This window comes from Bos grunniens, chromosome 27 (assembly GCF_055505025.1).
Source record: "Bos grunniens cultivar Pamir isolate PY7600 chromosome 27, Bosgru_T2T1.0, whole genome shotgun sequence".
Lineage (NCBI taxonomy): Eukaryota > Metazoa > Chordata > Mammalia > Artiodactyla > Bovidae > Bos > Bos grunniens.
The window spans coordinates 33,923,024-33,995,112 of NC_141191.1; the positions used below are offsets into that span (position 1 = coordinate 33,923,024).

Here is a 72,089-nt window from a genome sequence, read left to right on the forward strand (position 1 = left end):
TGGATGGCATCACCGACTCGGTGGATATGAGTTAGCCAGGAGTCAGACACGACTGAGTGACTGAACAACAACAGTATTCCATTGTATCAGCCCACTACATTTTGTTTATCCATTCATTAGTTGGTAAACATTTGAGTTGTTTATTTCCTTTGCCATTATTAATAATGCTGCAGTGGACATTCATGTGAAAGTGTTTGTATAGATACATGTTTTCAGTTCTATTTGATATATACCCAGGAGTAGGATTGTTAGGTTATGTGATAACTCTATTCATAGCGTTTTGAAGAGCTGCCAAATTATCTTGCAATGCTGATACATCATTGGTGACTATGCCAGCAATGCGTAAGGGCTCCAATGTCTTTACAATCTCTCTGATACTTGCTATTGTCTGTCTTTTCTATTATAGCCATCCTAGTGGGAGTGAAATGGTACCTCACTGTCGTTTTTATTTGAATTTCCTTGGGGCCTAATGATGAGAATCTTTTCATGTGCTTATTGGTCATTGATATGACTATCAAGGCTTTTATCCATTTTTAATTGGGTTGTCTTTGTTGTTGAATTCTAAGAGTTATTTATTTTTCCTGACCAAGTTCTTTATCAGATATATATTTTTGCAATATTTTATCATATGTACTCTGTACATATCATGTACCATCATGTACTCTGTATGCATGTTGGGGAATGCCTTCAACACCCCAGCAGTGCCCATCTCTGCCTTAGCCTATACTTCCTGCCTGTGCAGTCTCAAAGTCACCCAGATATGAGGGTTGAAAGACGTCTCAGGTGTTTCCTGGATATCATGTGCAGAGCTTTGCACATGTGAGTGGTTGATTTAGATTCCTAGAATGAATAAGTTCAAAGCCCCCACCCCCATGGACTTATTCTCCAGCTTTTCTGTTTAAGGATTTTGATTAGCCTCTTGTTTGCCACGCTGTTATCTTTGCCTCAAGTATCTACAGTTTTAAACAACTGCTGCTCATCATTTTTGGGAAATTTCCCAGGAGAACCAGTTATTCCCACTGAGGAAACTTGGAGTCAGGTCAAATAAAGGCAAGTCCTGTGATGGGGTGTCTCCAGGGAGCCGCAATAAGCTAAATGGTGACATTTTCTGTAAATAGGGCTTTGGGGGAAAGTTCAAATCCATTCTTCTCCCTCCAGTGGATGCTGAAAAGCTGGTTTTCCTGCCCACCGTGATTGTGAGGCTTTTGGACTTCAAGGCTACCGTAGAGATGGGGAGAGGGGATGGGAATAAGGCAAGCTACAATGCAACAAAACTTACCATTCTTATCAAGATCCTGTCATTTTTCTTGAATTGTACACTTCTCAGATTGCTTCAGGCATCTGGCTAATTTCCAGAGTTCTGAAAAAGTTGATTTTGAGAATTTTTGTCAGTATTCTCATTGCTTTTATGCAAGAGCGGAGTTTTGGAGGTCCTTACTGCCATCTGGAAGTGCTTTTCTCCAAGTCTACTTTTTCTAGTTTAGTTTTATTATCTTTCTATTAAAATTTCAGTGATCACTTAAGGTGATATAAAACTATCTCTTTGCAGCAACTTCTCTCTTCAACTATAATTTGACACTTTTAATTTGCAAATCAAAAAAACCCAAGCATATTAGAATTAAAGATAACACGTGCAAAAATTTACCATTAGATGCCACATGGACTTTGTGATATTTTTAGTCTGTGCAAATGTTGTTTTAAAAAATGATGTCAGGGTGTGTTCTAGTCAGGGACTAGAAAATTATGGCCTGCAGGCTAAATCCCCAGCCTACCACTTGTTTTGTATAATGGCTTGCAACGGCAAAGCAGTCTGTTTAATTCGCAGTGACAGTATTTCGTGGTGGTGACTGAATGAAATATATATTGATGGTATCAGATTAGGCACTTATCACAATATTCCTATTCAAAAGCACTTGTTACAATTAGAAAAATTTTAAAGACTATCTCATCACAACAGAATTTGCAAACAAAGTTTATTTATAAGTGGCTCATTTGGTAACCAAGCAAGGGAAGTCACTGACTGTGAGCCAATTATATTGTTTGATTGCAACACCAGTAAGAGTGTCATAGAAAATGAAATCATTTAATACCATTAATTTTCCAGCAATAATGGTTGTTTGAATAGTTGACCTTGGAAACTATATCAATAGCCATTTAAAAAATAAGACAAATGATTTTGAGGGGTTTCCCTTAGCTCATTATGAGTCAATAAATGTTACTGTTTAATTGTTGTGAGTTAAAGAAACAAATGCCAAATTTGAAGTAACTGAAAAAATTATCCTCTGTGAATAGTCTGCATGGCACAACGTCCACATGAAAATACATTCAGAAAAGGTGAGAAAATACTCATTCAGTACAATCTGAAGTGGAATCTACTAAGATGTATTACAACTGATAGTGATATTGATAAAAATACATGTGGAGCAGAAATTCAGTGACACAAATTTTCAAAACTTGTAAAATGCAAGGCATGTACTGTGTGTGTTTATTATATTCATGAATATGATATATGTATTTTTTAATCAGCCAGTAGCTTGTGGAAAATGTTTTAATTTATCCTGAGTTATTAGGGCAGCAGCATCAGTAGTGAACTTCATTGGCTCTTCCAGACTTCACCATTGTTAGTCCTGTGAATTTTTGTCAGAAACAGAAGCTGAATATCCTGACTTACCCTATTGCAAAGCCATCTAAGAGCTTAGTAGTGGTAAGGATTTTTTGACAGTTTTTGAACTCTGGGTCAAGACTGAAATTTTTCTGAATAAGAATTGTCCTTGATCACTTTTACTGATCTCTTCAGAATCTATCATTCACTGTTTTTCTTAAACCATCAAACATAAAACTAAAAGACAAAGCAGCTTATATATGAAACTCATTTTATGATAAAAGTCACTAAAATGACAATTATTGTTCTTTGAATCACAACTAACGTCATGCTCCTTTATACATTCCCCATGATGTCAGAAATTAAAACTAATGGTGCAATCGCTGTTTCCACACATATTTGCAGTGAATATATTTTCTGATCTTGTAGACCTACCAGTTCCAGTAGTTAGTTCATTTGGACCTTGATGTGAGGGCAACGGAAACATCTGTATTTTAAGTTCATTTAGCAGTGCGAGTAAGGCGTTTCCACCTATCTCGGTTGCAGGTGATTAATCTGTCATATGATCACATGCTAAAGGCAGATATAGACAGAAGGGTTTAATAATGTCTCCTAAGTGATGAATATTCTCAATTAGAATCATATGTTCATGAGGCAGTATCAGTATTTGGCAGTACCTATCTGTGTGAAAACTTTTTTCAAGATGATAAATTTTTGAATTAAATCTTGTTAGCATTAGCATGTGAGCATTTGCAATTGATTTTGATGATAACACTAATTTTGTTTGCCAGTTAATCAAAGTACTTTTGAAAATCTATTTCTTTTCATTATTAGATCTATAATAGAAAATTATATTTATTATGATTATTATTGGGGCTTCCCTGGTGGCTCAGATGGTAGAGAATCCTCCTGCAATATGGGAGACCTAGGTTAAGTCCCTGGGTTGGGAAGATCCCCTGGAGATGGGAACAGCTCCCCACTCCAGTATTCTGGCCTGTAGAGTCCCCATGGACAGAAGAGCTGGTGGGCAACAGTCCATGGAGTCACAAAGAGTTGGACATGACCAAGTGACTTTCACTTTATGATTATTATCATGAATATCATCAATGAGAAATTGTGAAAAATTATTTTCTGTCTTGCTGTATACCTACATAATATCAGTTTTGTCTCTTGGCCTGCAAAGCTGGCCCTTTACAGGAAAAAAAAAATTGTTTTGATCCTGTTCTAGATAGTTAAGCTGACCACTATTGCATCAGATGTCTGGAAATAATAGGCCCAAATTAATTTCAGGATAATTTTGCAAAGACATTAATTCTTATTCCAAACTCTTACTAAAAGTTTTGTGTTTAGATTAATAGGGTGTTGAATAGCTTGGAAAAGCAGAAGTGAATAAAGAGTGTCATAACATGCAGTTGACTCCTCAATTCAGTTCAGTTCAGTCGCTCAGTCATGTCCGACTCTCTGTGACCCCGTGAACCGCAGTATGCCAGGCCTCCTTGTCCATCACCAACTCCAGGAGTTTACCCACACCCATGTCCATTGAGTCGGTGATGCCATCCAACCATCTCATCCTCTGTCGTCCCCTTCTCCTCCCGCCTTCAATCTTTCCCAGCATCAGGGTCTTTTCAAATGAGTCAGCTCTTCACATCAGGTGGCAAAGTATTGGAGTTTCAGCTTCAACATCAATGCGGGAGACCTGGATTCAATCCCTGGGTTGGCAAGACCCCTGGGAAGGGAAAGGTTACCCACTCCAGTATTCTGGCTTGGAGAATACAGTCCATGGTGTCGCAAAGAGTCAGACTCCTCAATTATATAGCCTCAATTTCCCACTAAAAATAATATATATATATATATATATATATATATATATATATATATAGACACACACACCCACATAAGATACAAGAATCAAAGAGTCAAAGTAATCATCAAGACATCTGAAATTTGGTGTGGTTTTGTTCCACTTTTTCTCTGGAATCCTGAGTAAAGGAGAACAGGCCCCTGGCAGATGACCAAATAGAAGAGGCTGAGAAAAGAAGTCACAGGACATGTAGTTTATTTTCTCTTCTTTCACAGGGTGATGAGAGCTCATGCATAATTTAGAATCTTTTTCCATGGACATTTTGATATGGAAGAGAAAGATGATAAGAAAGAATTTGCATTCTTGCCAAACAGTCCGGAAATGACTCACTGGCTAGTTAAATATTACTTGTGTTCGTGTTAAGTAGCCACATAATTCTAAACAGATGCCAGTTTACTCTAATTTGTAAAAGCCAAAGCTTCTTAGATGAAACCCGTGACAGTGCATCCCTTGGGGTCTTCCATGTGGTCTCCAGGGGCAGTGAAGAGGGGCGTGCATGCACTTCTCCCTGCTGGAGGCCTCGTGATGGACCACTGGGTGCTCTTGTCCCTGCTGTGAGACGCAGCAAGAAAAATGCAAGTTACAGCTCACTTACGTGCATTCACCATGGTTCTATGGGACAGGAGGCATTTCAATGTGTGTATATTTGGTGGTGATTTTGTTTTTTGATTTTTGTAATGAGGTATAGTTGATTTATGGGCTTCCCCGGTGGCGCTAGTGGTAAAGAACCTGCCTGCCAACGCAGGAGACATAAGAGACAGGGGTTCCATCCCTGGGTTGGGAAGATCCCCCAGGGAAAGTCATGGCAACCCACTCCAGCATTCTTGCCTGGAAAATCCCATGGACAGAGGAGCCTGGCAGGCTACAGCCCATACGGTGACATAGAGTTGAACACGACGGAAGCGACTTAGCATGCATGCATAGTTGATGTACAACAGTGTGTTAGTTTCTGCTGTACAAGGAAGTGAATCCGCTTAATGTATACATATATCGCTCCCTCGTGAACCTCCCCCGCCCCCCGCCACCCCTCTAGATCCTCACAGAGCCCCGAGCTGAGCTCAGTATGCTTTTCTGAAGGTTCCTGCTAGCTATCTATTTCACAAATGGTAGTGTACATATGTCAATCTAATCTCCCAATTTTTCCCACCCCTGCTCCCTCCACACCATGTCCACACATCTGTTCTCTGTTTCCAGAAAGTTTATATAATCCCTCCCCCTCTCTCTTTCCCTCCCTCTCTCCTTCCTATAAATGACTGCACCCAAGTAGACAATATTGGGAAGGCAAACATGATTCCCCAAATTTTCCATCTGGACCTTAGGCAGTAGGGGTAAGTGATGGGGTATCCAGATGGTTTCCTGGTGCAGCAGGCCTCAGCCTCCAGAAACCCAGTGATAAGTGTCACCTCCATAGTCACACATAAGGAAAGTCAAGTGCTTGATGTGCTACAGGAACTTAATTTCAAACTGTGTGTGCATTCTCAATTACTAAGTCGTGTTCAACTCTTTGCAACTCCATGGACTGTAGCCCACCAGGTTTCTCTGTCCATGGGATTTCCCAGGCAAGAATACTGGAGTGGGTTGCTAATTCCTCCTCCTCCAGAATCTCCCCGCCCCAGGGATCAAACCTGCTTCTCCTGCATTGGCAGGAAGATTCTTTACCACTGTACCACTGAGAAGCCCCAGTTTCAAGCTAGAGGTGAACAGAACAGAATCAGCATTCTGCTCCTTTCCCCTCATTGTCTCTCATCTTTAATGTAAAGACCTAACACCCAGGGGACATCTCAGTAACAATGCTCGAGACCTGTCTTCCCCCCTCTCATCCTGGGACTCCTGTCTCCCACCAAAGAAACTGGACTCTTAGCTTTCATCACTAAAATCAGCCCAAGTTTAATCACTTTAATCACAGCCATTTCTCTCCCACCAGAGCCCACTAATCCTAACTTTTCATTTTTAATCAAGGCAGACCACTTTTTAAAAATAGCCATCCTATAAAACCCAACGCAGGAGGAGGGCTTCGCATCACGACAGATGCCGAGCGGCCTCCACCTCCATGCCGTCCCTTGCTTCATAACAGGTCACAGGTGCTAAAGAAAAATGCTATTGCACCCAGAATGCCATTACTCCACAGGCTTCCCTCCAGAGATGGCTTCCAGATGTGGGGAAAAGTCTAAAGTCCGTGGCCCTCGACACATCATTAAGTCCTTCCAGGGTTTCCAAAAGTCTGTAATCACCAGCACACTAATAATTTGTCTCCATCTTGAACTTCAGCCTCAGGGATTTCAGAGAAACTAAGGAATGTAGATAAGAAGTCTTCGCAAATAACACCCTATTCCCAGAAAATGAATCCAGTAATATCCGTATACCCTGGAATTATTTTATCTGCTCTACACAATTTGTGTCCCTTTCAATTTAATACCCCTCCCTCTCTGTCTCTTTCTTACACACACAGACACACACACTCAAGAATATGTGTACACTCACAACTGTAACATTTTGATGATGGATGCTGTTCTTCATCAGTCCTAATTTCTTGAGGGGGGAATTATTATTAGTACTTGTCAAGGCCAAGCCTCTCGCCCCACTGCGTAAGGAAAGCATTTCTGTCACCCTAATCTGACCCAGGCTCAACCCTTTAAAACCTCAGAAAGTACATCAATATAATGAAAAACAAACTACTTTTCAGATATTTCAGTTTCCTATTTCCCACTTGTATATCCTCTCCGCCAAAACGAAATCTTTTGCCTGAAATATGCATTTGTTTCCTTTAACGTGTTTTTTCTTTTCTTTTTTTTTTTTTTTTTTCTGTAATGTGTTTTCCTTCTAAGATCAAAAGTATTCGAGTAACTGACTCCATCATTCAGTTCCTAGCCCACTGAACAGGGAAAATTGTATCCCAATCTGTCTGAGGGAGGAACGTATTTTTCATTTCAATCTACTTCTGTGTTTACGGGGTCATTTGATATTTAGAACATGCTGGAAAGAGTACTTGGAAACACAACCTCATGCCACAAAGATTAGCTAAGGAAATGGTTCCCGGGAGAGGTGAGGCTTGCCCCCGCCCCACCCCACCCCAACCCCAGGCTTCTCGCCCAGGGCACAGTCACCAGCCTTATTAAAGGCATCCGCTGCTCCGGGTCATGCCTCATTTGTCCTCACGTTGTAGGAAATCCCAAATGCAATATCCATAAAATAAAAAGAGATTTAAATGAGGATCCATCTGGGGAATGGGTGAGGAAACAAGGAATTGTCCTTTTTTATCTTTCTCCTCCATCTCCTGTCTGGTAACAATTTTCAGTTCTGAGATACCTGCATGAATGCTTTCACAGAATATGCTCTGCAGAGAATCCGTCAGTTTACACTCGTCAGAAATATAGTAAAACTTAGCAGAGAGATGCTCGCATGTGAGCTCAGATGTGGGTTAATCTCATGGAAACACCCTCCCCTTCTTGCCTTCACCTGGGCCGGGGCCCTTCTGACCTCAGGTCTAACTTCTAAGGCAATAGGATGGAAAGAAATGTCTTCGTGGAGATTTCACATGATAAACATGGAAAATAGAGGCCGCGGATTTGGTCAACTCCATCTGGAAAGCAGCATTTACAAGCAAAGCAAACGCCCTCCTCACGGCTGGCTTGGTTTACATCGGAACACAGTTTACATTCTCCTGAGTAGATTGAAAGAAGACTATGCTGATGTCCTGATGTTAACACCTCTCTTTTTAAAAAATACCATTTTGACTTTTTTAAAAAAGTCATACCAACACTCTTTACCACCGAAGTTCATCATTCTTCAATGACTTTGTGAAGACTTTACATATGCCAGGAATTAGGAGACAGGATCCAGAGGGAAGTTGGAAGGTGTAATTCACCAGAACCTACTTGTCTTAAAACATTCAGGACTCCAGTCACCCCAGTGTCCTTTCTTCAGTTGAACATCAGCCAGACTTATCTATATATAGGTAGAAGTGTGGAAAGTTTTCAGGGTTTCCCTGGTGGCTCAGTGGTAAAAAAAATCCGCCTGCCAGTGAAGGAGACTCGGGTTTGACCGCCGGGTGGGAAAGATCCCCTGGAGGAGGACATGGCAACACACTCCAGTGTTCTTGGAGTTCTTGGAAAATCCTATAGACAGAGGACCCTGGTGGGCTACAGTCCACAGAGTGGACTACAGAGTTGGACATGACTTAGCAACTAAATAACAGCGGCAATGTGGAAGCTTTTCTGGGCTTTCAAGCTTTCCAAGGCTTTATTCTTCCTTCCTCCTTCTTCCTCTCTGTCTACGAGCTTTTCAGATTAGCAGGGAAAGTGTCCCCATTCTAGCTGTCAAATGACCAGTATTAATACTTAAGCCTCTTGTCTGAGACACTAGAGTCTTTAGCCAACCACAGTCAGTCCCTAGCTGCCCCACAGTGGGTTTCTTTTCTTCTTATTATTAATTTTTATTGGAGTATAGTTGATTTACAATGTTTAGTTTCTGCTGTATAGCAAAGTGAATCAGTTACACATACACATGTATTCACTCTTTTTAAGATTCTGTTCTCATATAGGGTGGCTTCCCACATGGCGCTAGTGGTAAAGAATCCACCTGCCAATGCAGGAGACACAAGAGATGTGGGTTCTATGCTTGGGTTGGGAAGATCCCCTGGAGCAGGAAATGGTGCAGAGAATCTGACACGACTGAGCACACACACTTGCACACACTCTCATATAGTGTATCACAGAATATTGAGTAGAGTTCCCTCTGCTAATAGTAGGTCCTTATTAGTTACCTGTTTTATATGTGAAAGTGTTAGTCGCTCAGTCATGTCTGACTCTTTGCAACCTCATGAACTATATAGCCTGCCAGACTCCTCTGTCCACAGAATTCTGCAGGCATGAATACTGGAATGGGTAGCCATTCTCTTCTCCAGGGGATCTTCCCAACCCAGGAATCAAACCCAGATCTCTTGCATTGCAGGCAGATTCTTGACCTTCTGCATAGTAGCGTGTATATGTCAGTCCCAATCTCCCAAATCATCCCTCCCGCCTCTGTGTTTCTTATTTCTTCTCCTTCCCTAAGATTCCCACATGAGAACCAAGAAAGCTTGGTGCTTTCTAGATAACCAGCCTGCTGTCAAAGTATGTGGTGGGTTTTCTCACTTTTACCCAGTAAAGGTTTCTCAGCAAGGAGATCCGGTCAAACTGGAGGCTGGGGGCAGCACGGAGCCTGGTGCGTGCTCTCCCCTTCTTGCTGAAAAGGATGCGACCCCTGAGGCCTTTCTATGAGGGAAGGTGGGATAGACCCTTTGCCTTCCTGAGCTCCCGCCACAGTTACTTGGTCCTGAAGGCTTCTCGGAGAAGGGAATGGCACCCCACTCCAGTACTCTTCCCTGGAAAATCCCACGGATGGAGGGGCCTGATAGGCTGCAGTCCATGGGGTCACTAAGAGTTGGACACAACTGAGCGACTTCACTTTCACTTTTTACTTTCATGCATTGGAGAAGGAAATGGCAACCCACTCCAATATTCTTGCCTGGAGAATTCCAGGGACGGGGGAGCCTGGTGGGCTGCCGTCTATGGGGTCGCACAGTCGGACACGACTGAAGCGACTTAGCAGCAGCAGTAGCAGAAGGCTTCTCAGTGCTCCCGGGGGCCCTTTTCTGCTTGCCTATCCGCAGGTTCCTAGGTGAAAGGATTGCAAAATTTATCCATGTTTTTATACCTTAAGTTTTTCTCCAAGGTGAAAATAATGCTTTGAAATGAGTAAATGGCGACAGGGTGCAACCCAGAAAAATGAAATCATAATATGACCATAAAGGCTCATATTCTGAAGTTTGACTCTAGCATGCATGTATGTGTGTGTGTGGTGTATGTATATGTGTGTAAGTTTGAGAGAGAGGCGGGGGGAAGCAGAGAGTAGGCAAAATGCCCTCATGTTCCCCAATTTTAGGTGATTTCCTCTCTCCCAGAACACAAAAGATGGTAGTCTGAATTGATGATAAGTGACTATTTCCGGGTTAAATATGAACTGCAAAGCCCTGTCGCTACGTCTGTGCTGAGTCCTTGGGGAGAAAGCAGCTATAGCCCGCAAGATTCAAAATCCTCCACAGCTCCAGAGGCATCTGGGACTGAAGATTGCCCCCTCCATTTTTGGTGAGAACTTGAACACTGCTTTCAAGAAGGAGTAGCAGTGGATTTTCCCAAAGATTGAGCCTAGAAGGGCACTGGAACTCCCCGACACAGGGACCCATTCTTCCTCTCCTCCCCAACACTCGGCCAAGGGACTTGTCCTTCTCCCTGTGCTAAGACTTGACGAAGCATGTTATTTTTATTCAACTCAAGTCTTGAGCAAAAAAATATATGGTTCTGCATCCAGGCCAGCAACCTCTCTCCTCAGAATTTACAAGCCACCTGTGGAGTTTTAGAGAGGTTTTACATGGAAGGGTGGCAAGCCAGGGTTTCCTAACACATCCAAAAATGAACCCTGCAAAAACAAACCAAAAAAGGAACTGTGGGTGCCTTTGAACTTTCTAATAGATGTTGTGATCAGTGGAGGATCTCCTCTATTGGATCATTTTCAAGAATAATCAGAGTCAAGAATGTTTGTTGGAGGAAATATGGAAGCCGACTTACATTCTGGGAAACCATGCTTCCCAACCTGGCCCTGAAACCTCGCCCCCCTTGTACATAGAGGTTTCCCTGCATGGCTGGATCTCTGTCACCTCAGGCGCCACCACTGGAAACCAAAGGCCCGTGGTCCCTTGTTTCTATTTTCCTTTAAGTCAGGGATCTCCACTCCCAGAATCTAAAGCCTGATGATCTGAGGGGGAGCTGATGTAATAATGTTCAAAATAAAATGCATAATAAACTTAGTGCACTTGAATCATTCCCAAACCATCCCCCCACTCAGACTATGGAAAAAATTGTCTTCCACAAAACCAGTCCAGGGTGCCAAAAAGATTGGGGATGGCTGCCAAGGGACGGGATTCATACACGATAGGTTGCTGTGGCCCCGGGCAGAGTAGCAGTTTTCTTCAGAATGGTTCCAGAGAGCAGAGAGGAAAGAGCCTGCCTTCCTTAGCTGGGACAGGTCCAAGCTTGGGTTCACAAGATGTTTGCTTCATGAACATCAAAGCAGCCTGAAGCAAGGCAGTTGTCAGCAAAGACTGCTGATGGCTTCCTCCCGGTACTGCTCCCCACGTCCCTGGTGGGCGGCTGTCATGCTGTTCACCCAGCACACTAAGCCCATCAGCTCCCCAAGGCAGAAGGCGAGACCTGACTCCAAGGACATATCAAGGTTCAATGCCTCCTGGGGTCTCCCCTTTGGAAGTTGGTTCTCCCACTTGGCTCAGACAACAAGAAGCCGGTCTTGTGACCAAACCCCCACTCTCATCCCAAACAGGGCCCTCTCAGGGGACTCCCACCTGGCTTCTTGCCAGGCTCTCTTACACAGAAAGTGCCCTCACCCAAGAGGCTCCTCAGGTTGCTCTGATAACCTGGATGGTGCCGTGCGGCTACCTCTCCGTCCAACAGACCCGGCCTTTATGTTCCAGTCCTGGTTTCTAAGTCCTCAGACTGCTGGTGCTCCACATTCTCATGGATGATTTATTCGTCTCTTTAGGGAAATATATTTCTGCAAGGATCATGTCATTTGTGAGGCATATGGCAGGAGGGTGCTTTAGTTAAGGGGTGGTGAACTGAATCACATCAGGTTTTGCTTTGGCGAAGACACCAGATGGATGCCTTTATGATGAAGCGGGTCTCCTTCTCAGCCTTCTCTTTAATGCCGGTCTCCAACAGGTGTTTCCTCTAAGGCCTATCTGTTTTCCATAACGTCGGAATGAAGAAAGACGTTGTCTGTGACAGCTTGCGTACATAGATCATGCTTTTTATTATGATAGAAATGTGTACAGTGACTTATTTGCTACTCTGAGTCAAGTTAAAATGTGCTTGGAAGGAGATCATCTTCCATTTGCCAAAAAGGCATTTCATTTCCAGACCAAGGACGCTTTATTCATTATGGGGGGTGCACTTGGGAGAGGAAGAACGAGAGGAAGCGGCAAAAAAAAAAAAAAAAAAGCTGAAGAAAGTGAGCAGAAGAGTAGGCACAGTTGTTGCAGACTTGGGCACTGAGGGCCGCCTCCTGACGGTAACTTAGCTACGTTATATTAGCACTTGAGGCATAGTGTCGAGAAAGCTACACATGATGGGAGAAGAAGATTCTATGAATGAGTAATACAGCCCATTCTCCAAGTCCTGATAAAAATCAAAACCAGATATGGGTCTTTGGTGTGTTCCCCTTAATGATCACCATGGTCCTGTTTAGCCATCACCATTAAGAGTGTGCCTGTTTGGCTCTTAGGGTTCTGGGTTGGGGCTCATGACTTATGGATATTGAAACCACAAAAAGCCACGTTAAGTTGAATGAACAAGGTAGCTTATTTTAGTCAAGCTGACTTTGAGGCTTATATTACAACGTCTTCTGGCTAGGTAGATGACTGGAATCACTAAGCTTGTAGGGAGATTAAATGCAGAGGAAAATTAAGAATTGCACCTAGTCCTTGGCTGATCTCATCAGCAATTAGCCTCTCTGCTTTTCCAAACCCTTCTAAACCCTTCTGCCTCAAGCCTCCTACCTCAGCTTCTCTATCTGTGTCCTCTCTCGATCCCATTACTTTAGATCTGACATGTCAATCTAAGTTCCTTTGTCAGAAAAATTATGGTTTTACATAGCAGTGTAGAAATTAACCTGGTCAAAGAGAGCAAAAATTGCTTGTTATTATGTTGGAGTCTGAGTCTTTGACCAGGTATCAAATAACAAGCTGTGTTAATTCACAGAGAATACCCCTAACCCTTCAGCACAAAGAGAAATAGGTCATATTACTCTATGGATGAATAGTAAAATCTTACAGGAGAATGCTATCTTAAGCTACTGGTTACCAGGGCTGAACCCATAGTGTGCCATGGTACAGTATGTTGGAAAAGGCATCGTAACAGACGTGTTTAAATAAGTATAGGTAGTTAAGTAAATAGTAACGTTTCTGTGGTCAAAGAAGTGTGTAAAACACTGAATTATACAAATTTCAAATGATATCTCTTTTGCAAGACTTTTCAGAACCTTTCATATGCTAAGGTGTGGGGTAAATTTCAAAGAGGAGTTACTGTTCTCAAAATTTATTTGCCTCCAGAAAACATGTCTTAGGGACTTCTTCAGTTGCTCACATTATGGAATATTTTGGAAAAGGTAATTGTTTTAGAATAGGGCTGACTAATACTGTGGTAGCAACCAAGAAACCTTAGCGGCTTGGCACAACCCATATTTCTTGTTCATGTTACATGTCCAACATGGGCCAGGAAGGCAAGGAATCAGCTCATCATCACTCATACACTCAGGCTGGTCATCTCTGCAATGGGTTAGGAGGAGGTATGGAGGCTCACCTGAGGACTTCTCCCTATGTCAACCATGACTGCTCACATGTCATTGGCCAGAGCGAATCACGTTGCCTCACCTAACCTGTCCATCTGCTAAGGCAGGAAAGGAGAATGGGAAATTGTGAATACCAGTAATCTCAACCTCATCAGTATATTCAAGTGTCAGGTTTCAGTCTGTTAGCTCTTTGAATTTTATCCATGAACTAAGGGGTAAAGTCTCTGAAAGAGACAGAAATGCTCAGCAGACATTTCAAATGCTTCCCGATTCCTCAGCCCCATAAAGCCTGCAGGAGCCCCGTGACTCGTTCTGGCCAGTGAAATGTGAGGTACAATGGCTGGTTGACTTGGGCCAAGGCAGTTAAATGCCTGAGCCTGACTCTCTCATCTCTTTCTCTTCTCTTGCCTTGATGACAAAGGAGGATGTGAGTTCCAGGGGGGCATGCCAATCAATTTAATATGGTAGATCTTCTTTCCTTTGAAGACGCTGAGTGACTGTGTGGAGCAGAGACACCTGTTCACCTCAGTAAAATGAATAGTGTGTGTGAGAAATAACCCATGTTAGATTAAGCCCTTGGGATTTTGAGGTTGTTTCTGCAGCCTGTGCCTGGATTCTCTCAACTTGAATAGTCCTTTCTAACCCAAACCTCTCGGTGATCCCTTTAGGGTGTCCTTTCTTCTCTCACAGGCACATGTTCCTCAGGATGGGAGTGGAATTTTTCTAAGCCTCCTCCAGCCTTTTTGGTGATTGACTCTATGGCATGACAAGTGTTGTGGCTGACTACAGTGTGGGGCGATCATATGGAAGGGTTTGCCAAGACTTAGACCAAGGTTTGAGCAAGTTTTAGTCAAATGCAGGCCAGTGAGATGCAAGCTGTAAAGGATGCAAAATGCATTTAATGAGTAAGGATGTTTCAACCGGGACCCATAAGAAAAGATCTGGACAGGAGAGGAGAAGAAAACAGGCTAAGGAGAGAGATATAGCACTCATGACTGGATCTCCTAACGCTTTAAGTTCTAGATTAGGGTGCACAAAACATCTCTCATGATCTCTCCCAAACAGCAGTAGCATCAAAACAGTAACAAAACTAAGGGCAAAACTTAAGCAGACATAACTACCTTTAGAACACATCTAATCTAAGGTAAAAAGAGAGACTGGTATGTCACACACACACACACTTGCACACAATTCTTGTTGGCTTTTGCCCCAGCGTGCTTAATGTGCCTTCAGCTCTGAAGACATGACCCCTTGCTGTCCTTCAGACATGAATCTTTATTCTGGAGTCTCACAGACCTAAGGTTGCTTTCCCTGTGTTATTCACTTTGGGCTCAGGGCTCAACAAGTTTGGTATCAGGCATTGTTAGCCAGAGCCCCGAGTGTTCCCAGGCTAACTGTCCCTTCTCCACATTTAGGACTTTTTTCTGCGAAATGGAAGAGGAGTCTGACCGCCTCGATAGCAGCGGCATGTTTCACTGGTGTAGAGCCACCCCTTTGAACAAGATGATTCTGGTAGGTGACCTGGCGCCAAATCTCAGATAGACTCGAGCTTCTCTTAGGGTAGATGGTGTCCTCCTGCTAGTCATAAGCACCTGCCCTTTCTCTTTATAAACTGTGCATTTTGAAGGAAAAATACAGCCTCACGAGCCATCTAAATATATGCAGGTTAACAGATGGGGCATTTGACAACAACCTTGTGGGTAATATGCCAGGGTTTAAAACACGTTAGCTCAGATTCTTCAACCACTTTCTCCTTCCTTTAATAGTTCAGCTGAGTCAGTTATTCAGAATAATGTTCTCCTGAAACTTTTCTGTTTTGCTAGTAAATCTGGTTAATTTACATGTACCAGGGGAACATACTGTTTACAAGAACTCTGCAGTCTTTCCTTTTTTTAAAAGTAGATAAATGTTTCCTTAATTTATTGTTTTCAAAGTTGGAATTTTTTTATAGTATTTTTTCTTAAAGCTGGTTATACGTATACTGAATGTATTAGCCACGGATGTAGCTCTGTAGTGCTTGGCCCTCCCACAGCACACAGCATGGGTGAATTCATATAGATGTAGAATTCTGTCCTTGACTCTGTCCTCCCAAGGAGACAAACTAACTGAGTTCAGTGAAATGCCAGCAACCAAGATGTAAACACCTCAGATCCTAATCCCAGGCTCTGACACCCACTTTCTCGATCTCCATCTATTCTCAGAGTTGGAAACTCAAGTACAATCTCAGTGGTTTACTTTCAAGCAGTAGCTGGTAAATTTAACTAACAAAAGGTTATTTTTTTTTAATTTAAAATAAGCTAATAAAAGATTACTTACATGTTGTAAGAACCCTGTATAATTTGTTCAGCTATGACTAATTGATAACTATGTATTTTTCTTGCTTTCCAAAAGTAGTTTAGTTCACTTTTTTCTGTTACACACACACACACACACACGCAATCCTTGTGCTCAGTGCCAATGTCCTGACAAAATACATTCCAGTTCTTATAAAAAGCATAATCAATCATTTGATCAGAAGCACAAAGTTGTCAGAGCTGTCATATCAACTGAAAGACTATTAGGACTGCCTAAGCTCATCATTTTAGAAAGTATGTCTTATCTTAAATGAAACAAACATCCGTTGAGCAGGAAGGCAAACATGTTTTCAGTGGGAGGGACATCTTTAGAAAGGTTGGGAGGTGACTGCAGATGGAAGCATTCAAGAGACCAAGAGATGGAAATAGCAGATGTTTCTTTATCCCGTTTAGTAAGTCCCCAGATAGCTTGCTGAGAGATGTCCCCTTATGGCACTTGATGTGAAATATAACCGAGTCTTCTGATGAATTTAGAAGGGCTTCTAGTTTAAGAGGTTCTAAGAGTTTTGAAACTGTGATCATAGAGGAGAAATGTATAGGTTGCAAATTTCTGGCCAACTTTGAACTTGGTTCGATTTGCAGAAAAGTAACAACTTGGAGCAAATAGTGCACTCCCCTCTTTCCTACCGAAGCCACCATCTTTCTCAGTGGGAAGACAGTTTTGTGCCACAGTTCCCTGGAGAAATTGCCTTGCTAGCTGTGCCCGTTAATGCCCTATGCCATGTATCTTGTTCCTAATTGTTTAGTTCTACTCAGAAGAGCGATTTCTGGACTTCAGAGCTGTTCCATTAAATACTGTTAGAGGCATCATTATTCAAGTTAAAACTAATCGGATTAGCCAGAGACAATTATTTAATGGATTTGGTTAAGATTCATATCACTCTCTAGAAAGGATCTCCAGATGAGTAGCTTCGTGTCCCCTCACGGGGCCATTCCCTTCAGAAAGAGTATTTCCCAGTCTATGCTAATAGAACAAACTCTAATTGTTGAGATGTCAGATGTGACTTATCTATCCTGTTAAATTTCAGCAGCCCCTGTTTCACAGAAGCTTGTTCTTTAACCAGCGATGGACTGGCATAAGGATGAATGATACATCCCTTTGAAATATTTTGAGTTTTCATCTACTCAGGAATGTAGAACACTCTCAAGCAGGAACGGCTTGTCAATGCATTTAGCAAGTTCTCTACCAGTTTCCAAGAGTCCTTCTCTGAAAATCTAGGAATTCAGTGTGATTCAGATTGGATTAAATAGTTATTGAAAACAGTTAAAGACAGAAGTACTGAAATTTCAACCTATTATCCCATTTCCACAACAGAATTAACTTTTATTTTTGAATCATTTAAATGTAAAGAAATTGGGGCTTAGAGAGGCTAGCTAGTTTATGGTCATACATGAATGACAACCAGAATACAAAATCAGTGCTTTTATTACCCATCCCAGCACCACGAAAGATGACATTGACTCATTCCCTGAAATCAATCACAGAGACTTAAAATGTTTCTTACAGAAATATTCCTTTAAAAAATATTCCTTTCAATAAAAGTGATGCTTACTGTTTTTAAAAGTCTCTGTGAATGTGGGAGAAACCTGATCTAAATATCCGTCACATATATTGTTTTGTCTTAGCTTAAAAGTGTAGGAGAGATGCTAAAAATCAGCCATGCTGATAAGATTCTGAGGGCATAATCAGATGATTGAGATGAAACAGAATGTTTGTAACCTTTTATTTTGTGCATTTTTCATGATAAATTTCCTCAACTCTGGAGTTCTCTGGAATCCATTCAGTGTAGCTGGTGGAACCACATGAAGTTGCCAGTAGTCAACCATCTTTGACCCAGAAGAAGGCAATTTCATGTGGTTCAAACTAATATATGTGTTTTCATATGTATGAAAATCCACTGAAAACTGCATCATACTGTATAACGTGGTGTAATTTTCAAGATTCGCTAGAAGACATAAGTTTAGCAACAGGATTTGGGATGTTTTAAGTTTTCAGGGAGTTGTACGATAGTGTGTGTGTGTCTGTGTGTGTGTGTGTGTTAGTTGCTCAGTCACGTCTGACTCTTTGCAACCCCGCAACTGTAGCCAGCCAGGCTCCCATGTCCATGGAATTCTCCAGATAAGAATACTGGAATGGGTTGCCATTCCCTTCTCTAGGGGATCTTCCCGACCCAGGGATCAAACTCAGATCTCCTGTATTGCAGGAAGATTCTTTACCATCTGAGCTACCAGGGAAGCCCACCATAGCACGCTGCTGCTGCTACTGCTAAGTCGCTTCAGTCGTGTCTGACTCTGTGTGACCCCATAGATGGAAGCCCACCAGGCTCCCCCATCCCTGGGATTCTCCAGGCAAGAACACTGGAGCGCATATATGAGGCTAAAAACATGTAATGAAAATGAGAGCTATTTTCCCCATTTGGTTCAGTGGTTTCACAACTTGAGGAATGATACCAATCTGAATTTTCATGGAGGCACTCCAAGCTAATATAAAACTGGAAAAAGTGAAATAAGCAGGAACACCAGGAAAAGATATAAAGTATAATTGTCCATGTTCCATGTTATTAGGAGAATTTGCAGAATCTGATTACTGTTATGAAAGTGCTAGTGTTAACATACCTGGAAGAGTTGGAATGTGGGGAAGGAGCCTTCTTTAAGGGACTGTCATCTTGTTTCTAAAAATGACCAGAGTCTGGCCTGCTTATGCTTAGAAACGAACTGACAAGGCAAAATACGAGTTTCGGGACCACATTGTAGCATGTATCTTTGGAGATGCCCACTCAACACTGATGGGACTTCGGAATTTTGTAATGCCATTGAGAGCTAGCAACTATACCCGTCAGGAGCTGAAGGACATTGTGTTCATTGGGTCTCTGGATTACCTGCAGAGAGAATGGCGATTTATCCGGAATTTTCCCCAGATATACATTCTGCCTGTAAGTGTCACAGTAAGGAATAGTGAATGGTTATAATGATTATAATAATTACATTATATTATTATATATTATATATATATTACTATAATACTAGTTAAGATTAATCATGATACTAATAATACATCAATAATGTATTGTACAGTATTTTATACAATTATACAGTGCTTACTGGTACCAGAAATGGTTTGAAGCAGGTTGCACATACTAATTCACTTAACCCTCCAAATAACCCCATAGTATAAATTTTAAAGATGCTGAACTGTAGGCACAGAGAAAGGAAGTTACCTGTCCAAGTTTTCACGGTGGGTAAGTAGCTGGACTAGGATTTGAATCGACATATTTTCATGTTTATATTAATGACCATGTGTGTGGCCTTTATGTAAAGAGTTTGTCTGCATTTCTGAATCTGATTCTGACCTAGTGTCTACACCTGAGCTGATCCTAGCCAGCCTTCCTAGGCTGTGCTCTGCAGACTCGTCTTTTATGGAACGCATAATGCCATGTGGTCCTTGATAGATGTATGAAAAGGAGGAATTCTGAGAAACGGGTCCATTAGGCCCCTGTGGTACTGTGGGTTGTAATCGTCTTTGCTCTGAACCAACATAGAGATCTGTATCTCATTATAGGCCGCCATTTTCCTGGATTAAAATATACATAGGCAGTGTGAGATGCACGAAAGCATTTGATTTTTCAAGAAATGCTATCAATATATCAGAAGTATTCTTTAAAAGCAGCTGTCTCAGGAAGCAAGTTGTATTGCTTTTAAAAAAGTCACCATAAAATTCCCTGCACCACCTCAGTCCGTCGAAAGGGAGGAAAGAAAATGACAAGAAGTCTCCAGATTCAGCTGGTGTCAGGAATCACCAGTAACTGCATCTCAGCCACCTAATGGTGGGACCAGATCTCTCCCTATTTCTCCACCAAAGGAGCAACCGCCACTTTACTAATTGATCCAGTTTCCAGGAGGGGCCCCCAAAAGCAGCATTGTGAGGATGCAGAGGTGACCTCTCGATCTTTAGATGCAATGTTTTCCTCACCACTGTTATCCTGAGTTGTCGTTCAGCCACTCAGTTGTGACTCACTCTTTGCGATGCCATGGACTGTAGTACTCTGAGCTTCCCTGTCCTTCATTATCTCTGGGCATTTGCTCAAGTTCATGTCCATTGAATTGACAATGCCATCCAACCATCTCATCCTCTGCTGCCCCCTTCTCCTCCCACTTGAGTCATCTAGGTGACTCGATGCCAGCTTTGGTTCAGAAGCTTGCATCATCCCCAGTGTACCAGCGCCATCTGAGAAGTGTCCTCTCACCGGATTTTCTCTCCTTAGGGATCTGCACTCTATTCCGTGGACCTCCATGCAGTCAACATAGAGGAGTGTTCCATGTGTGCTGTCTTTTCCTCCTCCTGTAAGTCACCCAGTGGCCCGACTTTGGTGGACACAGAGCCCATCATGGCCACGCTCAACATCGGATACCTGCGAATTAGCTGCTCGGCCCGGACACCCTCAGGGCCACGTAAGAACCACACCCCGATAGAAAGGGGCTGGAGAGGATAGGATGAGGAAAGGGAGTCAACTCCTCTCTAAAAAACGCTCATGATGGGGAGGAGGAGAAATGGAGCTGGATGGCTTGGATCCCATCCAGCTCTGAGAATTCTGTACTAGGATTAGTGGTTAGTGGACAGTTCAGTCCTGGGGAACCCTAGTCCAGTGAAAAGTGACGTTCATCTCCTAACTGGAATGCCCCTAACACTGTTTTCTCATATTAAGGAAAATCATGGAGTCGTAAGTGCTGTTTATTGTTACGAATCAATTATCAGTGAACATGGCCATTGGTATTTCATTATTGTTAATAACAAGTATTATTATTGCCAGTTAGTTCTCGTTGGAGCTAGTAGATGTTCAAGTTACTATTCTTAGTTTTGTGCTTGGACAGAATGAAGCCTAACTCTCTTTCAGTCTTCAAGATACTTTCACTACATGAATTTTTAGAAGATTAGCCCTAAAGTCCTTTCTAATTGCTATAAACTAAAAGTGTCAGGTTGGGAAGCGATGGTGAGAAGTGGGGAAATCGCTTCAGGATGGGGTTTGCATCTCTTCCTCCTTTATACTCCTCTCAGTACAATTATGGTCATTCCGTAGATGCCTGAAATGAAAGTTGTTCAGTTGTGTCCAGCGCTTTGTGACCCCTTGGACTGTACAGTCCATGGAATTCTCCAGGCCAGAATACTGGAGTGGGTAGCCTTTCCCTTCTTCAGGGGATCTTCCCAACCCAGGGATTGAACCCAGGTCTCCCACATTGCAGGTGGATTTTTACCAGCAGAGCCACCAGTGAAGCCCTTGTGAAGCATCTGTGGATGTGTAACACGCACTTATTAAGTCAACTTAAGTGAGCCAGTAGGTGGACTGTGAGGAGTTTTCATGCATCTCACTTGCCCAAAATGTGCTTCAGGTATATTCCTGTGGCAGACTCGTGGCTTACCTTCTCCTCAAATTAGGAAAAGGCTTAGCTATCAGTCCATTTCTAAAAATTTATGACTAGCCACTTAATATGAAAATATTATGGTGAATAATTTTCAGTATTTAGAATAGATTTTCAATTCATGAAGTGAACACAACCCTTGGTTGGAGGCGCCTCCCCACCCCAGATTCAACTGTTTCCCTTGGGGATGTGGATGCTTCGTATTAAGATAGGGCACTCCGTCCTCCAACCACGTGGCTTGCTGACCACAGCTGTCCTACTTCACATGGAACTTGAAGAGGGCAGACAGTCCAGCCTTCACAAAGCTTTCATGGTCATGACAGTGGATGGACATGTTCGCGAGTGAAATCAGGAAACCAAAAGACCACTCTCTGACTCCTAGTACTGTTGCTAGGAAGGAAAATGGAGGGCTCTTGGGACAAAGGAATAAATGAATAATCTCATCAAATCTTTGGTGGGTGAATTAAGTCAGCTACTGCATAGACCTGCACTACACAGCCAAACACCACTCAACCTAAACCGGAGTTTCAGGGGTTTTTGTTAAGTGAAATAATAGCAAAGCAGTTCCTGAATATCAAACTACATTGAAAATCCTCACTAAGAAAATGTGAACCATACCTTTGCTGAGCTAATCTGGAGATGCATACAAATGACATTGTGTTCTGTATGTCAGTCCTTAGCTTAGCAATTAGGGCACTCAGATTTACACAAAATTTGTATGGTGTGTGTGTGTGTGTGTGTGTGTGTGTGTATCGTGCTTTCAACTTTCTAAAATCGGACAGAGAAGTATTCACTCTGAAGGCAATGTCATCAATATACAGATGAAAACGCTCACTCAGTAACAGCTGGGGGTGGACTGTCGTAAGCCACCTAGCTAATCATCGAGTGACTTGTCCTTCTATTATTTTTTAATCTTACATCCTATACAGGCTAAACCATATAGAAACCTATGATTGTTACTTCTAGTCTCTTTTATTATGTATCTAGTGATTCTTCTCATTTATGCATTTATTCATTCAACAAGAATATATTCATTTTGTATGTGTCACATACTCTGCTGCAGGCTAGGTTACCCTTAAAAGAGCAAATATGGGTTTAGTAGAAAGAGAGAGAGAAAAGAGGGGAAAAGGGTTGGGAGGGAGAAAGAGATGATGAAGAGATGTCACAGTGTTTGAATCGTCACGAAGTATGAGTAGGTACTCTCCCCAATGACAAAAGGGAGGGTTTAGAGAAAAGTATATTGTGTAGACCTTGCTTATTTCCTTGTGTGGTTGTCAATGCACCCATTGTGTGATGAGGAAATAGAGGTCTGGACAGGCTCTCCTGTGCTACCTAAGAGAGGTAGCCAGCAGTAAACTCAGGTTGTACACACATGGAGATAGCCAAAGACTGTCACTCAGAAACCTCATCAGTTGTTCTGGCATCACAGGAATCTCCCTGGAGTTTGCATAGAGAAATTCCCAACCCTCAGAGAAGCCTGATCAGTTCTCTTAACCATTCTTCCCATTTCATACTAATATTCCCCTTGCACCAGACCAAGCAGGTGGCGATGGGAATTATCACCTCCAAGAACTGAGAGTATAAAGGATTGTGAAATTCCACAATTTCACAATTGTAGAAAGGAGGAAGACAAAGGAAGGGAGGGAGAAAAGCTCTTCCACGCTGAGCACCAACATGCATCTAGCATCCTGGCAATTTTCTTTTCCTTCCTCTAAGGCAGTGGTTCCCAACCAGGGGCAGTTTTACCCCCATAGGTCAGCTGACAATGTCTGGAGACAGTTTTGGTTATCACAGCTTGGGGGGTGGTGCTATTGGCATCTAGTGGGTAGAGGTCAAAGATGCTGCTAAATATCCTGCAGTGTACAAGTGCGAAATGTCGATAAGATCAAGACTGAGAACTCTTGCTCTGGACATGTCTGCTGAGCCTGTTGTGGCCTCAGCGGGCTTTTCCATGTCTTCATGATCATGCCAAAGTTACACATAAAACCTGTCTGGGACCAGCAAGTCTATTGCATCCAGTGGTCCCCCAAGGGACGGTGGACATGGAAGGACAGAGAGACCGAAGACTCGCTAAAGGACGACATCATGGCAAACTTAAGATTTTTCAGCTGATGCTCTAATTACTGCCCTGTCATGTCACAAGAGCAGGTTGGCAAACCTAGGTACTGAACTAAATAATCTGTGGCATAATCTAAACATATAACGGTAATTAAGTCTGACAACTTAATATGCTACTGAAATTTAAACGTACAGCAGTAATCTACAATTAAGCAATCTTTTGTAATAGCACCCTGCCAGCCTGGAAGATTTCAGGTATAATACTGTGTACTACTAGGTGGCAAAAATATTGACATTAGTAGAATGTACCCAGGCTGTCATCAGATACATATTCAAATTGCCATTCACATTAACCATTACTTTACAAGGAAGGATGGAGTTCAGGCAGAAACTGTTTCTGTGCCCCAGCTGGTGTCAGAAAAGATACTTATACAGTTACGCCAGCTGATGTGGACACATCTCTATCCAAGAAGAAGATTTGCCTCTGAAAGTTGGGATTTTCCAAGCCCTTTTAGAGGGAATTGGAATCAAAAAGTGGAATTTGAAGGAGGATTTCCCCTTTAAGGGAAACTGATCTCAGTGTTTTATTGAAAATGCCAACCCAACCTGGTATATTTTAATAGGGCTACAAAGGAGCCCTTAAAAGAGCGTGGGCTTTGAAATAAGTACTAATTGGTGAGTGAGAACCCATCCCTCTTTTGCAAGCAATATAATCTTGGGCAATATAATCTTTGCAAGCAATATAATCTAGGAAAAGGAGAACGTCAAGGTTGTATGTTGTCACCCTGTTTATTTAACTTGTATGCAGAGTACATCATGAGAAACGCTGGACTGGAAGAAACACAAGCTGGAATCAAGATTGCCGGGAGAAATATCAATAACCTCAGATATGCAGATGACACCACCCTTATGGCAGAAAGTGAAGAGGAACTCAAAAGCCTCTTGATGAAGCTGAAAGTGGAGAGTGAAAAAGTTGGCTTAAAGCTCAACATTCAGAAAAAGAAGATCATGGCCTCCAGTCCCATCACTTTATGGGAAATAGATGGGAAAACAGTGGAAACAGTGTCAGACTTTATTTTTCTGGGCTCCAAAATCACTGCAGATGGTGACTTCAGCCATGAAATTAAAAGGCGCTTACTCCTTGGAAGGAAAGTTATGACCAACCTAGATAGCATATTCAAAAGCAGAGACATTACTTTGCCAAAAAAGGTCCGTCTAGTCAAGGCTATGGTTTTTCCAGTGGTCATGTATGGATGTGAGAGTTGGACTGTGAAGAAGGCTGAGCACCGAAGAATTGATGCTTTTGAACTGTGGTGTTGGAGAAGACTCTTGAGAGTCCCTTGGACTGCAAGGAGATCCAACCAGTCCATTCTGAAGGAGATCAGCCCTGGGATTTCTTTGGAAGCAATGATGCTAAAGCTGAAACTCCAGTACTTTGGCCACCTCACGTGAAGAGTTGACTCATTGGAAAAGACTCTGATGCTGGGAGGGATTGGGGGCAGGAGGAGAAGGGGACGACAGAGGATGAGATGGCTGGATGGCATCACTGACTCGATGGACGTGAGTCTGAGTGAACTCCGGGAGTTGGTGATAGAGAGGGAGGCCTGGTGTGCTGCGATTCATGGGGTCACAAATAGTCGGACACGACTGAGCGACTGATCTGATCTGATCTGATAATCTTGGGCAAAGTATATAAACCTTGAGTCAGTTTCCTTGTCTTCAAAGGTGATCTCGTGGGACATAATTTATAGATTGCATGTAACCATTCGATGTCATCATTCTTACTTCCTTGCCGTTTCTACTGTTCACAGCAGCCAGAGGGATTTTTTGAAAGTACTTATTAGATAATAAATTTATCAGTTTCCTCCTTTCAGTCCTATAATGGTGACCCATAACTATTATAGGAAAACCATGTAGGGTCTTGCAGGCCAGTAAGGAGCTTGAACTTCCTCCTCGTTCAGCCTGTTTATACTGGCTCTTTCCTGCCTTTAGTCCCCTAAAGGATGTCTTTTGCTTATCACTCAGGATGGCATTTCAATATCAGAGAAACCTCTTCACACCCTAAGTAAGGCCACCTCCCTTGTCAGTCCCGAAAACTTAGGTTTTTTCATAGTGCTCTTCACTATCTGAAAATATTTTGTTTATTTCAAATTTATTTGCAAATTGCAAAAAATTTGCAAATATTGCAACACGTAGTAATTGGGGAAAGGGCTGTTCACAGTTCTAACCTGGAGCTGATACTCTTTAAAGAATCATAGAGAGGACAGGTAGAAAGGAGATGAGGGTGGAAAGAAGGAAGGAAGAGAGGGAGGGAAGAAGGAAGGAAGGGACAGAAAGCAAATGAAACGCCTTGTATGGCTCTGAAAATCAAATAGAATCTCAGTTCCCCCAAGACTCTCTGCATGATGACAATCCCAGAAATTTAAGAAAAAGAGTTGAATGTATTCAGATCCCATCAGCAATAAGATTTCCCAGTGAGTTTGGATATCTGATCTCTAGCCATCAGGCAAACCATCCTCTTTAATAGCTGTGTGGGTGAGGTTTGCCCCAGGGCATCTGTTTCTGCCCAGAGAGCAAAAGGGTTTTGCTAACATCCTAAGGCCATTTGCTTCCGGATCTAACTGTTAACTGCATGTGTTGCCCCCACCCCGTGTGGCTTCTGTGTTCACCCTAAATCTACTCAGCATTTTGGTGGCAATCAGAAATGTACTCAGCTCTACTCTGCATTAACAGGAGTGGCCCTTTTACTGTCTGTTTCTGGGGGAGATGGGAGAGGTGGTAAACACTGCAGAGCTTAGCATTCCATCTGGGAACAAAACCTCCCTCTGGATTTCCCCTTTTCCAGACCTGTCTCAGTGGCCAGCTTCCCCATGACCACGCCTCCGTCTGTTTCTCAGACTCTCTTACCAAAGCAAACTTGTTCATCTCACTCTCCCTCCCCACCGCTTCCCTGGCTTGGGAAACAAAAGATTCTCCACATATTTCAACTTCTTCCAAGGCAACAGAGAATCTTGATGACAAGTAGACTGTTAAGTTTCATGATATTTTTTCCCTCTTACATGCATAGTGTTCTCAGTACAGTTCAAGAAAGGTAATGAGCATTTTTTTGGTTGTTTTGGCTGCACTGGGTCTTAGTTGGGGCACACGGCACTCGGGATCTTTAGTTTCGAAATGTGAGATCTAGTTCTTTGACCAGGGATTGAACCTGGGCCCCCTGCATTGGGAGCCCAGAGTTGTAGCCACTGGCCTGCCAGGGAAATCCCTAACCAGCAGTTTTAAAGCAGAACTCCTGATGAGAGCATCATGTATTTGTTTTGCTTGGTTGTGTGTCTTTGCTTTTAATCAGGATCCTAGATTCCTATTTCTCTCTTCCGTTTTCTTTCTTTACCTTTTTTGAGGGTTTAACTTGGCGACCAAGACTCTGGTGTCATTCTTGTTTTCGAAACTCCTCATTTGTCAACACGAGCTGAGGCTGTGTTCTGGGCCGGGGCTGGGCACCGACTCTCTCTGGCATTCGAGGCTTGTGGACTGAGAGGAAGGGCCTCGTCTCCTAAGGCAGGAACTAAAAGCAAAGTACGGAGGCCCCTGTGACCTCCAGTCCCAGTCTTTAAGGCGTTCCCGAGACGTTACGGATTGGGAAGACCAACCAGACCTGGAAGGCAGGCAGTCTTGCTGAAGAAGAAAGAGGATGTGCGCAGAGCCTCAGGCCAGGAGGACTCCAAAGAGGCAGAAGCACCAGGAGCAGAAGCCCTCCAGTGACTGTGTATCCCCAAGCGCTCCTGGGGAGGCACTCCTGCTTATTCACAGTTTCCTGAAAGTTCTACAAGCAAAAGGATGTGGTTTGAAGCACTGCCTGCCTGAGCCATCACCTGGGACCCCACACGGTGCAGAACAATCATGTTTAAACTTTGTTGGCCAATAAACAACGATGGGGCGAGCGCCACCTGTTTTCACAATTCACCTGAAAGGTCATTTAGGACGGGAGTCCCCAACCTCTGCGCCACGGACTGGTAACCCCCATCAGATCAGCCGTGGCTTTAGATTAGACATAAAGTGTGAGATAAATATAATGCACTTGAATCATCGCGAAACCATCCCATGGAAAAATTGTCTTCCGTGAAACCAATCCTTGGTGCCAAAAAAAGTTGAGGATTGCTGATTTAGGAAACACACATACACCACTAAACTGGAAAGCAGAGGCTGAGACTTGTTTTTTTTTTTTTTTTTTCTAATTATAGAAAAGGATTTGGGATTTGGGCTTGAGGGTCGGTTTGCTAAGATAAAGCACCAGGAGCCACGGTGTGCTTCCGCATCCTTGTCTGTGTCACCAGCCACCGCCTTTACGTTTATCGACCCCTTTCCTCCCTGTTGTCTGTTCTGCAGAGTTCGCCCAGTGCTTCAGTAGCAATCCCAGGAAATCAAAGTACCGAAGGATCCCCATTCTCACCGAACTGAGTAAGTTGTGTTTCAAGGGCAGAATTCAAGGCAGAGGTCTTTGCCTGTGTGCTCGATGACCCAGGGTTGCCTTTAGGATACACCGGCAAAGGACTGAGGACCCAGAAGGAGACCGAGAGACCATTCTGTGCTTGCAGGACGTTATGTTAGGCTTTTATTGGATTGGTGATGTTGACATCATCCAGCAGAGCCTGTCGTGTGTGTGTGTGTGTGTGTGTGTGTGTGTGTGTGTGTTGTGGGGGCTCGCGGTTGGGGCAGAGGTGGCTCCTGCCTTCCCCACTCCTGCAGTTTCCAGGGGAAGGAGACCAGCACTTGTCTCAGCCTCATTCAGAGGGAACCCCCCCGGGGGGGGGGGGGCGGACATTGATTTGAAAACTGTTAGAAAGGCTTTCCCTGAACCAGCTTCTCTGCCCATCAGGCTCCTTCCTCTCCTGTGATGACCCCAGGGCAGGCGCTGGGGTGAGGCCAGTGAGGCCCCAGGGTGCAGACTTTAGGAAGAGGCTTGCTCCTGAGTCCCCTGTGTCTTCTTGATCCCAGCCCTGAGCAGTGCTCTTATAAAACAGAAATGCTCCATAGCAGAAATAACAGACCAGGCTGTCACCTCTCACCAACATCTTATGGAAAACGAATGTATATGGAACCTCCCCGGATGTGAGCACCCCCGGGGGCAGCAAGAAAGGCAGGGGCGGGGGGGGGGGCTGGGGGGGGGTGGGGGTGGGAGGGGGGCGGTGCTTGAGAACACTGGGGGGTGTTTGTGAGGCACTCAGGGAGACCCTGGGTTTAATACTGGTAATAGTTGGTGAGAAAAGGGGAGGTTACGGAAGAAGGGGCGGTACCTTTAACATAGGTTGGATCAGCTCAAAGTCAGTCTCTAAAGTTGGCCCCAGGCATGAAATTTGACTTGATTCAAGGATGTAACAAATGTTTTAGTGGGAATTTTATGATTCTGAGTATGTAAGCCAAATGAAACTTTAACCAAGCAGATGAGCAGAAGTCAGAGTTCCAGAAATGAAGCATGTGAACATAGAGAGGAACCAGTGGGTGACACTACTCTGTGGTTTGGGAGTGGCTGTGCATAGGAGGGCGGGCAACAGTCTAGTCCCTGTGCCCCGGAGCCCTAGCCCTTCAAATCCAGGTTGGAAGATCTCAGAGCCCTTGAGTCTGACTCGTCCCTGCCAGTCTGTCCGTAACCACCCTAAAACTGTTGGCTACAGTTCTCATTTTTTGTTTTATTTTTATTCCCTTTTGAGCCATCTGTCACCCTGATGTGTATATACCCTAAGTTTTGTATAAGTTAGAGTGGTTGGGAGGGGACCAGCGAGCTTCTCACTGGCCCCAGAAATGCATCTGGTCACTCTCCAGGGACATACAGCTTTGTTCAACTAAACACTTTCTGGCACCTGGCAGCACCTGTCAAATTAGCCGAACAATTCTCCTGCCAGTTCACTCAGTTTCTGTTCTTTGGCTGCAAGGAAGGATCACAGTGACATAAGAGCTGCGGATTTGAGAGCCAGCATTTCAGTACAGAGTGTACAATGCAGGATAACGACTGGGAACACTGAAGCACACTGGTTTAGGATGACACAGCAAGAACGGGACAAGGGCTTCTGGGGTGTGTGTGTGTGTGTGTGTGTGTGTGTGTGTGTTGAGGGTTGGCAGTACAAGAGGAAGAAAGTATGTGTACATAGGAAATTTGGGTTGATATTAGTCATACCTCCCTCATCTTTTATAAATATACATAGTTCTTGGAAGAAAATTATTCCCTAATACCAGAAGTCTATTGCTTCCCCCAAACTTGACTAAGGAATAATTTTAAGAACGAGGGACCAATCCAAGCTCAGGAAAGAGTGTGCTCTGAGTTGCATGTCCAATAGATTTGTTTGGATCAGTAATAGGACAGTCAAGAACTTTGAAGGATCTAAGACATCATGCAACTTGCAAGCTATAATAACAGATTAATCTGCCCAGTTTCTGGAAGACACAAGACCACTGGGTCAGAGAGAGTGAATAGTTTAGCACCCACAGCAATAGCAGTAGCATCCTTATTTTTTTGCTGGTTTCCCTAGCCTTAGTTCCCACAAAGGGGCATGAAGAGGACCAAATAACACCTGGATCCACCATGAATTGCTTGTTGGAGAGGAACCCTGAGCTTCGGGTACCAGAATCTTTTATAATGGGCAGTAAGCGTGACTTCCCTTTGCTCTGGTAGGAGACATTATCACTGTCTGCCAATGCTGTCCTCTATACAAAAACATTTTTCAAGCAATAGTCATGGAACGAAGACAGTCAGTGCCTCTGCTGTCCTAGAAATGAATGATTGCATTGAGCTCAGAGGTTGCCTACACGGGTCTGAGCTGTAGCTTGAGGCTGGCACGGATTTGCTAATGGATAATCAGGCCGCTGCCACCCTGGTTTGGTTAGGATGATTCTCGAAGCCCTTGCTACTCAAAGTGTAGTCCACACATCAGCTGTAGCAGCAGCGTCTGGAAGCTTGTTGGACACACGGACGCTCAGGCCCACCTTAGACCCAGTGGATCAGAAGATGTGTCATAACAGGATCCCCAGTTAGTTCACTTTGCACACTAAGTTTTGGAAGCCCTGATTAACTCATTCTAGACCCACATGACTCTAAGAACCTAAGTAAATACCAAGCCATCTGTGAAACAGTATATGGAGAAAAAGACAATGACAGGGGTGAGCAGATGTTCTATTTATGTCTTTTATACCTGTGTGATCATTGAAAGTGTTCCCCACCTTTCCCTCAAAGTGTCCTGGCTTGAAAGACAAATTATACAGAGTGATTTTCAGGATACTTGCTTGGAGAAACAGCCTAAGATCCAAGAATAACTCCTTGATTGTGAAGGTACTCAAAAGGATATCCCATCTTCAGGGGATGAAGATACTCGGAAAGAAAAAAAAAAAAAGTACTAAAATTGAGGCAGGTCCCACATGGACCCCATAGTGGCATCTGTCCCTTTGAGCAATGGTTCCCCCCTCCCCTCAACCCCCCACACTTGGTCAGTCTGCTCTGAAAGTCCTGTGTTCCTAAACTTGTCTGCCTGCCTTTCCCTTTTGCCTCTTTTCTTGCAGAAAATCCTTCCAACATCCACTTTATTGAACAGCTCAGTGGGATGGAATGGAACTTCTCCGGAACGAACCTGCATCTGAGCACTTCCTTCGCCACTGGCACCGTCTTTTCTGGCAGCTTCTTAGATTCTCTCCTGGCCACGGTGAGTGCCACAAAGCCCAGGAGCCCACACGACCAGCCCCTTGCCTAGGGGCAGAGCACGTGGGTGTCCAGGGATGATGCTAACTGATGCCTCGCAATTCTGCATTCTCTGATTTTCCAGAAACACTTGACATTATTTTGCCTTTTCTCATAACTGTGTGGCAAGGCAAGCTTGCATTTTTAAGATTAGAAACGTAAAGCCCTTGGAGCCAGGACACTCAATACCAGGGGGAATATGCACATCAACAGCATAGAACCCACCTTGTAGCGTGTGTTAGTCGCTCAGTCATGTCTGACTCTTTGCGACCCCATGGACTGTAGCCCCCAGACTCCTCTGTCCATGGGATTCTCCAGGCAAGAATACTGGAGTGGGTTGCCATTCCCTTCTCCAGGGGATCTTCCTAACCCAGGGATCAAACCCTGGTCTCCCGCTTTGCAGGCAGACTCTTTACCATCTCAGCCACCAGGGAACCCACCTTAGGAACAGTCATAACGTCATCCCTCAGGCTTTTCCTTGGGCCCAAGATCTCAGCTAAATGCCTTACCCACATTATCTGTTTAATTCTCCCATCCACCCAATTAGGAGGATATAATTCCTAGCCTTCTTTTTATTTATTTATCTAGTTTTGGCTGTGCTGGGACTTCATTGCTGGGCATGGGCTTTCTCAAGTTGTGGTGAGTGGGGGCCTCTCTTCATTGTGGTGCCTGCGTAGACTCTGGGGTGTGCAGGCTCAGGAGTTGTGGCTCGCCGGCTTAGTTGCCCCGTGGCATGCGGGGTCTCAGTTCCCTGATCAGGAATCAAACCTGTGTCCCCTGCATTGTCAGGCAAGTTCTTAACCACCGGACCACCAGGAAAGTCCCACTAGCCTTGTTTCCTAGATCAGGAATCTGAAGCCTAAAGGGGTAAATAAGGTGCCAAAGGTTACTGCACTCACACGTGACAAATCCCTAAGGTTCCAGAGTTAGATCTTGCAACCAGATCCACTGCTGCTCTAGAAGTCTCTTTCTGTGATGATGAGTGTGTTTTCAGTACACTGAGGTTGTGCTTGGAGGAATCTGCCTCCCGGGGTGCTCCAGAGCTGCCATGGGATGGAGAGGGAGAAGGGGACCAGGGTGCTCCAGCTCCCAATGTCTCCCCACCACTTTCCCCCAATCAGAACAGCTCTACTCTCAGCTGGATCCCGCATGAGGTTTCTGCAAACGGCTTGATTAGAAGAAGGATTTCAGTTGTAAAGAAGACTTTAGAAACTACTACTTAGAAGTTAGAGAATCTGACCAACAGGCCGAAAATAAGAGAACCAGATTCCTGTTCCCCTCTGTTCTGAGTCATGTCTCCAGGTCCCAGTCAGGAGTCTTGTCTGCCATTCAGCCGCATGTCCATTTCGTCCCATCATTTCCCTCCCCAAGGAGCATCTTCTAGACTGGGCTCTTCCTGCCTGCTGTCCAGCTTGATGCACCAAGAGCTTGGTTTCCATGGCTGCAGAGTCAGAGGTTATAATTAGAATCAGAATGTGTGTTTCCCCCGTGCCCTCCTCTGCAGAGGGCGGGGCTACCAACAGGTGTGTTCAGGACAGGCTGCCTCGGATGAAGGGGGCTGACGCCTCTGCAGCTTCTGGAACAGGGTGAGGTCCCTCCTCGACCCCAGTCTAGGTTGCCTCTGTTTCCTCCCCCTCCTCACAAGTCCTCTGAAAACTGCTCTGTGCTAAATCACCAGTGAGAAACACAAGGAGAAGAAACTCACATGTCCTGGGAGAGAGCTGAGCCCGAATAAAGTGGTGTGAACTCATCCCTACTTGGAAGCACTGACGTTATGTTTGAGATTTTCATGCACTTCCCCCTTCTATCCCCTGATACATCTGTCATTTTTTAAAATAAAAAAATAGTGGATTTTTCCTCCAAATATTCTGATTCAGCCAACACAGTACCTTCAGGTATCCCCTGGAATATTACTGTAAACACCTGGCCCAGCTGGAGAAACACACCTATAACCTGTAATTTTAAATCTCTATATTTTATAAAGGATTTTGCCAACAAAGGACTGTCTAGTCAAGGCTATGGTTTTTCCAGTGGTCATGTATAAATGTGAGAGTTGGACTGTGAAGAAAGCTGAGCGCCAAAGAATTGATGCCTTTGAACTGTGGCGTTGGAGAAGACTCTTGAGAGCCCCTTGGACTGCAAGGAGATCCAACCAGTCCATCCTAAAGGAGATCAGTCCTGGGTGTTCATTGGAAGGACTGATGCTAAAGCTGAAACTCCAATACTTTGGCCACCTGATGTGAAGAGTTGACTCATTGGAAAAGACCCTGATGCTGGGAGGGATTAGGGGCAGGAGGAGAAGGGGACAACAGAGGATGAGATGGCTGGATGGCATCACCGACTTGATGGACGTGAGTTTGAGTGAACTCCGGGAGTTGGTGATGGACAGGGAGGCCTGGCATGCTGCAGTTCATGGGGTTGCAAAAAGTTGGACGTGACTGAGCAACTGAACTGAACTGATAAATCCTTTATAGTTCGATGCTATAAAGATTAAAATCTGGAGGGGGCCCTGGTGGCTAATGCAGGGGACACGGATTTAATCCTTGATCCGGGAAGATCCCACATGTCATGGAAAAACTAAGCCCGTGTGCCACAACTACTGAACTTGAGCACAAGAGCCCATGCTCCGCAAAAACAAGCCATCACAGTGAGAAGCCCACGCGCCACCACCAGAGTAGCCCGCATGCTGCAGTGAGGATGCAAGCACAGCCAAAAATAAATACAAATTTTTAAAAAATAAAGTATAAAAAACTCTACGAGTGGGGCACCCAGACCACACCCCACACACACATCCATGGGAGCAAAACTTTATAATAATAGAATTTCAGAACTAGACATAAAAGAGAAGGCATTTTCCTTTACTTATAAGAAGGTAAGGACAGTAACAGAAGTTATCTGGTTTCTCAAGTTCACTCAGTTTTTCCTCCCATATAGCCTCATTCTCAGAAGTATTACTCAAAAAATCTTGGTCTTCAGGCCTTTTGAGAAACTCTTGGAAGAAAAAGCAGCAAGTAGCTAGGCTGCTAGCATCTGTGTTGTTAATGAGTGATATCCTGGGTTAAGAGAGAGACCTCAAGCTTCATTGTAGTTCAAAGTTAAAACCCTTTTCTACAATATTTTCTAGCATTGGAGGTCCAAATTCTAGTAAATCTGATTATATTAGAAACATTCTCCAAGTTTAGGAGCCCTAGACTATTTCAAGCACATTTCAACTTGCATATTTTCTTGACAAAGTAAAAAAAAAAAAAAAAGAAAGAAACAATGAAGAAAGAGAGGGAGGGAGGAAAGAAAAAAAGAAAGAGACCCATAGGGTAGTGCTATGAAATCCTGAATAATAAGGATATTAGATGAGCTCGCAGGGTAAGGGTGACATGTAAATCCCATTATTTCCCCCAATATAGAATTGCAAGCCTTTTGATGTCAACACTGAAGAAATGATATATTCAAAAGCTAAGCCTCTCTCCATTAAATATGTAAAGTACGTTTCCCCAGAGCCATGGACACCAGGATAACCCTAGAAGTTACACCTTTTTCTTTAATCAGTGGAGAATTATCCTAACAGCATTATGTTTGATCATTCTGCACCACGGCCACTTGTTCTTAAACGGATTGTGGCCCAGCCTGGATTTACAACCTCTGCACCCTCCTGGATTTCAGGGAGCCGGATCCTTAAGCATCCTTCTGGGAGGTCACAGGACACAACAGAAAGGAATGTCACTTAGGGAATCTTTGCAGTCTGGATGTGAGGATGGAGAAAGCATTTGAAGTCATCTTTAATCTGAAAAATATTATAGAAATTCTTTTTATTTTCTCTTAATTGACTTAGATTATATTCTTTCCCAGCTTACCTTCTCCAGTGGTCTCTATATTTTCCTAGAAATACGCATTTACTTGTTAAAAATCAGCTGCCAGTTGCACTCAATATTCTTACAGCTGTTTTTGCACTCAATTTTTAAAATTATTTACAATAATTAATTATTTGAAACCATCTTTGCACTTAGTATTTTTACACCTGCTTGGTCCACTGCACTCCTGAGAACATGAATATTGAGTAGATTATGTCTGTCTGAAAGACCACTTCATTTAAGGCAGCGTTGCTTCCTCCCAATGTGGTTTGAGGACCACCGGTGTCCAAATCACCAAAGGTGTCCTTTAAATTTTGATTCCAACTCCTCTTTGGTAATTCTGATCCAGTAGATCAGGGGTCTTGGAAATCTGCTCTCACAAATATCACTCCAGGTGATCTAGGTCCCTGAGAACCAATGTCAGAGATAATAGAATTCAGTGTGCACGCTGCGTATCTCATTTAATCCCACAAATAGTGCTCAAAAATGGCTATTATCATGTCAGCTTTAAGATCATAAAACTGTGGCTAAGAGAATGCATGACTTGTCCAAAGGTATTCTGCTAGAACACACCAGCCCAAGATTCAAACCTGGATATGTTCCCTACAAACAGTTAGCTCTCAAATGCAGAATAAAAGCCAGTGACCATAGGATCGCAAAGCAAGGAAAATTTCACTCTGATAAGGAGGCCCGTGAAGAGTCTGCCAGTTTCATAAAGGAAAGATGAAGCCGATGTTCCAAAACAAGGGCATGAAGGAGTAAGTGTGTAGCTTGAGCGGCTGCAGAGAGACCAGTGTGCCCTGGAGGGAACGTCAGATCTTGTGCATCTTTGAATGCCACAGAAATGAGTCTGAGCTCGGTTTTCCAGCAGAGGTCTGACAGTGAAAGTCCAAATTTGTATTTCTAGACAATCTTTCTGCAAGCATTTTGAGTGATGGATCGCAAATGAGAAGAAGACTCGTAAAGAGGCCCCTCTCACAACCCAGGCTTCAGGAGGCAAATCCCTGAATTTGGAGAGAGAAAGTCAATGGTAAAATTTCTCAATAGCAATTAAGTCATTCCTATTGTTTATAATGAAAACAAAAATACTGATTTTTACATAAGTGCTATATAGCCACGTAAATTATTTCTACTGGAATGAAAGCCCAATTTAACTAAGACAAAGGTAGGAAATTAAAAACTTTACATAGATAACAATAGATTTGAGAAAACCTCATGGGCAGTTATTACAGTGATGTTTCCATGTACGTCACTGCCTAGTCAACACACTATGTAGGAATCCTTTGGAAAAGAAGCTTAAGAAAATGGCTATGCTTATTCCGACTCAAGCTAGTTTCAAACTAAGTTGACCACACATCAATCTCTGGCTTCATTTTGATGTCAAATATTCTAAAATTCCATTCATTTACTCAACACATACAGTTTTTGAAGTGTTCTATAATAGCTATGAGAGATAATACCTGTCTTCACATAGGTCAGAATCAAAAGGAATGTAAGTAGATCCACATCCAGAAGATTCAAGAATAGACAATAATAATATCTATAGTCCCCTAAGGAAATGCTGAAGCTGAAGCTCCAGTACTTTGGCCACCTGATGAAAAGAGCCAACTTATTGGAAAAGACCCTGATGCTCGGAAAGATTAGGGCAAGAGGAGAAGGGGCCATTAGGAGATGAGATGCTTAGATAGCATCACTGACTCAATGGACATGAATTTGAGCAAACTCCAGAAGATAGTAAAGGACAGAGGAGCTTGGCATGCTGTAGTCCATGGTGTCAAAAAGAGTCAGACATGACTCAGCAACTAAACAACCACCACCTAAGGAAAATGTATTGATGTCTCATTAAATGCATATTTTTAAATACATGTTGATATTATTAGGGTGTCTATGGCCTGCTATTCTCCTCTGATCATTTTTGGAAGTGGGGACTACCATGGTGTCAGTATCATTTACCCATTAATTTCTAATGCTAGAGCCCTCCCTCAGGAGCGGGAATACGGTAAGTGTTATTTTCTCTGCACTTTGCTTAACCCAGCACCATACCCAAACCACCAGCTTTCGGTTGATTTTAATAAGGATAATGATGGGACTTCCCTAGTGGTCCGGTGGTTAAGACTTCACCTTCCAAGGCAGGTGGCCCAGGCCCAATCCCTGGTGGGAGAGTGAATAAGATCCTACATGCCTCAAGGCCAAAAAACAACACATAAAATAGAAGCAGTATTGAAACAAATTCAATAAAGACTTGGAAAGTGATCCATGTCCAAAAAAAAAAATCTTTAACAAAATTAATGATAATGAGAGACAGAGCTTTGAACCATCGGATCCATTTCTGACAGCCATACCCAGTAATTCCCACCTCTCTCACCTCCACGGTCTACAGAGCAGCTCTTCTGATTTTGTACGTGCCTTCTCCTTGCTCTCCAGGCTTTCTACAACTACCATGTTGTAGAGTTACTTCAGATGCTAGTGACAGGAGGGATGAATTTTCAGCTGGAACAACATCTGGATAAAGAAAAGTTGCTTGGGCTGAATACCAGCTACTCTACGATTTTACCTGGAAAGATGCGGTGTAAGCTGGGGCTGCTCTCCTTAAACCAGACCGTCCTGTCAGACATTGAAGTGAGTCAGCTCTTCTTTTAAAAAAAAAATAATAATAATTTATTTAAATTGGAGAATAATGACTTTACAATATTGTGATGGTTTTTGCCCTACTTTGACATGAATCGGCCACAGGTATACATGTGTTCCCCCCATTCTGAACCCTCCTCCCACCTCCCACCCATCCTATCCTTCTGGGTTGTCCCAGAGCACTGGCTTTGGGTGCCTTGCTTCATGCAGCAGACTCGCACTAGTCTTTATGTACTTTATATATGGTAATGAACATGTTTCAACACTATTCTTTCAAATCATCCCCCCCTCACCTCTCCCGTTGAGTCCAAAATTCTGTTATTTACATCTGTATCTCCTTTGCTGCCCTGCATGTGGGATTGTTGGTACCGTCTTTCCAAATTCTATATATATGTGTTAATTTACAGTGTTGGTCTTTCTCTTTCTGATTTTCTTCACTCTGTATAATAGGTTCCAGGTTCATCCACCTTATTAGAACTGACTCAAATGCATTCATTTTTATAGCTCAGTAGTATTCCATTATGTATGTGTACCACAACTTCCTTATCCATTCATCTACCAATGGACATCTAGGTTGCTTCCATGTCCTGACTATTGTAAACAGTGCTGCAGTGATCATTGGGGTACATCTGTCTCTTTCAGTTCTGGTCTCCTCAGAATGCATGCCCAGCAGTGGGATTGCTGGGTCATGTGGCCATTCTATTCCCAGTTTTTAAGGCATCTCCACACTGTTCTCCAAAGTGGCTGTACAGCTCTTCTTTCTCACAATAGTTTCCCATGTCCTTACCTCCCTGAGTTTTGGAAAGGATCCAACCTGTCTGCGTTCTTAGACAGCTTATACTGTATAAATAATAACAATGATAACAAAAATTAATGTAACATAGTCATAGTTATTTCCAGTTTACAGTCATTTTCACATGTTATATTTATCTTGAGCTATATCAAGCAGTTGATATGATCCTCATCTTCCAGGCAAAAAATAAAGTGCCCTGGAAGCATCAGAGGGGTTCAACAACTTTGTCCTTTGACAAGGATACTAATGATAAGTGTAATGATTAATATTCACTGAGCATTTGCTTAGGCCTGTCTGCTTTTTTTTTTTAATTCACTTAATCTATCCAAGAATTTACAAGGTAGGTATCATTTAATTTCACTGAACAGATCAAGAAGCTGAGGTACTTACCTGAGACCATATTGTCTCCAAGTGGCCAAGCAGGGTCCCTCTAAGGCACTCTGACCAAGGGCCCGCCCACTCTCCCTACACTTTAGCTATTAAAGAAATTGGATCATGTCATCTGAAATCAGGCAGAAGGACTCCGTGTTCGGTCTAAGAATCTTATTGGGCCAGCCAGTGAAAAATGCCTGAGTTTTCTCGGTCCTCAGAACTAGCAAACAGTGGATTACAGCAAGGAAAAGATAATTCTGGAAAATTCTAGTGAGGCATCTGGCATTTGGGGATCTGAGTCAAGTCCAGCCCTGCAAAGAGGAGTCCACTTGTCAGTGTGACGCCCCTGGGTTTGGTGTTGAGTGGCGTGGCCTTCGGCTCCCCAGTGTCGCTGTCAGAGTCTGGCCTTTATAGGGACATGAGCAGAACCCCTTCTTCACAAACCTCCAGCCTCTGTGCCTGCCGTGTCTCGGCAGGTACCACCAAGAAGGGTGAACCCCATGCCTTGTGCATCTGATTGCCCAGTACACACAGCATTCCAAAGCTCCCTCCGTGGTCTAGTCCTTCAAATCTCTGTGGTCCTGGGCTCCTCGTCTAAGGTTGACTTGTGAGCAATTCTAAGCCCAGGACGGCTGCCGCTGGCCACGTCCTGTTGGTGCCAGAGGTGGCAGAGGATTGGTAAGCCCTTTCTTCTCCACTGATGTGTGGGCCTCGCTCTGTTCTTTACCCTGAGGTATCACGGACCTAAACAGACTGTTGGTTTTCGAATTCCCAGGATCCATTTGCTGCTGCTTTGGAAACCTGAGGTCCACTTGTAGCGCCTTGTTGGCAGTAACCTGAGAGCAGGGTCAAAAGAAGACTGCTCTCTGGAGGTCACTTAACATCCCAGCTCATGGCATGCCTTGAAAACAGCATTTCCAACCTGGCGCTCATTGTTCCTTGTTAGTCGTTACCAAAACATATCAGTATTGATAAAAGCGAGCATAACACCTCACAACACCCCGTGCATCAGAGGCTCTTCAAAGACCAGAGTGAAACAGTTGCTGGTATGAGATGCTCAAGACTAATGGTAAACCTGGTTTCCTGGCCACTTACCACCACAAAGGTACTAGGAGGTGGCTCTCGGGTCTTCCAGGCTTCTACCGGGAGGAAAGGCAGATGACAACTCCAGTGCTTGCTGTGGCTTAATTTTAAGTGCCACTGGGCATGTGTTTTTCTCTTTTCTCTCCCCAGCCAAGAAAAACTTTTGGACAAATATTCTGCGGCTCATTAAATAATCTTGGAATCCTGTGCCTCGGCTTATACCGCATGATAGATGAAGAAGAGCGCAATCCAGAGCACAAAAGGGAAGTACGCTGGTGCGAAAGGTGCTGGGCCCCCATCCAAGCATAAAGGCCAAAGCTACTTCATTCAGGAATGAAAGGGGTGGCCAGAATTCAAGGCCTCTCGTTGCAATGAAGGGTGTGGGGAAGTAGATATGTAGGATCAGTATCAATAATAGGAATGAACCCTGATGATTGGGATCCAGTTAGTACTGGCCATGTGAAGAGAATGGGATCTTTATCCCCAATGAAGTTTGAGATGTACACCCAGATTTTAAGTCTGAATTATTTTGCAAGTTACCCCTGACCCATGGCTGTGCAACTTTTTAAAGCTGAAAGCCACTGTCCACTTTGAAAAGATCCACTTGTTCACTGCTGGGCTCACTGGGTAAGTATTTATTGAGTGCCTCTTCTAGCCACTGTGCTTGGTCCATCTAAGTCTTGGGAGTGATATGTAGAGATTTCAGTTTAAAGAAAGATCAATGTGACAGCAGGAGGGAAGACAGAGAAAATGTGTGGAGGGAGGAGGAATAAAAAAAGATGGTGCCGTTTGTAGACAGCACAGCGATGGACTTCCAGGCTGAGAGTCTCATGGTGGGAGTGCGCAGGATTTGGTAGAGAAGGAGAAATTAAAAATACCAGAGTGGAAATGGACTGTTTCAGGAGAAAGGGGAAGGAAGTCAAATCACTCCAAGTGGAATTGTGGTGAATACAAAGAAAGACAATTTCTCGGCTCAAAGGAGAAGAGAAGGGAAAGAAAGGATGCCAAGGTCAACCTGGCTGCAGATGAGGGCTGAGCTTCCGGGAATGTTTACATAACATAACACTAGGATTTCTCAGCAACAGATGGCTAAGCCCCTGCTGAGAGAAGAGAAGGGAAAGTTCACAGGGAGTGGAAACAGAGGTAAAAGGTACAGTAATTGCTGCAAAGGATGGAAGAAGGAGTTTATGGTGGATTCGTAGAAGCAAAACTACAAAAGGACAGGGGAATGGGAAATCCTGATGAAATTCAAGATCAGTGGTCCTCAGAGTAAGGAAACAAGAGAGAGAAAGAGTGATGGGAAGTTGCGGGCAGAGAGTGATTGATTGAAGTGTAAGATTGTAGCCGGCAGGATATGTCAGGAAGTCATAACATCAGTATGTGGCCAGGAAAGTGGTTAGGAGATAAAGATCGCTGGGGAGTGGAAGTCAAAGAAATTGGTCTGCCTGTTGGAGTCATAAATCATGCAGGCACTGCAGGCACGTCAGGTGACGGCGGCCCTGGAGTTGGAGAGAAAACGCATCCCACGTGCCAAAGGCTTAAATAAACATGGAGCTCTATGGATGACACTGATGAGTCAAGAGGGAGGGTGGTATGGCTGTAGAGCGTTGACCACAAAGATGGCAGAGGAGTATGATGCTCAGGAAATGGCACTGGAAAGCATGAATGATACTGACATCTCCTCCCTCCATCTCTGTCTGTCTGTCTATGTCTGGGCTCCATCCGCTTCCCCCCAACACCTCTGGAAATGCTGTGGACTGCGGTGATTGGGAGAATAGGCAAGCCCAGAGCCTAGAGTTAGAAAAGCCATCAGAAAATGACTAGCCCAAACCGTGGTCCTCCTACCTCACTCCCATTAAAATGATGGGAAGAGCAGGACCCAGAAGGGAGACAGCATGTCCAAGATCAAAGATGGTTGGTTTCAGAGACAAGGATGAAAATACTAGTCTCCCAGTTACTAGTCCAGGGCCTCTCCTATTGCACCACACCAAAGATTGTTTTTTTTTAAATTATTAATCAGAAACCAAATAAAGCAAGGCAACACAAATCTTTCCTTTTCTGTCCCCCAGCCAACTGACTTTCTTATTTTGGTCACTCCCTGCACCCACACTGTCCCAGCTGCAGGGGTACAGAATTCAAGTTTGGCTTTTCTTACAGGTTTGTGATTACCCGGCCAGAAAATGAGTTCAGCCTGCTGCCCTCGGATCTCGTGTTCTGCGCCATCCCTTTCAGCACCTCTTGTTACAAAAAGGATAGTAAAGCTTCAGCTCCATATGAGATTATAAATATAATGCCACTGAAAAAAGAGACGGTCCCAGACGTAAGTCCTGACCAAACACCTCTAGTTGCCCAGGCCAGGGAGAGTGTATCACAACTGCCCCGTAGGCCAGTCCCTTTGTTGGAGCCCAAACCAATCCCTGCTACTGATTCTAAGCAAGCAATATTGACTCTGGGCAGTAAACATTCATCTCATCACCATTGCACATACCCAGGTGAAACTGTGGAAGAAAATGGAAAAGAAAGCATGGAGGAAACCACAGTGGAAGATGCCTATGCCTTTCACCATTAGACTAGACTTGTCGCTATTCCCCAGGGGCCCCTGGCTCACTCTTTACACAGCATCTCCAGAGATGGTGACTTTGAACACGGAAGATAAGCATGGAAGTCTGCCATCGTGCGCCAATTGTGCAGTGGCGGGTAGACCAGCAAGCCCACACTGTTTAGGAAGAGAAAGAAGTTCGATTTAATCCCACTGGACTTGGTGTGATAAATAAAGAAATAGATGATAAATGCCTCTGTAAGGGAAGTGCATCGCTCTGTATCTCTTAGGCAGGAAACATGATGGTTGGAGCTATGTCAAAGACGTTCTTCAGTACTTGACTGGGTTTCCTCCAGACAGGGGATATGAGTCATCAAGATAAAAGTGAGAAGGACTTAGACATAAGAGACAAGACATAAAGAGCCCCAAATCAAGCATCTTACATTCCTTATCTTCAAACAAGCAACTAGTGAACTAGTATATTATCATCTTCTCTTTTTCCCTCTTACTTTTTGTTTCCTCATCTCTTTCTATAGGAGATGAGAGTGGCCACTTGGAGAGATACTTGTTTGAACTGGAAAGCAATTTGTGTATAATGAAAGCCTAGGCATGGCCTGGCACAAAAATGAATATTAGAGTGTCCTCAAATGGGGTACCTGGGTGAAGTCAGGTAGGTTGAAATATATAACCCTCCGGATCCTCTTACTGAAGAACAAAGGCAGCTCACGAGAGGTAATAAAACATTTCCCTGTGTTCCAAGAGGAACCAGTCCACTTCCTTGTAAACTGCATCATTAGGTCATTTTGCCTGGGTATTACTCTGTTAACAGAGTAAAAGTTCAGCACATCCAGGAAGTATTTACTCCCAATTGGTGAACCTCATGAGCTTCCCAGGTGGCACTGGTGGTAAAGAACTCACCTGCCAATGCAGGTAGACATAAGAGATGTGTGTTCAGTCCCTGAGTTAGGAAGACCCCCAGGAGGAGGGCATAGCAACCCACTCCAGTATCCTTGCCTGGAGAATCCCATGGACAGAGGAGCCTGTCACCCAACTATAGTCTGTAGGGTCGCAAAGAGTCAGACAAGACTGAAGCAACTTAGCACACATGCACGGTGAGCCTGGTAAGAAGTGCCTTCTTGTGTTATAAATACGATACAGGGATAAAGGAGGAGGAAAGAGAATAATAAACTCTATTTCTCTTAAGTGGTTTTACATAATGCTTATGATATCCTTGATGTTTTTCACAACATCCTTGTCAATTTGGTATCACTACCTCCATTTGACAAAGGAAGAAACCATGTCACAAATAGAGTTCTCAGAAAGGATACCCAGTTAAATTTTAATTTCAGATAAACAACAAACTTTAGCATGAGTGCATCCAAATTACTGAATTTAGCTAGTAAGTGATCGAATCCATATTTAAACCTAGTTAATTCAACCCCAGCACCTATAAACATGTGCCTCTAAGAACACAAGTAGAGGAAATGAAACAAAATATTCATCTATGAGAAAAAAATTTGTATTGGGAAAGCTTTCATTGTAATGAAATTAATATACGTAGGGAAAAAAGAGTGATTGTAAGAAAAGTTGTCAGAGACCAAGGATCCTTTTTAAAATTTTTCAAGTTTAGCTAAGTCATCTTCATCTTTCTCTTTTTACAGATTGACTTTCTTTGTTTTTCTGTATACACGGCAAAATATATTTCCTTGCAATTCCAAAGTTACAGCTAGAGTTGAAGACACATCAGAGATTTAACTGTCCTGTTTCTGTGTATCAGATCTTGATTTCTGAAAGAAAGTACGAAGAGGACTCAGCTTTGGCTTCTCCATCCCAGCTATCAATGGATGAGGAACAGGGTACCAGATCTTGATTTCTGAAAGAAAGTACGAAGAGGACTCAGCTTTGGCTTCTCCATCCCAGCTATCAATGGATGAGGAACAGGGTACCAGATCTTGATTTCTGAAAGAAAGTACGAAGAGGACTCAGCTTTGGCTTCTCCATCCCAGCTATCAGTGGATGAGGAACAGGGTACCTCTGAGTGCAGGACTTGTCCTCAGGGAAGGGAGGCTAGTTCATGACCTAGGAAGAGGTACCACCAAATATCTACTGCAAAGACAGTACTATTTCTTTGCCACATTTCCCTGAGCCATTTTATCCATATAGCAGTTTCAGTAGAAACAAAATATGCCTAGGAAGGGATGGACAAGCCCTGTGCATATTCATATGCACAGACTAATAGTTTTTATATTTATTTTCTAATCTAAACTTAGCCTCTGGACCTTCAGAGTAAAAACGTAGCCCTCAAATGGTCTCACTTTCAATGTAGCAGAGAAATTTGAATGAAAAGTTCTTTACTTGCCAGCATTTTAGAGGAATGGGTACCAAAAATATGGCTAAAGAAATATGGCGATATATGCAACCATTGCCAGTATGTGAGCATTTCTGTTGCCAGTCTTGAAAAATAAAGTTCGCAGAGGGCCTCCTAGACTTATGTGCCAAGTGACACCATAACTCTAGAACCAAACCCTTTACCTAGAGATATAATGTACCCTTTACATTTTAATACAAGTCATAACACTAGATCCTTTGGTAATACGGCAGATACTTAATTCATAATGATTATTCAATTTTTATCAATTGAAGGACTGACATGAAGACAAGATAAAATGTACAATGAATTTAACAGTATGTGACTCAGTGGTTTTTATGATTTTTTTTAAAAGACATTGACCTTTCTGAAATTATATGAAAGCTACAGTCTTCCTCCCCAGAGAAAATTAAGAGATGTATGTATTACATAAAAGATATCATATAAATGAGAGGGAGGTCATGGGTCACCCTACAGTTTCTCCATCATCTTCCCAGACCCCTGATATAGACCTTCAATAACCAGTGCAGTGATCACCAGAAAGGACATGGGAGTCAGGAGACCAGAGTACTTGTTTCAGATATTTTGAGAAATAGCAAAAATGCCGCCTATCCAATGGATGGTTCACGTAAGCCTAGAGAAACACTGGAGCAGCATTTAAAGGACTAAGAAGGAGGACAACCAGGTTACCCTGAAGAAGCTGGAAGGCGATGTGTGATGATCTCTTTAGGATTTGGTGTTCAAAATGTGGTCCCCAAACCAGCAACATCTACAATACCTGAAGGTGGGCTCCATCCCAGACCTGTTGAATCTGATTCTGACTTTAACAAGATGTGTAAGTGATCCATACGTTTAACTTTGAGCAGCAGGGCTTTCAAGGAGTACATATGTGTTTATGTATATATGTGCAACATAGATGTATGTGATATATATCTGTAATATAAATTGCACATCCACATAAACACCTACATATACACATATGCATACGCACATAAGCACATGCACACGTGGTGACTCCTGGCAAATGAGAAGATCTGGAGGTTTGGATTTTAATAAAAACTATGCCCTGCAACATTTAGCTCTTTGGCGTGTTCACTCCTATTTAAGACCTACAATACATTCCAAACATCTCTAATTAGTTATAAAATCCTTAAGCTGAGTACCTTTCAAACCATAAAGGAGTTAAGGGAGGTTAAAGTTCAGTCAAGTTGGTGAATATTTTCCTGGAGGAATAATAAACAACCTTCAGCTCCAAGGCATGGGTTATTCCTTCCAGGTCAATGAAACAAAGAGCGGAACCTCTCAAAGCCGGCTGTGTGGGTTCCTAGATTGGCATGCTTAAGGATCACGGGCAAGAGAGGAGAGGAGGCGAGAGAGAGGGAGGAAAAGCCCTCACACTAATGAGGTTTGAAAGGATACAGGATGAGTCCAGCCCTGCCTGCTGAGAAGAAAGGAACCTAGCAGCTGATGCTAAATTCAGACTAAACTAACCGCAGTCCCCTGGGGACGTCAAAAGGTAAACCTGATCGTCCCTGTCATTTACAATCATTATCAGGCAGACTGCTCCTGTAATTTTACTGGGGCGCCAATTAACAGACCCCTGAAGCTCGAGGTGGCGGGGCGGGGGGTGGGGAGCGGGGGAGGGAAATGTCCCAGGCCTCCTCTGGTTTTTGAAAAGACAAAACCAGGCAGCCTTTTCGCTGCTGTCTTCTGATCATTACCTCTGTCAGGGCGGGGGTGGGGGATGACTTCATACAGGGCAGGGCGGCTCAGCTCAGGTGAGTGGCTAGAGTCGGGCTTTTCTCTCTGCCTTCACTTCCTCTGTTCTCCAGCAACCTCAGGGAGCCTCCGGAGAGCCGAGCAAGGCTTGTTACTTTCTTCCTGAGATATGAAATGTTGATCAGCTTTCCCTCTTTCTCATCTTCAAGAAAATATCTTTGCCACATTTCATCTTGCAGGAAACCCGGGAAAGGCCAGCAGATGCATCAAGAAAGCAGCGAAGAAGGACCACTGAAATGTATTCCTTGGCCGCCTTCCTTCCTGACGCCAGTCTTTCTCTTGCCTTCCTGACACGGCCAGGCTTTTTCACTAGTCATCTACATCACTGCTTGATTCCCACTGCTCTGATTCACTCCTTAAGCCACCCCAGGCTCTGGTTGCAACTCCCATGATTCTGCTAAAAAGACCGTAAGATCATCAGTTCTTTTGAAGTCACTGGGTTGAGGAGAGTATTAAGTACTGTCCAACTTGCAGCCTGAGTGGGATTCAGCACAGCTGATCCTCCCAACCCCTGTCCCATTCGGAAACATTCTCTTCTCTCGAGTTGCGTGATACAACCATCTTTTAATCGTCCATTCACTTTCCTGACTATGCATCCTCAACACTCCCTTCAACTTGCCTTTTATACAACGTGATTAGGTATTAGCATCACTCAAATCTTGACTGCGGACTTCTTTTTTCACTCTCAGGGCTCAGTGAGTGATCCACATAATAAAACTGCAGAGCATCTTACCTAAAAGTTGAGGACAGAGACTACTTACCTGTAGCCATTATTTCTATGCAAGAATGTGGGTCCAGATGTCCAGAATTTTTTTTTTTTAATTTTAAGAGAAATTGAGAATTCTGATTTTTACATAAAATATGATGCTGTTAAATATGTTTCTCATAGTCATGAGAGAGTAACTATAGCAGATGAACCCCTACTCCAAGAAAAAATGTTTAAAATTGGTTTAAAAAGATTTTAAAATACCTGTTTGAAGTAATCATAGAGCCACACAGTCAGTAAGAACTTCAAAGGCTAAGATCCAAGAGAAAAGAAAAGCACTGAGGTGAGTTCACCATTCTCTGATGTTTTTCCCTCAGGGCATTGGCCAAGTGAGACCAAGCAAGAGATCAGGTTGGAATTCAAGGTTAAGGGCATTCAGCAGACACATGGGGGTGGACGGGAAAAAAAATGGAGGTGAGGTTTATCCAGGCAGGTGGGAATTGAAGGGACTAAGTTTTAGAGAAAAGAGAATGGAAACAATGAGTGTGTGCTTGAGGATATTATTTATTACTGATATTTCCAACATAAGAGGCTCAGCAAACAAAAGGAAAGGCCAATGAAGAATCTAAAAAGCGAAGCAGAGCTTCGGCCAGTTTCAAAGTGCTGGTGGGATGAAGTTGGCATCCAAGGCTGGATGAGGGCGATGGGCCCAGTGTTCTCAGTTGAGATTCTTGAACGCTTTTCCTTCGGGATTCGACTTCAGACTAGAAGTAGACCAGTCCTCACAAAGCCTGAAATCAGCTTTAATGCCTCCCATTCCTAGACTGTATCAAGGGGACCAACCCCTACTCTAAGTAACTCACTGAGTAAAAAAGTCAATAGATTCTTTCTGCTGGAAGTTAGCATGATTCAGAGTCTCTACACTTTTTTATGTACAGAATCCAACATTCAATAAAAATAACTGGAGTCAGTCTCATATCTGCCTTGTTTGATGCTTTTCTTGAGCAAGATAAATGAGCCTCCAGACAGACCAACAAGCCTTGCTGCCTTCAGATTTCTGAGACGCAGCATTGTCCACAGTATCTTTTATTTCTTTTTTTGCCTTCAATAAATAAGTAAATAATTACCATTTACTGAAGCTAAGATGCTTCAGTCACGTCTGACTCTTTTGCAACCCTATAGACTGTAGCCCGCCAGGCTCCTCTGTCCATGGGATCCTCCAGCCAAGATTACTGGAGTGGGTCACCATGCCCTCCTTCAGAGGATCTTCCCAACCTGGGGATCGAACCAGAGTCTTCTGTGCAGGCAGATTGCAGGCAGATTCTTTATTGCTGAGCCACCAGGGAAGCCCAGGAATGATATTAGAGAGATTCAAATGGCCTCAAATCAAGAGGAAAGAAACAGATAATGGAGACGACTCACAAATGATCTAGATATACTACGCAAGACAGACTCTAAAGTAACTGTAACAGACACGTTCAAGAAACTGGATGCCACTTCCCACAGGACACCAGTGGCAGAGCTGAGGGATAATGTTGTTCTGACGCAGGGAAGGAGGGGCTTCTGCCTGCTTGCTAACCAGGAAGGAGACAGTCTGGGAGGCTGGTGCAACAATGATCCCAAAGGAGGGAGGCTTAAGAGGGAGGGGATATATACACAGTCATGACTGATTCTGTATGACGGAAACCGTCACAACATTGTAAAACAATTATTCTATAATTAAAAAAAAATTTTTTTTAAAGGTTGCTGGGGTGCTTTGGGGCCTGGAGCAGCAGGACAAAGTGGAGCAGTACCACAGAAGACAGGTCCGGAGAAAGGCTTGTGTGAACTGAGGATGCTATCCAGTCGTAGTTGGACGGCGAGCCATGCGGGGAACCACATGGGCTGGAACCAGCTCCAAAATGCACTGAATAAAGTCACAGACATCTTGAGGGCCCTGGCCAAGATCAGCAAGGACTAGAGAGGGAAGGATCATCCACACCATTGGTCGACAGCATCAAGGAAGTGAAGGATGGGGCCTTCCCTAGTGGTCCATCAGTTAAAGAACCCTCCTTCCAGGGCAGGGGACACGGCTTTGAGCCTTGATTGGGAAATTAAGATCCCACGTGCTGTGAAGCAACTACTGAGCCCCCATGCTCTAGAGCCCATGCTCCAACACAAGAGAAGCCATCGCAATGCAGAAGTGCTTGTGCCATACCAGAGAAGCCCTGCGTGCTGCAGTGAGATGCAGCACAGTCAAACAAAAAAGTACGGATGGAGGATGCAATCGTGCAGCACAGACAGCTCACTACAGCTGTGGAGAACCTCAAGAATATCTTCTTGGGGCCCCAGATTGTGAGGGAGTCCCTGGACTTCATTAAGCAAGGGGTGCTCCTGCAGGCCCCCTGGAACCTGAGGGACCTGAAACAGGGGTGCCCCTGGGATGAGCTGATGCATAAGCACCACCACGTGGACATGACCCTCATCCATAGCTCCTTCAGGAGAAAACAGGGGATCTCAGTTGAGCTGGCCAAGCAGCTGTGGATGATGCTACAGAAGTCCCTGGCCACCGTCCCTGTGACCCCATTTTGCTGGTCTCTGTTGTCTGGATCTGGCAAGGAAAGAAAAATTGGTGCATATTTAACCAAAAAAAAAAAAAAATGCAAACTAGCTTTGTTCTTCCTAGAAGGTCCAAGAATTGGAAGGAGGAAATGTTTCCAAAGAGCCGACTCATTGGCAAAGACCCTGATGCTGGGAAAGATTGAAGGCAGGAGGAGAAGGGGTTGACAGAGGAGATGGTTGGATGGCATCACCAGCTCAATGAACATGAATTTAAGCAAATTCTGGGAGATAGTGAAGAACACGGGAGCCTGGTGTGCTGCAGTCCACAGGGTCACAAAGAGTCAGACATAACTGAACAACAACCATGTTTGTGCTCTTGGACAGAATCAAGGCTGCTAGAATTGAGGGCACAGAGGCAGACCGCAGGTTATCCAACAAGGAGTGGTCCATCTCCCACCTGGAAGTCATATGGAAGCATGTCCTGGATGACCTCATTGCTACCAAAAACCCCATGATTGAGTGCTTTCCTCCCCATTAGGAGATTTTCAAAAACCTCCTCAACCACCAAGCTCTGAGAACCTGGATACAAATCTCGTGGGAAGATCTAGAAGCAAAAGAAATGATGAGCCTGTTTGACGTGGGTCTTGAACACCAACACAAGCACAGAGATGGTGGGGAACATGGAGCTGGTCCCAGAAATGGACGTCAGTGCCCTAGAGGTTATACTTCCTTCAGATGTGGTGTCTGAACTGCTGCGTATGTCCATGTCAGCTCCCTCTTCAAACACCGTTTTCTGGCTGCAGAAATCACTAGATGCAGACACTAAGGATGGCATGAAAGAGACTGAGCCCAGAGCTGACCCACGTGGGAACACTCCCTGCCATCATCTTCTAGATTTTCCAACAGATTCTTTAAGTTGTTACCCAGATAAGTGAAGATTTTAAGATAAAGGAACTAGTTAGTGTTTTCAGTAAATGAATTCTTTCTTTTTAAAAAAATCTTGCATTTGGTAAAAGTCACACAATATAAAACGTACAATTTTAACCATATTTAACTGTACAGTTCAGGAGACTAAAGTACATTCATATTGTTGTGCAGCTCTCACCATCATCCATTTCCTGAATCTTCCACCTTCCTGAACTGAGACTCTGTCCCCATTAAACACTGACTCCCCACCCCACCGCCCCAGGCCCTGGCATCTACCAATGTACTTTCTGACTCTATGAATTTGACTCTTATAGAGATGAAACTCAGTTGTAGATAGAACATCTGAAATACTGGCAACACCCACGCTGTTACGGGTTATGTTATGTTCAGGATATGACAGCAATTGTCACAACTGCCAGACGTTTACGGAACTCCTGGTCAGTTTAAAGAGAAAGTATTTTTAAAATGAAATGGAGGCTATTCTCTCAAATCATCCCACCCTCACCTTCTCCCACAGAGTCCAAAAGTCTGTTCTTTACATCTGTGTCTCTTTTGCTGCCATGAATATATTCCCATCTTTCTAGCATTGAAAAATGCATATTACCATGTGTAAAATAGAAGACCAGTCCAAGTTTGATGCATGAAGCAGGGCACTCAAAGCCATTGCAATGGGACAACCCAGAGGGATGGGATGGGGATGGAGGTGGGAGGGGGGTTCAGGATGGGGGGGCCCCATGCACATCCGTGGCTGACTGATGTCGATGTATGGCAAAAACCACAGTATTGTAAAGTGATCATCCTCTAATTAAAATAAATTAACTTAAAAAAATGAAATGGAAGCGTGAACCAAATATGGATGGGGTTTTAGATTCCATTTTTGCAAGAAGGCTGCAGCAGTTACCTGGAGGAGGTCTTTTGGGATCTGGAGCAACATCTAGATGAGCCAATGGCAAAGAAGTGGCTGTTAGGCTCAAAACTGTAGCCATTGTCTGTGTTACTATGGAAGCATATTTCAATGATGTTGCCAAAATTCAAAATCATATAGAAAGAGGGTGACAGCAAGTGGGGGTGGGGTCCCTATCGGCCACCACGCAGAAGCACATCTCATCCTGGAGCACCAGGTAGCACAAGACCGTCAGGGAGGCGGAACAGCTCCACTTCTTGTTCCGGAAGTCTCCAGATTTGGTAAAGGTGCAGGTGGGCAGAGTATCACTACTGCCACCCTTGCAGAAGTCATCAAATTAGCAAACCCTCTGTGCTCTGCCTGGAGGTTTCAACTTTGATCAGCAAATACCCAGACACCAAGGATGACTGCATTGGCCCACTGCTGGCCACCCAAGGGGGCACCTACCAGGACATGAAGTCAACCATCAGTGAGGCTCTGGAGCAGGGCCTGATGGCAGGAAATCCAAGCTATGTGCCCATCTTCAAGGGAATCATAACTCTCAGTCTGAACGTGGTGTGACTTCTCAAGTAGCCTGATGGTTTCCAGCTTTGTGTAGCTCATTCTGCATGCACCACCCCCACCCTCAAAAATGTGCTAAAGCGAGAGATTCTGGTGGTTCTCAGTGGGTGTTTCAGGCCCTCGTGTTTGTTTGCTGTGGGGTCTAGCTGATGTCTGCAAGATGTCAGAACACACGGCTTTTTGAAGAACAAGTGCCCTACTGCCTGTGGTTCCTTTAGCTCTCTCATTTCTGTGTAAATATCCTTTGAGAGGCAGGACTCTGCTGGAAAATGCCTTATGGTTGAACGTTTATCACAGTGGAAAAGACATGTGGAGAAGGAAGAGGCTCTGTCTTCCTTCCCTGGGGGTCTCCACCCTGCTGCTTAATAAAAGAGTTGAAACTTCTCCACAGACCTGAAAACAAACTGGAGAAATTTACCAGAGAATTATAATCTATCAAAAAACTATTTTAAAAGTACAAGAAATAAAATTATAAATGTCAGAGGTGGGTTAACAGCTGTTTGAGTGGAGAGGAAGGTAAAATTAGTGAATTGGAAGACAGGTTAGTAGGGGGAAAAAAGTACAGAGTAAATCCTGGAAAAGAAAAACATGCATGAATGTGTTTAGGAGACATATGAGACATGGAAATAAGGTGCAAAAATGTACTTAAAGTCCAAGAAAAATAGGAGAGAGAGAAAGCGTGAGCATGTGGGACAGAGAAAAATATTTGAGGAAATACTGAAAATTATCCTAAACTGAAGACATCAACACATGCATTTAAGTCTCTGTGAACCCCAACCATGACTAATGAAAAAAATTCCTATACACATCATAGTAAAAAATCTTCAAATTAAACCTGGAAAATCCCATGGATGGAGGAGCCTGGAAGGCTACAGTCCATGGGGTCGCTGAGGGTAGAGCACAATGGAGCAACTTCACTTTCACTTTTCACTTTCATGCACTGGAGAAGGAAATGGCAATCCACTCCAATGTTCTTGCCTGGAGAATCCCAGGGATGGGGGAGCCTGGTGGGCTGCCATCTATGGGGTTGCACAGAGTCGGACAGGACTGAAGTGACTTAGCAGCAGCAGCAGAAGATTTTAAAGGCATCTGGAGTTTTTTTTTTTTTTTAAAGACACATTATACCCAAAAAAGTTACAACAGGATTGAAGGTCGACTTTTCTACAGAAACAATGAAGCAGGGAAATAGCACATTTAAAGTTCTAAAAATAAGAAAGCTGACCTATCATTTTATGCCCAGAATGATAATTTATAGATAAATGCCAAATATAAAAATTACCAGACAGACAGAAAGTAAAAGATTTTATCACCTTCAAACTAATATTTTAAAAGAAATGCTAAAAGGAATTATTTAGACAAAAAGAAAAGATTCATAAATGGAAATGCAGTAAAGAATGAAGAGCAGAAAAAGGAAATATATAGATAAATACAAGTTAACATTGTTTTTTTTTAAACAATCAGTTCAGTTCAGTTCAGTCACTCAGTCGTGTCTGACTCTTTGGGACCCCATGAACCACAGCACGCCAGGCCTCCCTGTCCATCACCAACTCCCGGAGTCCACCCAAACCCATGTCCATTGAGTCGGTGATGCCATCCAACCATCTCATCCTCTATCATCCCCTTCTCCTCCTGCCCTCAGTCTTTCCCAGCATCAGGGTCTTTTCCAATGAGTCAGCTCTTCACATCAGGTGGCCAAAGTACTGGAGTTTTAGCTTCAACATCAGTACTTCCAATGAATACCCAGGATTGATCTCCTTTAGGATGGACTGGTTGGATCTCCTTGCATAGTAATATCATTTTGTGGAATTTAAAATAAACATGGGAGAGAGATAAATGGAATTTAAGATAACTAACATTTGTGTCTTGCTGGAAATTGATAAAAGACAGTGGTGAAAATACTACTTTTTAGTAACTTTATTAAGTGAGAGACACACATCATAATCTCTTGGATAAATACTAAGAGAATAATACAAGGAATGCATAATGAACGCGAAAAGAGCAAAATGAAAAAAAAAAGTTTGATTAATCAAAAAGAGGAGAAGCATGTAAAAAAAATTTTAAGGCCAATAACAATCAACTAATAAAATAGTGGCTGCACCAATTTACATTCTTTCGTGGTTTCAAACAAATTTCAGAATTGTTTGCTCAATTTCTGTGGGAAATGCCCTTTGAATTCTAACAGGGAACAAATATAGTCCAACAAACAGAAGTCCAGGATAAGATGGCTTCACTATTGAATTCTACCAAACATTTAAAATGTACGTAAGGCCACCCCTTCTCAGTCACTTCCAAAGAGAGGCAGCTAGCGATGCCTCAAAGCACGTTTTCTCTGCAGGGTGTATTTATTCTGCAGTGAGAGCGCCTCCCCAGAACACCCATCGACCCTAATGACAGAAGCAAAAGTCCTAGCTGATTTTGGCTGGAAAGCAAATGAACTCTGGCCAAAAGCAGTGCTGTGCAGGGCCCGAGTGAAAGTGTGACATGGGGGCAGGGTCGATGGATGCCAATCAACTATTCTTGAATTCCCAAACTATCTGACATTTGAAGAGCTACATTTTGAAGGAGTTAGGTAAGAAAAAAGCCCTCTTGGTGTGTACACTGGCATCCTTATAAAGGGCTTCCCTGGCAGAGATCGTGGCTCAGTGGCTTCTGTTATCAGATTGAATGCTGTCTGTAGGGAGGGAACATATACAGTTTATTCCATAACATTGTTTATTTGCTTCTGGAGTTCTTATATAATTCCTTTTTCTATGCCCTTTCTTTTACCTTTCTTAAAATGTGACTTAAGGTAATCTATTACAGAAGCAAGGAAATGTTTCTACTCCCTGCATCTCCTCTGGGACCTGCCAGGTTGTCGATCTCTCCATGGTAACTGAGTAGGGCTGGTATTAGACCAGACTAGTGCCTTTGCATCCAGGAGAGGACCTGGATCTCCTGAGTCCCCCTGTATCTGGCTGTCTTCTACCCTAGCAGGGACTGCTCCATTATTTTGAACAGGAAAGGTCACCTAACAGTTGAACAATTCTTCTGAATGGTCAGTTGATTTTACACAGGGATTTTTTTCCTGTGTTTGGTATTTGGATCTGCTGTCACTAGAGAGGCTGCACATGAGGACATCAGCTGATTCAGTTGATTTTTCCAAAATTTTAACAGGGACAGAAGGTGGTGGGGGTTGGGCATAGGGGAGGAGGGCTCAGGAGGTGAAGCAAGGGATGGGGAGGGATAGGGAGAGGCAGATGAGGCTTCACTCACTTGCCTGCTGCTCACCTCCTGCTGTGTGGCTGGGCTCCCAATAGGCCATGGACCCAGTCTCCCGGGGTTGGGGACCCCTGACTTAAGGCAATGACTATTTACCAACCATCATGGAACTTTGGGGGGGGTTGATTTTTAGATCACACTACGTACATGCAGGATCTTAGTTCCCCAACCAGAGATCAAACTTGTGGTCCCTTACACAGGAAGCTCAAAATCTTAACTACTGGACCATCAGAGAAGCTCCTTAAGGGAACTATTTTAATGATGTATCAACCAGCATTGCCATACAAATGCTCATATGGCTGTTACCCTTCCTATTACTAGAGCCCAGGGACAGGGCCTCCCTCTGCCCAGAATCCAGACAATTTGAGGATAATGTCAAACAGGGGAATTCTGAAATAGCTGGAAAAAGCCTCACTCCTTAAATGAAATCTAGTCACCTGAGCAGTCACACGAGAGGCAATCAATAAACTTTTCAGAATGAATTAATAGCCGGAGATGGATGTTTTTGCTTCATCATTTACCTACTAGAGGCATCCGGCCACATTGTCATCAGTTTGTGCTGCTTCACAGGTCGGAAACTCTTAGATTCGTGGGCTGGTACACAAAGGACTTCAGTACCTAGGGAGTGGCTGCAGAACAGGAAAGGAGGGGGCTGGGAGGGCTGTGAGTTGAGGGGGGGAGTGGAGATTTGATTCTGAAGAGAAAAATCCTTACTGGGTCAAGGCCGCTTTTGCATAATTCTATTATCACCAGGAAGAAGAGAAATAATCATATTAGGTGAGTGCTGCACCGCTCGACGTGGCTTGTCTTACCTTACTTTTGAAGTCAGACAGGTTTAATTGCTTTGTGTGAGTGAGTTGTTCAGAAGGCACCCAATCAATAAGGCAGGTGCTGCCAGAGCAAAGCGGGGGAAGTTTTTGATGTTGACAATGACATACAATCTTGTGCAGAAAGGAGTAATCCATTCGGTCACAGCTATGGGGGAAAAAAAAGTTATCTGTGTGTTGTTCTGGGGAGCAGAGGCAATGTCACCCGGGAGGGTGGGCTCCAGGCAGGCTGGCCACAGGGCAGCAGTGTGAGGGCGACTCAGCCCAAGAGCAAGGGCTGTGCTTTCTGGAGCCTCCTGGTCTTCTGTGCATAGTGGGCCTCCACAGCTGCACAGGAGGTTGTCAGCATCCACTCCACTGCATCTTCTGCTTACAGAGCCCAAGCATCTCGTCAATTTGTGTTTCAGTTTCTGCCCATCATTGCCTCTCTGTGAAGTCCAGTGCAGTCCCCAGCAAGGCTCTGCTCATCCACTGCTCAGTTGACTCCAGCTGAAGCTTGCCAGAAAGTTCCCCTACAATGGACCAGAGGTGGTCAGGGAATTCTTTGTTTTTTTTTTTTTTAGCCTAGATCCCACTGTAGAAATATTCAGTATGAGGAAAGAGAACAAAAGTTGTGATAGTCAATTGCAAATGTCTTCCAAACTCAGGTGACGGTTGCTTGAAACTGGCCCTAGTGGTAGTTTTTGTACCACAGAACCCAGTACACTCTACAAATGAGGGGTTTGTTTATTTTGTGAGAGTTAGTTGTTTAGCACCTACCAGCACAATACTGGGTGAGGGCAGAGGGCAGAAATAGGAGCCTAGAATTGACATCCTTAATTAACCCTCTATTCTCCCCTTCCTAGCAGCTGCTCAGATGGCTCAGTTGAATCTCTCCTCTATACCTCGACGAGTACCACAGGTCATAGCTCACTGCAGAATATTTCATGTGTGCTTTTGTCTTCAATCAGATTTGTATTTTGGAAAGGTGACCCTGGCCACAGTGTGTTGGATAGACTGAAAGGGTATAAAATCAGAGATCTTATCAAAGGCAAAGACGTCAGATAGTAATATAATTGCTTTTATCCAAATAAAAGATGAGACCTGAATTAAGGCAAGATAAGTGGGAAGAGAGGACAGACCTAACAGATGCTCAAGAAATAGAATTGGCAGGATTTATTGATTGATGGGGTGTCAGGGTGAGAAAGGATAAGAGTAGATGATAACATCCAAGTTTTTTATAATTCTGCCATTCCTCAACACAGAAGGAATAGCAGACTTTGGTGGGAAATTGATGACTTTGGAGCAAGCTGAGAAGCCTAAGAAGCAGGTAGATGGAACCAGCTCTCAGAGGAGAAGAGTTAACTTGAACACATTTTGAAAGGAAGAACACGGTGGTAAGTGACAGCAGGTGATAAGAAGGTATCACCCGGAGATGCTGTGAAATGCGAAGAGTCCAAGGAAAAAGCAGTCATAGAAAACAATATGAAAAGGCACTTGAAGAGAATTAAGACTCCACAGATGACAGGAGAAGGCTGGTCAGTGAAGCAGTAGAGATCTAGGAAGAAGCAAAGTGAGACAAGTCATAGAATTGAACAGCCAGTTAGATAAAATACCAGGCCATCACAATATTGTAAAGTAATAATTCTCCAATTTAATTAATTAAAAAATAAAATATCAGGCCCGTGATCAGAAAAGATGAACTCAAACATAGACTGCAGACGTTTGAAGAACAAGTGAGCAGAAAGTAGAAATAACAGAAAAAAAGGCAAAGAAGGAATTCTAGGCTTGGAAGTTAAGGAGAGTCATTCCCAATTAGACTGTGGACAACACACATGGAAAAAACTACTTGCTGTTCCAAACCTGAGCACTAAGTAGCTAGTACAACGCGGGGTCAAGGGAGGACTTTATTTCTAAGATGGACCCCAGGCTTGGTCATAATCGAATGCTATGCAGAAGGGACCACTGGGGACAAAGTTGGCAACTTGGGAGGGAGAAAGAGAGCAGAGATGCAGTAAGGTCAGATCAGTAGGTCTGATCTGATGTAATAATGATAGTAATAGAAATAAAAGTAATGCACTTGAATCTTCCCCAAACCACCCCCCACCCTCAGACAATGGAAAACTGTCTTCCACAAAATGGGTCCCTGGTGCAAAAAAAGTTGGGGACTGCTGGCAAAGTCAGTCAAGAGGGAATGGCCTTAATGCAAGAAACGACATCTCTTTCTGCAAGGCCAGAAATATGGATATGAGAATACATGCAAAAATAAATAGCTTCTGGATGCTGGAAACTGAGGGAGCTTATGCCTCATTTTCTCTTAAAGTTCCAAAAAGTTAAGAAGAGTGGCAGATTTTTGAAATAAGCATCACAAGGAAGGGGGCATAACACTCTACTCTAAGGATACATTATAGTTTAATGCCCTAATGCACAGACATAATTTTATTGTTCTGTGTTTTTTATATGTATCAGGCCCCCTTTAGCATGAGTATTGTCATAGATATAATAGCACATCTTACCCAGAATTACTATTATTCATTTGTCTACCCGCCTTTCTATCTAGAAATAAACTTCAGTTCAGTTTAGTTCAGTCACTCAGTCATGTCCGACTCTTCGCGATCCCATGAATCGCAGCACACCAGGCCTCCCTGTCCATCACCAACTCCCAGAGTTCATTCAAACTCATGTGCATCGAGTCGGTGATGCCATCCAGCCATCTCATCCTTTGTCGTCCCCTTCTCCTCCTGCCCCCAATCCCTCCCAGCATCAGGGTCTTTTCCAATGAGTCAACTCTTCGCATCAGGTGGCCAAAGTATTGGACTTTCAGCTTTAGCATCAGTCCTTCCAATGAACATCCAGGACTGGTCTCCTTTAGGATGGACTGGTTGGATCTCCTTGCAGTCCAAGGCACTCTCAAGAGTCTTCTCCAACACCACAGTTCAAAAGCATCAATTCTTCCGCGCTCAGCCTTCTTTACAGTCCAACTCTCACATCCATACATGACCACTGGAAAAACCATAGCCTGACTAGACGGACCTTTGTTGGCAAAGTAATGTCTCTGCTTTTGAATATGCTATCTAGGTTGGTCATAACTTTCCTTTCAAGGAGTAAGCATCTTTTAATTTCATGGCTGCAATCACCATCTGCAGTGACTTTGGAGCCCAAAAAAATAAAGTCTGACACTGTTTCCACTGTTTCCCCATCTATTTGCCATGAAGTGATGGGACCAGATGCCATGATCTTCATTTTCTGAATGTTGAGCTTTAAAGCCAACTTTTTCACTCTCCTCTTTCACTTTCGTCAAGAAGCTTTTTAGTTCCTCTTCACTTTCTGCCATAAGGGTGGTATCATCTGCATATCTGAGGTTATTGATATTTCTCCCGGCAATCTTGATTCCAGCTTGTGCTTCTTCCAGCCCAGCATTTCTCATGATGTACTCTGCATATAAGTTAAATAAGCAGGGTGACAATATACAGGCTTGACGTACTCCTTTTCCTATTTGGAACCAGTCTGTTGTTCCATGTCCAGTTCTAACTGTTGCTTCCTGACCTGCATACAGGTTTCTCTAGAGGCAGGTCAGGTGGTCTGGTATTCCCATCTCTTTCAGAATTGTCCACAGTTTATTGTGATCCACACAGTCAAAGGCTTTGGCATAGTCAATAAAGCAGAAATAGATGTTTTTCTGGAACTCTCTTGCTTTTTTGATGATCCAACAGATGTTGGCAATTTGATCTCTAGTTCCTCTGCATTTCCTAAAACCAGCTTGAACATCTGGAAGTTCATAGTTCACATATTGCTGAAACCTGGCTTGAAGAATTTTGAGCTTCACTTTACTAGCATGTGAGATGAGTGCAACTGTATGATAGTTTGAGCATTCTTTGTCATTGCCTTTCTTTGGGATTGGAATGAAAACTGACCTTTTCCACTGCTGAGTTTTCCAATTTGCTGGCATATTGAGTGAAGCACTGTCACAGCATCATCTTTCAGGATTTGAAATAGATCAACTGGAATTCCATCACCTCCACTAGCTTTGTTCATAGTGATGCTTTCTAAGGCCCACTTGACTTCACATTCCAGGATGTCTGGCTCTCGGTGAGTGATCACACCATTGTGATTATCTTGGTCATGAAGCTCTTTTTTGTACAATTCTTCTGTGTATTCTTGCCACCTCTTCTTAATATCTTCTGCTTCTGTTAGGTCTATACCATTTTTGTCCTTTATCGAGCCCATCTTTGCATGAAATGTTCCCTTGGTATCTCTAATTTTCTCAAAGAGATCTCTAGTCTTTCCCATTCTGTTGTGAAATAAACTTAGAATTTAAAAAAAGCCTTCTAGCACAGCAGATTGCCTGATGTATACTGGGTGATTAACAAATATTTGATGAATGATTGAGTAAATGAGTCGATGTTGAATTAGTCCAGCCTTCCCAACTCAACTGTAGACTGCATCGTGTCTTAAAGTTGGTAAGCTTCCTCAAAATGAACTGGGCATTTCTAAACCAAATTGTTGTTGTAAAAGATCAAGAAATGCATTCTCAGAGAGAAGCTTCAAAGGAGGGAGGAATGGAATACAAAAGCGGCCCCAGCTAGGGACCTCCCTGGTGGTCCGGTGGCTAAGACTCCACACTCACAGTGCAAGGGAACTGGGTTCGATTCCTGGTTGGGGAACTAGATCCTGAATGCTGCAGCTAAGACCTGGTGTGGTTAAATTAAAAATATGCTTTTAAAAGAAACAGCTTTTTTCTGTCTGACATCTTAGAGAGGCGACAGCAGTAGCAGCTGCTCTCCCAACTTCACTCTGCCACCCGAGGAGCACAAGAAGAAAGATTCCAGAAAGTCAGCCAAGCAAGACAAAGATCCAGTGAACAAACCTCAGGGCAAGCCTAAACAGAAGTGTTCCAGAAGCAAAGTTGGAAACGAGCTCAATAACCTAGTCTTCTTTGACAAAGCAACATATGACACCCTGGAAAGTAGCTCCCAACTATAAGCTTGTAACTCCAGCTGTCGTCTCTGAGAGACCGAGAAACCCTAGTTCCCTGGCCAGGGCAGCCCTTCAGGAACTCCTTAGTAAAGGACTTAGTACACCGCTTTCAAAGCACAGAGCTCAAGTAATTTATTCCAGAAACTCCAAGGGTGGAGATGCCCCAGCTGTCGGTAAAGATTCAGGAACCCAGTCCACCAACTGCATTTGGCAAAATAAAACTATATGAAATCAGAACAAACAAACGGCTCAACCTGTAGCAGAAAATACAACGATGTTCCCCCTCCCAACTGTTCAGTTACGGATTTTTTTTTTCAAGTTTTAGGGAACATACCCTGTGAGCATCCAGAAGCCTTGGGGTTTCTGTTTCTTAGTGGAATCAGCAGGTGACATGCCAGGGTTATCAGCATCCCTCACCCAACCTGTTGGCTGGCTTCTTGAACCGTCTTCCCCACAATCTATAGAGACTGAGGCCCAGAGGAGGTAACCAGTTAGTGTCAGATGTGTCCCTGCGTCGTGGGTTTCCCAGTTCGAGGCCTGGGCTCCCTATTGCCAGCTGTCTGTGCTGACAGAGAGAAAAATCCCTCAGGCAGGTTGTGAGAGGCGGTCTCTCTCTGCCCTGATCTGAGTGTCCCACAGCAAATGCTAGTGACAGGGAAACGTCTTAATACAGCATGTTGTTTAGCATAATTGATGTGCAGATGCGGCGGCGGGAGAAACAAGCCCAGTTAATTGGTCTCTCAACCTACATTAGCTTTTGCATCTCAGCCAATTAGGCAGGGGCCAGAGGGCCCTGTGCGTGGCCATTAGATCCTGCCATGCGGGGGCTGGAAAGGTACTGGCAGTCAGGTTCAGACGACTCTGATGCGCGCTGTGTGCAGATGCACTGAGGCCAAGCCATCTGTCCATGTAAGAGCAGGAGACCTTAAACAACCAGCCCGGAGGTGAAAAACAAGGAAGGGGATATTCAGGAGAGGAAAATCTGGGCTCTCGCACGGGCTGGAGGCACCTTCGAAGCGTCTGGATTTGAAGGGTATAAACCTAATACTACTCCTACAGCCATCTTCCTAATGAACCCAGAGTCCAGCTCTGTTCTCTGAGCCTCAGGGTATTTGGAAATGCCCAGGACATAAAGGAAGGGCATGTTCCAAGGAGACACTATAAGATCGCTGCTCAAAGTGAGGTCCTCAGATCAGCATCAAGACCACCGTCTGGTTGGAGGGTCAGGAAGGCAGATCCCAGGTGCACTCCTGACCAGCTGAATCAGAATCTGCATTTTAACTTTTTATTTATTTATTTGGCTGCATTGGGTCTTAGATGTGGCACTCCAGGTCTTTGTTAGATCACGTGGGATCTTCACTGCAGTGCATGGACTTTCCAATGGTGTGCGGGCTTATCAGTTGCTCCATGGCAAGTGGGATCCCCAACTGGTGATCAGATTCACATCCCCTGCATTGCAAGGTGGATTCTTAACCACTGGGTCACCAGGGAAGTCCCAGAACCTGCAGTTTACCAAGATTCCTAGGCGTTTCCTGTGCCTGTGAAAGTCTGAGAAGCAGCACTCCAGGCCAAGGGGCAGCAAATACATTTTATTGGAACTCAGCATGTCCATTTGCTGATCTCTTAATTCGGTGGCCTTCTTGCTGCAGTCATGGGGCTGAGAAGTTATGATGGAGATCTTGTGTCCTGCATGCCTGAAATAAAGAGTTGGCTCTTTACGAAGAGTTGGGCTACCCCTGTTCTGGGCAGAAAAGCTGCCACCAATTCATGTGGCCAACATTCCTGTTAGTCCTCAGAGGGCAGGTGAGCGGCAGATGTTAAATTTACTGTATAAACATTGTCACGGGCATTAGGGACAGTGGAGAAAATGTCAGATGATCTTCAATTCAGGTGCTGAGGCATTTGTAAGATTACATAGATACCAGCAAAAGTTGGCCAACACTGAACTTTCTGCTACTTTGAGTCAGATGGTTTGAAGGATCCTTTCTCTCCCTCATATACAGAGTATAAAGAAAAAATGAAAATCTTGCACTCTCAATCAAGCAGTCATTTAATTTATATTTCTCTGTTGCATCCTTGAAAGCATGTTCATTGTGACTGAGAAAGATTCCCTTTTTTCTAAATATACTAAGAGGTTACATTGATTTTATGTCAATTTGGGGAGGTAATTTTATACAGGATGAATTTTGAAAAGAGACTACATTCTCCCCCAGTTGAATTTCACCAGGGTGAAATATGAAAACAGGTGTGACTGTTCTGCTTTATATATGGCAAAAGGCTTGTTGAAAATATGCATTCCTTGGTGCACAGCATAAAAAGCTTATGCAAAGTCTCCACGAAGATGGCAGTGGCTCATGGTAAGGAAGAGGCCTGCTCAAGCAACATTTCTGAAATTGCTGAGACAGTTTGATAAAAAGATCCTGTCCTGGAGCTTTTAGACTTGTGCTTGCAAGCATATTTTTTAAAAAAGCACCTCCCTGGTTTTGGAAACCTTTGGAGTTTTCCAAGCTAGTGCTTCCCAAGTCAGTCTCTGTCCTTCTATCTCTCTGTCTCTGTCTCTGCCTCTCTCTCTCTCTCTCTCTTTCACACACACACACACACACACACACACGTACCATCAACAAAAGCCGGGCTGCAAAGACTCCAGACGCACGCATCAATCATAATTGTACTAGTGCCAGCAGTCATGTAACTGCTTAAAGACCTCAACAGCCTTCTGGCACTTAAAGGGGGAAAAAAAATCATCTAATTAATCACAGGTGAAACAGCTTGGACTGTCTCCAAAAGACCCTGAATTTACTGCCAAGCTTTGATGCTAATTTTCTAAGTAACCCCCTGAAGAAATTTACGATTAGGTAATTAAAGTAATGAATAAAGAGATACTTAGGTAGAGGGGAAAGAGGAGAGGGAAAAGTCCATATTTCCATCCTGTAATAAACACATCTGGGCATGCACCATTTGAAGACCCCAACTTAAAGGTCCCCAAGTGGCTTTCTCTTGGAGAATATTTTAAAAATCAATATTTGAAAGACTAAAATGAAGCATACAAGTGAATTTGGAGCAGGTCACTTGGTAGAGTCTGTAAGACAAAAAAGGAAATCTGCCTTCTACCAGATATTTGCTCTTGATTCTCTTTTTTTAGGGCCATAGCTCGTGTCCTATTGGGAGGTCAGTGCCGGTTTCTCCCTGTGAGCTGATTGGCTAGCATCACAGATTGGAGGTTAGCCAATTCCCCCATCTCCCTGCTGTGATAGATCCTAGTTTTCTGAGTTTAATTGGCTGGAAGGAAATTGCTCCCATCTCTGGTCAGGAAGCGTTCAGGGGAAGGCCTTGAATTTTCTCATCCCGGCCCTGATCCTTCCCTCTGTCTCTGACGCTCAATACTGGAACATTCCAGGAATGGGAGCTTTAGTTAATTGGCTGCTTTGGGTTTCAGAGTTAAACAGTAATACCCCTCGTTTAAAGGAATTAGAGTTTCTGCTAGCCTCCAAAGTGCCTAGAGCTTCAATCCTCCCTGGAAGATCTTGTTAGCAAGTCTTGTTCATCTTAGAAAATATACTGTGATAAGCATAATGCTTTTTAAAAAATAATTCAGAATCGTGACGTTTTGAATGGAAAGTTCTTTGCTCTGATTCATATCTTATACCTTCAAGATAGTTTATATGGTTTTTTTTGCAGGTCAGATCAGAACAGGTCTTTTTCATTTCCTTACTGAGTCCAGCAGAGGGTGGTTACTATTTTCGGACTGTTACTTACTTGCATCACAGTGTTATATTAACAAGGTATTCAGAAACAGAAAAACAAATACTATATGTGAACGCATATATGTGGGCTTCCCTGGCGGCTCAGTCAGTAAAGAATCTGCTTGTAATGCTGGAGATGTGGATTCGATCCCTGGGTCAGGAAGATCCCCTGGAGAAGGAAACAGCAACCCACTCTAGTTCTTGCCTGAAGAATCACATGGACAGAGCTGCCGGGTGGGCTACAGTCCATGGGGTCACAGAGACTTGGACATGACTTAGCGACTAACCCACCACGTGTGGAATCTGGAAAACTTGGTATAGACGATCTTCGTTACAAAGCATAAATAGAGACACAGACACACAGAACAAAGGTATGGGTAGCAAGGGAGGAAGGAGCAGATGGAATAAATTGGGAGACTGGGATTGACATATACGCACTGTTGACACCGTATATAAAATAGATAACTAATGGGAACTTACAATATAGCATGGGAAACTCAGTGCTCTGTGGTGACCTAAATGGGAAGGAAATCCAAAAGAGGGTGTGTATGTATGGCTGATTCACTTTGCTGTACAGTAAAAACTAACACAACATTGTAAAGCAACTATACTCCAGTAAAAATTTTTAAAAGAGAAGATACGTATAATGGCTACCCACTCCAGTATTCCTGCCTGGGAAATCCCATGGACCAGAGGAGCCAGACAGACTATAGTCCATGGGGTCGTAAGAGTGGGACATGACTTAGTGACTAAACCAGTAGTAGTTTGTGGGCTTCTCTGTGGCTCAGTTGGTAAAGAATCCGCTTGCAGTGTGGGGAGACTGGGGTTTGATCCCTGGGTTGGAAAGATACCCACTCCAGTATTCTTTCTTGCCTGGAGAATCCCCGTGGACAGAGGAGCCTCGCAGGCTGCAGTCCATGGGGTCGTAAGAGTAGGACACAACTGAGCGACTAAGCACAGCACACAGATCGTACTGACTCAAAGATATACCCTGGAAATTTACTTTTAATTTTTCACTAAGTTAGTGTTTGACTTCATGTGTCTACTTTTGTTCCCTCCTGCAGGCGGAGGGGTGAAAATAATAATCAGAATTTTGAGGTAGGAGGTTAGATTTCATCCTCTTGAGTTCATTTCAGAGCTGAGGGGAGTGAGGCTCAGAGAGGTGGAATGATTTAGCAAAGATGCATAGGTACCAAGAAGGTAATTAAGATTATAGACTCCGAAGCAAGATACATCTGCACTGGTAAACTGCTCTGCTACTTACCAGCTGCAGACCTTAAGACACAACTTGCCTTCTGACAGTTTTCCCCTGATTTACAAAATGAACACAATGATGTTCTTGAGTTGGAGTAAAGGTTAAATACGCTAATATAGTTAAGATAATTAGCACCATGCAAACACTAGAAAATAGCTTTTATGAGTTTTATTTATTGATTTTTAATTATCACGCAGTTCGTTGTAGTTTTATTTTTATGGAGTGGATTCTTTTCCATTATTCACAATTCCTTACTGCCTTCCAAGGGAAGTAAGCTCACCCCAAGGGTGGCCTTTGGTTGCTTGGGCCAGATGGGAGGAGTCAGTGTTTCTATGTAGAGGAGCTGAACCACAGCTAAACTGCTCTGTGTAATGAAATGTCACCCATTTAAGAGGCCTCTACGTCAGACTTTCATCTTCTTCCTAGCCAACGCAGAATGATACAAGACTTGAATCTCATTCCTCATTGAGGAGTGAAAGATATTTTTCCCCAGAGAAAGCAGTGTCAGGATGTGTGAATCCCAGAAGAGAGGTGAGGGTGGAATGGGGGTCATTTAGCAATTTTTGTTCCTTCCTGGGTCCTCCTGCATCAGCCAAGGTTGAAGGTCCTTATTTACTCAGCTTTCCATCACCCCCACCTACTCCCTGCTCCTAGAGGCCTGCGGGCTTAGTTCTCCTCTGAGCCTGTACCGAGGGAGTAGGAAAATCCTGCCAAACAGGAATTAAAAATGACAAAACAGCTGATTAGATCTGAGGTGACAAGAATGAGAAATAAAAGCCATTAGAGCCCATTTGCAACGTGCCCTCGGCAAGTCAAGTTTCAAGGTGTTCCTCCGAAGGTTATTAATGGCATGACAGTGTTTCTCATGCAGGCATCTGATACATGAAATCACACCAGTGTACACACGCTGCATTCTAGATGCTAAGAGGGGCCTGCCCTCATTTATTTAGCCTCACAGATTTGAAGAGACACCCTACCTTGGCTGTCAGGGCGAGAGCTGGTGTCAATACCTACTCAGTGCTAGAAAGAACAGATGCCCACAGTAAATAGCTTTCTTCTACAGCCAGCATCGGTCCGCCCATTGGCTAAGCCTGCTCTGCTGCCTGATTCTTGTATGGCCGGTGAGCAAGAATGACTCTTTTGTTTTTATTTTTAATTAATTAATTTTGGGCTCTTCATGGCTGCGTGTGGGCTTTCTCTAGTCACGGCGCTCGGCCTTCTCATTGCAGCAGCTTCTCTTTTTGCAGAGCGCAGGCTCTGGAGCGTGGGCTCAGTAGTTGCCATGCACACGGGCTTAGTTGCCCCGCTGCAGGGGGATCTTCCCAGACCGGGGACCAACCAGTGTTCGTTGCATTAGCAGGTGGATTCTAGACCACTAGACCACCAGGGAAGTCCCTTATATTTTAAAATGTTTTTTTTTTTTTTTAAATCAAAACGTATTAGGACATATGGGAAGTTTATGACCTTCAACTACCAATGTCCATAAATAAAGTTTTATGGGAATATGGTAAGGCTCATTTGTTGCCACATAATCTATGGTTGCTTTTGTGCTATAACAGAGTCTGGGTGGCCCAAACACCTAAATTATTTAATATCTAGACCTTTACAGGAGAAGTTTGCTAATACCTATTCTCTAGGATTTCTTCAAGCAAACAGCCTTCCTTTGTAAAAAGTAGGCACAACTTAGCAGAATACTGTAAGGGTTTTCTGCAGAAGAATATAGCCTGGTTTTAGAGTCATAGCATGAAAATAAATGATTCCATGTTTCCCAAGGACAACCACTGAACCCCAAGAGCAGCAAGTTCCAGGCTTCATGAAAGGTCACTGGAGTTGAGGTCCAGAAGGCCCCCTGTGCCCATCCAAACACATAGGGAAGCAGCAGTTCTAAAAGGCAATGGCAGCAGCCTATTCTTTCAGAAATCATCGCAGGGTATTGATCAGAAATCTCTCTGCACTTTGACGCCGTCATATTTTACCTTCATCCATAAGAGATGAGTGAGAGCCCAGGAAAGACTTAATGCTCAATATTTTCATATCCTCCACTGCGCCATCTGGCATCCCTATCTCATTCCTAGATCCAGACATTTTGCCAAGGTTTCTACATGATTTCCTTCCCTTCTCGAAAATGGTTGTGTTTCTCAACCTCCACTGATAGTTGTGTCCAAGAGATATGTTGTCCTAGGGTCTCAGATTGCTTCCAAAGTCCTTTTCCAATCAGTATTTTTTTTATGCACCATTTATTTTTTATGTGGACCATTTTTAAAGTTTTTATTTAATTTGTTACATTATTGCTTCTATTTTATGTTTTGTTTTTCTTTTTGCATCGAGGCATGTGGGATCTTAGCTCTCCGACCAGGGATCGAAGCCACACTCCTGGCGTTGGAAGGTGAAGTCTTAACCACTGGACCACCAGGGGGGTCCTTCCAATCCTAGTTTTTATAAGTGAGGGCAGTTGCAGTGATCCTGAGATGGAAAACAGAGTGGCTGTGGTTTGGAGGCCAGGACAGAGGGTGCTGGTCCAGGAGACTTGGACACCATGTCCTTCGAGGATCAATCATGAAAGCCTTCACTCAAAGACATGTTCAGAAAAGCTATTATGTGTCAATGACCATCAGGCTCATCATCTAATAGAACAAATGCACTGCAGGACCCGTGGAAAAAGGACAAACCAAGGGCCCCTGAGGAGGGCACAGCCCCTGGGCAACTTAATGGAAAAGGGGCAAATGGAATTGAGTGGAAAAGTGGGGCTGGAAGGTGCTAGTCAGAGAGGGGAATTCATGGTGTTTTTACAATGAAAAAAAAAAATCCTTTAAAACCGAGTTATTTAATACCTTCCTGAAATGAACTGGTGGCAGAACAAGTCTTTTGACTTCCTAATTGAATGCTCTTTCATTAAAGCGAAGAGTAGACAAAGGACCTTTAGCCAGTGTCTCAAGAGCTTGAGGGAGGGGATTTTGTCATTCACTTCAGTTCAATTCAGTCGCTCAGTCGTGTCCCACTCTTTGCGACCCCTTGAATCGCAGCACACCAGGCCTCCCTGTCCATCACCAACTCCCAGAGTTCACCCAAACTCATGTCCATCGAGTCAGTGATGCCATCCAGCCATCTCATCCTCTGTCATCCCCTACTCTTCCTGCCCCCAATCCTTCCCAGCATCAGGGTCTTTTCCAATGAGTCAACTCTTCGCATCAGGTGGCCAAAGTATTGGAGTTTCAGCCTCAGCATCAATCCTTCCAATGAACACCCAGGACTGGTCTCCTTTAGGATGGACTGGTTGGATCTCCTTGCTGTCCAAGGGACTCTCAAGAGTCTTCTCCAACACCATAGTTCAAAAGCATCAATTCTTCGGTGCTCAGCTTTCTTTATAGTCCAACTCTTACATCCATACACGACTACTGGAAAAACCATAGCCTTGACTGGATGGACCTTTGTTGGCAAAGTAATATCTCTGCTTTTTAATATGCTATCTAAGTTGGTCATAACTTTCCTTCCAAGGAGTAAGTGTCTTTTAATTTCATGGCTGCAATCACCATCTGCAGTGATTTTGGAGCCCCCAAAAATAAAGTCTGACACTGTTTCCACTGTTTCCCCATCTATTTCCCATGAAGTGATGGGACGAGATGCCATGATCTTCGTTTTCTGAACGTCATTATGTTCTTTATTTTTAGCTGTGTTGGGTTTCCATTGCTATTTGAACTTTTCTCTAGTTGTCAAAGTGGGGGCTATTCTCTAGTTGCGGTGCGGGGGCTTCTTATTGCAGTGGCTTCTCTCGTTGCAGAGCACAGGCTCTAGGGCATGCAGACCAGTAAAGTGACACATGGGGCTCAGTAGTTGCGGCTCCCAGGCTCTAGAGCACAGGTAAATAGTTGTGGTGGCACTGGAGTAGTTGCTCTGTGGCATGTGGGATCTTCCCAGATCAGAGATCAAACCTGAATCACCTGCATTGGCAGACAGATTCTTTATACCACTGGGCCATCAGGGAAGCTGGCCATTAGGTTTTTAGAACACAGAATGCTTCTCCGGGAGTAGCCATGTTTTTGGTGAGGTAGAAGGAAGACCAGAAGGATTTTGCACCCTGCTGTTTTATCAGAAGAGATACAATAGGCATACTCTCACTCCTGGACTAATGGACTCACAGAAGCTTCAATGTTTAGAGCCGCTCTGCAGGATAAAGTATCTCTGGTTTACACTGTCAGATATGGGCCAAGAGCCACCCAAGGGAGTCCCAAGCCAGAGGCAGGAGATGGATCCTGGAATGGCTTTTTCATCCCTTTCATTTCCAGAAGTTCTTTCTCCTAGGTCATCGTGGTGTTTTTCTCCTTTCCGTGGTGCAGAATCTCTTACTGATGGCTTTTAAGGTTTCTTTCCATCTCACTTTTATTATTTTAAAAATACATTGTATGGATACGATGGTACCTGAGTTATAAGCAGGTACCGTCACATCCAACAGGATGGAAATTGTGAAATGCTCAAGTTATGGTCTTGCCAAAGAGCAGATCATAGAGGAAGCTGGCAGAAATGGTGCCTGAAAGCGGGGACCATGACCTAGTACCCAACTCGCAAATAGTGTCATCACCTCTGAGCATCACAGGGAAACAGGACCTCTAAGAAAGAGGCTCCACTTCAAGAAGGGCCCCCTGGACCCCACCTCTGGGGGGTTGCCAGCAGGTAAACCTTTGGAGGCAGAAATTTTACAGGAATGGGTCCCTGCCTTGGGATTTCTGCACAGTCCTGCATGTGCCGTTAATTCCCATCCTCTGAAAAATGCAAGGACTCTGCATGTCAGTGGGTTATGGCCTGTGCTTCAGGGTAAATCTCCCAGTAATTGAGACCCCTGCCAGCCCTCTCACCCGGTCATCCCACTAATAGAAGGGCAGCTTCACCAAAGACTCAGCAGTAAGCATGTATTTCTGCTCACTGGCTCCCAAATAGCCCAAATGAATCTTCCGAAAGGCTCGAGACCACCTCGAGCAGAGAAAATACCCGCAGAGAAATGAAGGCAGGAACGACTGCTCTATGTAGGCATCAATGTCTACTGCTATATAGAGAAGGCAGCTACCCTTTCTCCATCACGTGGCCTGGAATATAAAGGTGTTCTATAGGGTGACCACCCTCCAGGAAAAAGAGAAAACATTAATTGGCAGTATGCAATTGTTGCCGTTGAAAGTCTCTTGAACTCGCACCAAACTTGTTTCTGTTGAGACTCAGAGGAGGCAGAGGAAGCTGAGAGTTTCACTCAAGGAGTGTCAGCGGGTTTGAACTCACCCCTCTCCCCGGCTCTCTCCTGCCAGTCACAGGGAGCCTGAAACCCCTCTGACACTCACCGCGAAGACGATGACAGATGCTCCCCCGAAGACTCGCCAGCCGCCAGCTAGTGCATCGTTCTCTCTGTCAACCTGCTCACAAAAGGTGATCCACAGCCAGCTGCAATTGGCTTCATTTGTTAGTGTTCGCAAGCATGAGGCGGAAGCTTTTTACCCCAAGAAAAGGGAGAATGGGTTCCTGAAATCAGGGACCTATCATCAAGCCTGAGATCTGAATGCGCCACCTCTGGCTGGTGACAGAGACTGGCTTGTCCCTCCTTGAGCACCTGCT

The 72,089-nt window shown here is 43.8% G+C and overlaps 1 protein-coding gene and 2 pseudogenes across 1 annotated transcript; all 3 read left to right on the forward strand.

Annotated features, from left to right (window-relative positions):
* Positions 1-15,293: 15,293 nt before the first annotated feature.
* Positions 15,294-42,920, forward strand: LOC147343751 (potassium channel subfamily U member 1-like). The gene is made up of 8 exons (XM_086380421.1): positions 15,294-15,374; positions 18,925-19,149; positions 20,479-20,665; positions 21,883-21,965; positions 28,021-28,144; positions 31,235-31,374; positions 37,679-37,873; positions 40,281-42,920. Exons 1-8 carry the CDS (start codon positions 15,294-15,296, stop codon positions 40,437-40,439), a joined length of 1,194 nt encoding a protein of 397 aa, XP_086236547.1. The 3' UTR covers positions 40,440-42,920.
* Positions 40,937-52,455, forward strand: LOC147343752 (exocyst complex component 3-like; annotated as a pseudogene).
* Positions 52,456-57,813: 5,358 nt separating this feature from the next.
* Positions 57,814-61,725, forward strand: LOC147343753 (small ribosomal subunit protein eS25 pseudogene; annotated as a pseudogene).
* Positions 61,726-72,089: the final 10,364 nt, after the last annotated feature.

What these genes read in the sequence shown, in the direction of transcription:
- LOC147343751 (XM_086380421.1), top strand. Translation starts at nt 15,294, where the DNA reads ATGGAAGAGGAGTCTGACCGCCTCGATAGCAGCGGCATGTTTCACTGG. An exon ending in CCGGACACCCTCAGGGCCAC is followed by an intron (nt 20,666 to 21,882) that starts GTAAGAACCACA and finishes TGCTGACCACAG; the next exon opens with CTGTCCTACTTCACATGGAA. An exon ending in CCCCATTCTCACCGAACTGA is followed by an intron (nt 28,145 to 31,234) that starts GTAAGTTGTGTT and finishes CTTTTCTTGCAG; the next exon opens with AAAATCCTTCCAACATCCAC.